At 42.7% G+C, this 72089-nt stretch overlaps 1 protein-coding gene and 5 non-coding genes across 6 annotated transcripts; all 6 read right to left on the reverse strand.

Annotated features, from left to right (window-relative positions):
• Positions 1 to 15426: 15426 nt before the first annotated feature.
• On the reverse strand, positions 15427 to 20428 carry LOC142185321 (protocadherin-20-like). Its single transcript, XM_075260674.1, has 2 exons — positions 20401 to 20428; positions 15427 to 18044 (listed from the first exon to the last, which is right to left on the reverse strand). Exons 1-2 carry the CDS (start codon positions 20413 to 20415, stop codon positions 15429 to 15431), a joined length of 2631 nt encoding a protein of 876 aa, XP_075116775.1. The 5' UTR covers positions 20416 to 20428; the 3' UTR covers positions 15427 to 15428.
• A 7992-nt stretch (positions 20429 to 28420) lies between these two features.
• On the reverse strand, positions 28421 to 28492 carry TRNAE-CUC (transfer RNA glutamic acid (anticodon CUC)). Its single transcript has one exon. It is a non-coding gene; the product is annotated as a tRNA-Glu (tRNA).
• Positions 28493 to 31712: 3220 nt separating this feature from the next.
• Positions 31713 to 31784, reverse strand: TRNAE-CUC (transfer RNA glutamic acid (anticodon CUC)). Its single transcript has one exon. It is a non-coding gene; the product is annotated as a tRNA-Glu (tRNA).
• An 860-nt stretch (positions 31785 to 32644) lies between these two features.
• On the reverse strand, positions 32645 to 32716 carry TRNAE-CUC (transfer RNA glutamic acid (anticodon CUC)). The gene has a single exon. It is a non-coding gene; the product is annotated as a tRNA-Glu (tRNA).
• A 2589-nt stretch (positions 32717 to 35305) lies between these two features.
• On the reverse strand, positions 35306 to 35377 carry TRNAE-CUC (transfer RNA glutamic acid (anticodon CUC)). The gene has a single exon. It is a non-coding gene; the product is annotated as a tRNA-Glu (tRNA).
• Positions 35378 to 37375: 1998 nt separating this feature from the next.
• On the reverse strand, positions 37376 to 37447 carry TRNAE-CUC (transfer RNA glutamic acid (anticodon CUC)). The gene has a single exon. It is a non-coding gene; the product is annotated as a tRNA-Glu (tRNA).
• Between the last annotated feature and the right edge of the window lie 34642 nt (positions 37448 to 72089).

Below are 72089 nucleotides of genomic sequence, written 5' to 3' on the forward strand. Positions count from 1 at the left end.
AACTGTGATGTACATGAGGTGACCTCTGCAAAGAAAACCTCTACAGAATTGTCAAATGGGAGGGGATAAACTGTGACATCATCTATTGTCAGTAGTGATGGGTCAGTGATGTCAACAATAGAGGTGTTATCTTCTATTGTAATCTTAACTGTGATGTAAATGAGTTGACCTTTACAAAGAAAACCTCTACAGAATTGTCAAGTATCAGTCTATTATTAGGTTTAGTGGCCAGAGTGAAAATTGAAGAATGTAAAATAAATCTTAAAAAAACCTAAAACCTGTTTTAAAAACAATGTAATTTTTTGGAGACACATTCCCTTTAAGTTAATGTAATCTTGTTTGTCCTCCTTCAGAGTTTCTTTGGCTCTTTCTTGTCTTATCTCTGAACTTTTCACCCTCAAGTCTCCAGGTTACGGCTTTAAAAAGAAAATCTTCCCATGAACGTCTTTTGGTAACACGTGTGCAGCTTCGCAGCCTTATGAGGACCGTATTTAATCGCAGCCCCAGTGAAATCCATATTCTTGTGTTCGCCGCTCTTCCAGTTAATTGTAGCCTTAAGATGCATTTTGCTGCCATACTGTACAATTAATGCTATTTATACACAGTATTTGATGAACAGACTCACAGCGGCAAGGAACAATTAAGCATTAATTTCTTCTCTAGCTAAGGAATCAATGCAGGACCCCATGGTAGCCGGGATAAAACGCAGCGTGTCGCTCCATCCGCAGAACTTTTAATAGCAAATGTTGGGAAATAAAGCAGTGTAATTATAGTTAAACACGGCGTCCGCATATTAAACAATATCCTCAATCCTTTAATCACATCCAGCCGTTTAGGGACGTTCAGCATCAGCAGACAGAAAATTAATACCATCCAGGACATATCAGTTAGTCTTAAAGGAGAACTCCACGTATAGCCGACACATCACAGCTCACATCCACAGACATGGTGGAGAAACTTTGTAAATACTTTCCATTGCTGATCTTACATGAAATTTGAGCGATATAACTTTTACTTCTCTGTTCACAGACAAAGTGAAAGTAACAATCTGCAAGAATCTTCCTGGAATGTGTGTGTGGTCAAGCTCCACCCCCTGCCAAACATGTGACCTAACAGCTCAGCTCTGTGCAGCTGCCATATCCCACAATGCACTGCTCACAAAGTATCAGAAGGGCAGTAAATGCAGAGTAATACTGCCAAAGCATATCCCAAATGCCTATATAATACTACCATACGTTACTAAGTGAAAGTGACCAGATAATTGCTATTTAGTGCCTAAATAATACTACCATATGGTGCTAAAGGAAGGTAGATAGTATCTATGTGGTGCCTGAATAATACAACCATACAGTACTAAATGAAAGTGACCCACCAATTAATAGGTAGGTGGTCATATACAGCAGTTCAAGTTATATTACAGTGTAATAGCCACATAATACTGCCTTAAAATACTTACATAATAGTGTCATACTATAAAATATAACAGTACCATGGTGTTTAAATAATGCTACCATATAGTTGTAAATAGCAAACGGGAAAAAGATTCCAGCGCTTACGAGCCTAAAACCACCATATAGTTGTAAGTGATATCGTTATAATGTATCTACGTAATACTGTCTAAATACTTACAAAATTGTGTAGCACATTAAAAACATAACAGTGCCATGATGTATACATAGCACCATCATATCTTTCTAAGTAACATTACTATACAATAGTCACATAATACTGCCATATAATACTAAATAGTGTCAGACAGATAAACATAACAGTGCTGTGGTGCCTAAATAATAGCACCTTATAGTTGTAAGTAACATCACTACAGAGTGGTCACATAATACCACCATATGATAATTAGAATAACGTCATAGAGGAAAAAGATGACGCACTATGGTGCCTAAACAATACCACCATATTGTTGTAGGTAACTTTGCTATGAAGTGACCACATAATACTGCCGTATAATGTTTTACAAAATAGTGTACAGATAAAAACATAGTGTATGGTGCCTAAAAAATCCCACCATATTGTTGTAAGAAATATTGCTATGATGTAGCTACATAATACTGCCATATAATACTTACACAATTGTGTAGTACATTAAAAACATAATAGTGCCATGGTGTATAAATATCTTTCTAGGTAACAATACTATACAGTGGTCACATAATACTGCCATAGGTTACTTAGAAAATTGTGTAGTACCTTAAAGCACAACAGTGCCGTGGTGTATAAATAATACCACCATATTATTGTATGTAATATTGCTATACTATAGCTACATAATACCGCCATATAATACTTATAAAACAGTGTAGTACATTATAGACATAGTGCGGTGTGGATAAATAATACCACCATACAATTCCCTGTCGGAGTGGAACACAAAAGGCTCAAGGGTGCAAATAAAACCGTGAAATACCCTGGACACGCGGCGTGACTTTCACAACATGGATATGTCTTTCATTCTCACCATCAAAAGGTGCAGAGTTAAAAACATCAACAGTTCTCGATCCTGTTGTAGCCCATTATCCCTGCCCCTACCCCCCGGGGATGATAGAATGGTATAATCCTGTCCTCTTTCATGTCAGACTACATTGTATCCATACGCTTTATTATAATGCCCCCTAATCCCTTTTTGTTCCGTCCCCTTTCAGGGCGTATTTCCCTAAAGAAACATCTCCAGTGATTCTCTATAGATGTGACATTTCCCTTTTCAGCGGGTATTGACTGAAGCCGAATCACCAATGACAAATGATTGGAACCTGAAATATTTGGTTTCGGGGAATGGTCTTCAGTGTTAGGGAGGGACGAGTGGGCGAGAGGGACCTGTGTATAATGGATGAGGGTGAGGACGGACGCTGACAGCCCACGTTTGGGGTCTTTATACAGTCCTGTGACACCTTCGTGGGGTATACCATTAAGTCATAGAGATAATATTTAGTTTTTGCTGTTTGCTTTCAGCCTGTGCAGGCTTTGGTACATTCCGTGCATGCCTTGACCGGTCACCAGCAGCGCGGAGACATGACAGGTTCTTAGTTAATTCTGTTCTCACCTGACTAAGCAAAAAATAGAAAAAACTCACGCTAAAAAACATGGTTTTGATTGTTTTTTATTTGCTTTTGAAATTGACCCTTCACTATAGGCCAAGCGTGACCACCCGGGGTAGCAGAGGCAATTGAGCCAATCCCCTTCTATATAGTTCTTCTGGGGAGGGGCACCCTGCAAGGTTATCAGCACCCAGTGCTATGGTAGATGGGACCCACTAGGACCGATCCCCCCACTTTACAGGGGCTCTAATAGACACATTATTAGTCTCTATGGTGTGTGCACACATCAATACCCTGCATATTAGTTGTAAAAGCATCAGAACTTGCTGAGTGCCTGCACCAAAAACTAAAGATTCCCCTTATAAAGCACCTCAACTAAGGGACGTGTCTGATGAGGAGCTTGCTGACTGTTTCCAATAACAACTAGCTAGCAGAATAATGAGTGCAGCCTTGGAGTATAATACAGGATAATTAATGTAATGTATGTACACAGTGACTGTACCAGCAGAATAGTGAGTGCAGCTCTGGAGTATAATACAGGATGTAACTCAAGATCAGTACAGGATAAGTAATGTACTGTATATACTGTGACTGCACTAGCAGTATAGTGAGCGCAGCTCTGGAGTATACTACAGGATGTAACTCAGGATCAGTACAGGATAAGTAATGTAATGTATGTACACAGTGGCTGTACCAGCAGAATAGTGAGTGCAGCTCTGTAGTATAATACAGGATGTAACTCAGGATCAGTACAGGATAAGTAATGTAATGTATGTACACAGTGACTGCACCAGCAGAATAGTGAGCGCAGCTCTGTAGTATAATACAGGATGTAACTCAGGATCAGTACAGGATAAGTAATGTAATGTATATACACATTACTGCACCAGCAGAATAGTGAGCGCAGCTCTGGAGTATAATGCAGGATGTAACTCAGGATCAGTACAGGATAAGTAACGTAATGTATGTACACAGTGACTGTACCAGCAGAATAGTGAGCGCAGCTCTGGAGTATAATAGAGGATGTAACTCAGGATCAGTACAGGATAAGTAATGTAATGTATGTACACAGTGACTACACCAGCAGAATAGTGAGTGCAGCTCTGGAGTATAATACAGGATGTAACTCAGGATCAGTACAGAATAAGTAATGTAATGTATGTACACAGTGACTGTACCAGCAGAATAGTGAGTGCAGCTCTGGAGTATAATACAGGATGTAACTCAGGATCAGTACAGGATAAGTAATGTAATGTATGTACACAGTGACTGTACCAGCAGAATAGTGAGTGCAGCTCTGGAGTATAATACAGGATGTAACTCAGGATCAGCTGAAGATAAGTAATGTAATGTATATACACAGTGACTGCACCAGCAGAATAGTGAGCACAGCTCTGGAGTATAATACAGGATGTAACTCAGGATCAGTACAGGATAAGTAATGTAATGTATGTACACAGTGACTGCACCAGCAGAATAGTGAGCGCAGCTCTGGAGTATAATATATGATGTAATTCAGGATCAGTACAGGATAAATAATGTAATGTATGTACACAGTGACTGTACCAGCAGAATAGTGAGCACAGCTCTGGAGTATAATACAGGATGTAACTCAGGATCAGTACAGGATAAGTAATGTAATATATGTACACAGTGACTGTACCAGCAGAATAGTGAGTGCAGCTCTGGAGTATAATACAGGATGTAACTCAGGATCAGTACAGGATAAGTAATGTAATGTATGTACACAGTGACTGCACCAGCAGAATAGTGAGCGCAGCTCTGGAGTATAATACAGGATGTAACTCAGGATCAGTACAGGATAAGTAATGTAATGTATGTACACAGTGACTGCACCAGCAGAATAGTGAGCACAGCTCTGGAGTATAATACAGGATGTAACTCAGGATCAGTACAGGATAAGTAATGTAATGTATGTACACAGTGACTGCACCAGCAGAATAGTGAGCGCAGCTCTGGTGTATAATACAGGATGTAACTCAGGATCAGTACAGGATAAGTAATGTAATGTATGTACACAGTGACTGTACCAGCAGAATAGTGAGTGCAGCGCTGGAGTATAATACAGGATGTAACTCAGGATCAGTACAGGATAAGTAATGTAATGTATGTACACAGTGACTGCACCAGCAGAATAGTGAGCACAGCTCTGGAGTATAATACAGGATGTAACTCAGGATCAGTACAGGATAAGTAATGTAATGTATGTACACAGTGACTGTACCAGCAGAATAGTGAGCGCAGCTCTGGTGTATAATACAGGATGTAACTCAGGATCAGTACAGGATAAGTAATGTAATGTATGTACACAGTGACTGCACCAGCAGAATAGTGAGTGCAGCGCTGGAGTATAATATATGATGTAATTCATGGTCAGTACTGTAACTAGTAGTTATCTATATCTATAAAGCAATACTGGTGACGAGAATATAGAGGTTGATATTACAAGGAGAGGTCAGATCTTCACAACTCATAGAATCTTTTGGTTCGGTCATGTGGGCAAGGAAAAGCTGATCACAATGGATAGAATCTCATTATCTTTAATTACAAGGTTCACTCACATCACTATTACCTTATATAATACAGCTCTTGTTATTAACACCAACATCAGTGATGGGACAACATAAGGTTATTTTGGGTGCGGTCCTTTTTTTGCCACCACCAGAATAGTCCGTATCTATTGTGCATTTTCAATGGCTTCTTGTGTAAGTTCCCAGAATACAATAGATGGATCCTGTGTATGTGAGGAGCTTTTCAGTGGATAGAAATGCTAACAAAATATTTCAATGCAAACACAGAGGGACAATACACGACCCAACAATATGCGGGATACAACGTCACTGCAGGTGTAAGAGATTCAGCAGCAACACTATAAGTGGCAGTGTATAGAAGATATATAACTTATACCAGCTGTATATATATATCTCTATCTATCTATCTATCTATCTATCTATCTATCTATCTATCTATCACTATATACAGTATATACCCAGGTTATACAAGCATAGTCCGTATCACTATAGGGCCAGATACATCATGGCACTCGCAGCAGATTCTATTTATCTCAGGGCTCTGCGGCTCTGGTTTAGAAGGCAGGACACGATGTGTCCATGGGGCTGCTGCAGCTTCTCTCCACATGAGTGACCCCATCACAGGAGAGGCGCAGCTAAGTGGGCGAGTTATTACTGTGTGGACGCACGGCTGTCACTGCGTGTACTTGTCATGTAACATGCCGGGTGTCTGAGCCTTCTAGGAAGACGTTATTAAATCTATAACTCCTGTCCTGTTGGGAAAGCGCAGTCCGAGGAACCTTCACCAAGCTCTTATATCATTTCTTGATTTTATCTCTTTTTAGTTTTTTAGGGGCTGTTTTGGGACTGAGAACGAAATTGTAAATTGCAAAATGTCCAGTCGTGTGCAAATAGATATAAGGGAGAGCAAAGTCCGAACTGGAAATGATAAGAATTCTGTAAGTGTTACTGCGGATCAGGGGGCAGATAAAGGAGAAGACATTCAGATCACACAACTTCCTAATATTCGAAGTCATTTCATGGCGGGGTGACGACATTTCCTGTAGCCAATGCTGTTACTCCGCTGCTGGCCAGACCGAGTGTTTATGTGTATGGGGGAGTTGGAGGGAATACCAAGCATAGAAGACGTATGGGCACCTAAAGAGGACGAAGGTAACGAGAGCCACGGAGGAGGAGAGAAAGTAAGAAGACTTGTATGGTGATACTCAGCATCAGGTAGGTGCAAACAGCCCATAATTATACAGAGATTATTTACATGCACATAATGAAGACTCTCTATTAAAGGGGTTGTCTTGTTATAAGTAAAAAACACTTGTTTATTGTGTTCTGAAGCTTTCTTCTATACACCGTGTTGCAATTCGTCATCACTTCCAAGATCTCTTCTTAGTGCCAATGACTGTGTAGAAGGGTGAAGGCCAACTTTTCCTTACGTTAGGTTCACACTAGTGTCATTGTCCGCCACTGTCCCCCATCCTGCTTAACATAGGCGGGGAGAAAAGTCCTGCAAAGACTATGGGGTGCGTGGGTTACCACATGTAACCGCTTTTTAATTGGATAGGGTTTCAGTTTTTGGAGTCATGAAATACGGAAACCTGAACACTAATGTGAACCAAGCGTTCGGTGCTTGATAGTAGAAGGCCATATATAGGGTCCCAACTAGGGTTGAGTGATCGGGATCGGAAAAGATCGGATTCCGATCAGCGATCGAGCAAATTTCACAAATGGATCGGCTGGAAAATGATTGGAAATCAGATTTTGAAATCTCAAGATCGGCTCAACCCTAAAAGTGACTTTTCCCATATGACTAGGGTTGAGCCATCGGGTTCGGAAAATATCAGATCTCGATCGGTGATCAGGCAAATTTCACAATCGGAAATCAGGATTGGTTGGAAAATGATTGGAAATCGGATTTTAAAATCGATCCTGAAATCTCAAGATCGGCTCAACCCTAGTCCCAACCTAAAACAGGTTAGCGCCCCTAGTGTCTCGGCATGTGTATACCGTGTATATTCACCACATTATTATTATTATATGCACCAGGGTTGTCACCCAGGAGGTCGCAAGAGGCTAAAAGCGTACCTCAATGGTGCAAAGGATGTGGACCAGGAGAGGTGAGTATTGGAGTATATTATTACTCTGCACCTCCTCTGGGTCTCCAGCTATTATTTTCTTAATTGTCTTTTATTTCTTTACACCTCAAGTATTTGTGGATGGTGAACCCCAAAATATTGGAATCCCCAAAGCTGAGATTTTTGAAAAATTTGAATGACCTCGAGCCGGTTCCTTCGTCTCTATACATTTGATACATAGATTTGTTCCTTTCTCTCTGTTGTGTTTTTGTTCTTTCCTTCTCTGTCTGTTTTTTTTTCCGTTTCCCTTCTCCTTTCTTCGTACGGTTGTCAGGATTTTGATAAGTTGCCTCCGATCTTTCTATTGATACAGAAGGCTGCTGTGACTTCTGGCAGGATCCTGTAGATAGGCCCGGACACATAGCGCACACCCCGGGGTGATGTGATGGGTGTAATCATTGCACTGTCGTACCGGCAAGTTGTAACGTATCAGTAAATTGTGTTTCTGGAGGTCATTGAGCTCGGAGCCTCGGTGTGCAGTAATTTGTACATGACTGCAGGTATCGGAGCATGTAATACCTTGTCAGAAATGCTAATGTTTATGTCACGAGACCCGGTATCCATGGAAACGGCTCCGAGATTCCGCTCCTTCTATTATCACTGAAAAATATACCAAGATGGAAATACAAAAACATCACAAGGCCGGAATTTACTACAGATGCATACCTCCCAACCGTCCCGATTTCCGCGGGACAGTCACGATTTGGGTGACATGTCCCGCGGTCCCGGTTGGAGGGAGGTATGTCCCGATTTCAACTCAGATCTGCGTCCAGAGGACGCAGATCTGAGTTGAACACATATGCTGCTGAAGCAAGGAGCTGACACAGGTCAGCTCCTCGCTTCGCCGCTGCCCGCCTCTCTCCCTGACACATGTGGCTGAAGCTGCTCGCGTGCTCGCTTTGCCGCTGCGTCTCTCTCGCTGACACATGCGGCTGAAGCGAGGAGCTGACCTGTGTCAGCTCCTCGCTTCACTGCTGCCGCCGGCTCCTGGCTTGTAGACGCGATGTACAAGCCAGGAGCCGGCGGCAGCGGCGAAGCGAGGAGCTGACACAGGTCAGCTCCTCGCTTCAGCCGCATGTGTCAGCAAGAGAGAGACGCAGCGGCAAAGCGAGCACGCGAGCAGCTTCAGCCACATGTGTCAGGGAGAGAGGCGGGCAGCGGCGAAGCGAGGAGCTGACCTGTGTCAGCTCCTTCCTTCAGCCGCATGTGTCAGCGAGAGAGGCGGGCAGAGAGCGGCGAGGGAGCGGAGGAGAAGGTAAGTTTAATATGGAGGTGGAACGTGAATCTGGGGGCAGATGAAGGAGAGGACGGCATGACACTGGGGACAGAGATGGAGAGGACATGAATCTGGGGGAAGAGATGGGGGGACAGGAATTTGGGGGCAGAGATGGAGGGACATGAATCTGGGGGCAGAGATGGAGGGACATGAATCTGGGGCAGAGATGTGGGACATCAGTCTGGGAGCAGAGATGTGGGGACATGAATCTGGGGGCAGAGATGGAGTGGACATGAATCTGGGGGCAGAGATGGGGGACATGAATCTAGGGGCAGAGATGGAGAGGACATGAATCTGGGGGCAGGGATGGAGGGACATGAATCTGGGGGCAGAGATGGAGTGGACATGAAACGGGGGGCAGAGATGTGGAACATGAATCTGGGGGCAGAGATGGAGTGGACATGAAACTGGGGGCAGAGATGGGGGACATGAATCTGGGGGCAGAGATGGAGAGGACATGAATCTGGGGGCAGAGATGGAGGGACATGAATCTGGGGGCAGAGATGGAGGGACATGAATCTGGGGGCAGAGAAGGAGGGACATGAATCTGGGGGCAGAGATGTGGGACATGAATCTGGGGGCAGAGATGTGGGGACATGAATCTGGGGGCAGAGATGGAGGGACATGAATCTGGGGGCAGAGATGGAGTGGACATGAAACGGGGGGCAGAGATGTGGAACATGAATCTGGGGGCAGAGATGTGGGACATGAATCTGGGGGCAGAGATGGAGTGGACATGAAACTGGGGGCAGAGATGGGGGACATGAATCTGGGGGCAGAGATGGGGGGACAGGAATTTGGGGGCAGAGATGGAGGGACATAAATCTGGGGGCAGAGATGGAGGGACATGAATCTGGGGGAAGAGATGGGGGGACAGGAATTTGGGGGCAGAGATGGAGGGACATGAATCTGGGGGCAAAGATGTGGGGACATGAATCTGGGGGCAGAGATGGAAGAGGGACATGAAACTGGGGGCAGATGAAGGGTGTATATGAAACTGGGGGAGAGATAGAGGGGGGACATATAATTTACGGGTGACTGTAGGAGGATTATACTGTGTGCGGGCACATGAAAAATCAACGAGTGGGCGGAGTCAACTAAAAAAAATGGGCGGGGCTAAATTTGCCGCGGCGCGCTACGCGCGACGCACATTTTGTCCCTCTTTCAGTTCTTCAAAAGTTGGGAGGTATGCAGATGTAACACAGAGAGACGAAGGGAATGGGGTTCTCTGAGACTGTATCACACATAACAGGATTAGATACACAGAATCATATAGGGGTGCACTGACTACGTGGAAGGGTAATAAGAGGGCAGTATATTGTTTGGTGGGGCCAGTAAAAGGGAATTCACTGCGTGGAGGCAGCATACTGTACAAGGGCTAGTAAGGAGGCAATATACTGTGTGGAGGTTAAGAAAGGGGGACGATATACCATGTGGGTCTAGTAAAAGGGGCATTATACTATGTAGGGACTGGTAAAGGGAGCCATTATACCATGTGGGGCCAGTAAAGGGGGTGTTATACCATGTAGGGGCTGGTAAAGGGAGTGTTATACTGTGTTGGAACCAGTAATAGGAGGCAATGTATTGCATGGGCGCCAGTAAAGGCGCCATTATACCATGTGGGGGCCAGTAAAGGTGCCATTATACCATGTGGGCGTCAGCAAATAGGCCATTATACCATGTGGGGGCCAGTAAAGGTGCCATTATACCATGTGGGGGGTCAGTAAATAGGCCATTATACCATGTGGGGGCCAGTAAAGGTGCCATTATACCATGTGGGGGTCAGTAAAGGGGGTGTTATACCATGTAGGGGCTGGTAAAGGGAGCGTTATACTGTGTTGGGGCCAGTAATAGGGGGCAATGTATTGCGTGGGCGCCAGTAAAGGCGCCATTATACCATATGGGGGCCAGTAAATAGGCCATTATACCATGTGGGGGCCAGTAAAGGTGCCATTATACCATGTGGGCGTCAGCAAATAGGACATTATACCATGTGGGGGTCAGTAAAGGGGGTGTTATACCATGTAGGGGCTGGTAAAGGGAGCGTTATACCGTGTTGGGGCCAGTAATAGGGGGCAATATATTTCATGGGCACCAGTAAGGGTGCCATTATACCATGTGGGGGCCAGTAAATAGGCCATTATACCATGTGGGGGTCAGTAAAGGGGGTGTTATACCATGTAGGGGCTGGTAAAGGTAGCGTTATACCGTGTTGGGGCCAGTAATAGGGGGCAATATATTTCATGGGCACCAGTAAGGGTGCCATTATACCATGTGGGGGCCAGTAAATAGGCCATTATACCATGTGGGGGTCAGTAAATAGGCCATTATACCATGTGGGGGTCAGTAAAGGGGGTGTTATACCATGTAGGGGCTGGTAAAGGTAGCGTTATACCGTGTTGGGGCCAGTAATAGGGGGCAATATATTTCATGGGCACCAGTAAGGGTGCCATTATACCATGTGGGGGCCAGTAAATAGGCCATTATACCATGTGGGGGTCAGTAAATAGGCCATTATACCATGTGGGGGTCAGTAAAGGGGGTGTTATACCATGTAGGGGCTGGTAAAGGGAGCGTTATACTGTGTTGGGGCCAGTAATAGGGGGCAATGTATTGCGTGGGCGCCAGTAAAGGCGCCATTATACCATATGGGGGCCAGTAAATAGGCCATTATACCATGTGGGGGCCAGTAAAGGTGCCATTATACCATGTGGGCGTCAGCAAATAGGACATTATACCATGTGGGGGTCAGTAAAGGGGGTGTTATACCATGTAGGGGCTGGTAAAGGGAGCGTTATACCGTGTTGGGGCCAGTAATAGGGGGCAATATATTTCATGGGCACCAGTAAGGGTGCCATTATACCATGTGGGGGCCAGTAAATAGGCCATTATACCATGTGGGGGTCAGTAAAGGGGGTGTTATACCATGTAGGGGCTGGTAAAGGTAGCGTTATACCGTGTTGGGGCCAGTAATAGGGGGCAATATATTTCATGGGCACCAGTAAGGGTGCCATTATACCATGTGGGGGCCAGTAAATAGGCCATTATACCATGTGGGGGTCAGTAAATAGGCCATTATACCATGTGGGGGTCAGTAAAGGGGGTGTTATACCATGTAGGGGCTGGTAAAGGTAGCGTTATACCGTGTTGGGGCCAGTAATAGGGGGCAATATATTTCATGGGCACCAGTAAGGGTGCCATTATACCATGTGGGGGCCAGTAAATAGGCCATTATACCATGTGGGGGTCAGTAAATAGGCCATTATACCATGTGGGGGTCAGTAAAGGGGGTGTTATACCATGTAGGGGCTGGTAAAGGTAGCGTTATACCGTGTTGGGGCCAGTAATAGGGGGCAATATATTTCATGGGCACCAGTAAGGGTGCCATTATACCATGTGGGGGCCAGTAAATAGGCCATTATACCATGTGGGGGTCAGTAAATAGGCCATTATACCATGTGGGGGTCAGTAAAGGGGGTGTTATACCATGTAGGGGCTGGTAAAGGAAGCGTTATACTATGTTGGGGCCAGTATAGAGGGCAATATACTGTGCGGGAACCAGTAAAGGGGGCGCTATACCATATGGGGGCTGGGGCCACAGTCAAAAGTTTGCTATAGAGCCCAGTATTTGCTAGTTATGACCCAGATGATAACATTGGATACAAAGCTCAGTAGACAGAAGTACAAATTATAGCCTTAGATACAAAGACTCAGCAGGCAGTATCACATGATGGGATCAGATACAATGGCTCAACAGAGAGTATCACAGACGATGGGATTAGATACGTGATTAGAATGTATGACTCATAATATAATTGGATAAAGCAGTACAGCAAACACTAGCACATATAATAAGCTTAGATACACCTGTCAGATGTCAGTATCACACATTATAAGATTAGATACATTAACCCAGCATACAGTATCAGACGTGATAATTTAGATACAGCACCCAGCAAACAGCATCACACGTGACGTATATAGACAAGAAAGTCTTAGGTGTATAAGTTCAGCTCACAGTATCACATCTGATAGGCTTAGATACAGTATCACAAATTATAAGCTTTGATTCGCATGCTGCAAAAACAGTACTACACGTGATAGCCTTAGATACACTGTCTGAGCAACACATAGTCACATGTGATAGGTTTAGATACTGTCTGCTGACACGCGACAGTGCTAGATACAGTGTCAGCAGACAGTATCACACATAACGGCCTTAGATACATCACTTTGCATTACTCCGACAGATCTATCTTAGTGATTGTATTGTTGTTTTTGTACCTTTTATATGATCTTAAGCTCTTGGCTTTCCTTCTCTATCAGCCGGTATTCTATAATAACGCTGCAGGGGCAGACACTGAAGTTTTCCTCATTATAATCTAAGATTTCTATCATCAGCTTCATGGAAGTCAATTTAAGGAGCTCTTAAAGCAATTATATAATAGCTAACGGCTTTAGGTTACGACTTGTCAGGAGACGATGCAGAGGCAGAAAACAACTTATATAATTACGTACCGGGCCATGAAAGTCTTTACGGTAAATTACGACCTCGTTCTGCATATCACACTGATAAAGGGGGTTGTGAGGAGGGTCGGCTGGGCCCACTAGAGAATCCACTGGGAATGTGGGCTCTTGTATAATAATACCACTGGTCCATGTAGGTCCACGTAAGGGGTTAACATAAAGCATAAACCCTATAGTTGATAATGTACCTTATTGTGTCAGTCTGCAGAGTTAAGATGTAAATCCGAGGAATTAATTCCAGACTGGCTGGACAGCCATGCTCATATGGGGGTTCTGGATATAGGGGGCCAGAGTTAGGAAAGGTCCACGCTTTGTGGAAGAAACAAGGGTTGGATTTCCACCACATTGGGGCCAGGTCAGTGTAACCAGGACTGGAGTGGCATGGTCCTGACAGTTCTGATAGGACGGCACCAGACTTCCCAGGAGAGGCCCATGAGACTGCTAAATGGAGATGGCCAGAAGGAAGGCTTGGGTGGACCCAACCCAATGACCAGCTCAGGAATACAGGCAAGGTCCAGATCAGATGATGTTAGGAAGCAACTGTACAGAGTCAGGCTAGAAAGAAACAATTGGTTACCTGCATCGGGAACCTACGAAGAGTTAATTCAGGTTTATAACCTGGAACCTTAGAGAAGAGAAAGAGCCGTCACATCTGGGAACTCTTGATCTGACTTGTGACCTTCCATCTCCAGCAGAAGACAACTATCATTGGGAGATGACTTTGAATATCAATCATTTGCTGCAATCTGATAATCCATATGAATATGTTGTCTGTATTATATGAATAATTACAGCTATGAGGATACCAATATATATGAGGATACGATATTTACTGGTTTATGATATTCATTCATATAGTACAGCTGGGTTTATTGTAATTGTGTTCACATTTTTATAAGGCTCCGTTCCCACGGAGTAACGCGCTTCTCATTTAGACACGTATACACGTGTCAGAGCACGGTGCTTCAAAACAGATCCCATTGATTTCAAGGTGTAGCGCGCGTATGCCGGCACCCATTGAAATCAATGGAATCTGTTTTGAAAACGTGTCTAGGCGCGTTACTCCGTGGGAACGGAGCCTTAAATAGTAAATTTACAGAAATAAAATGTAACTTTTATTTTTCCTTCTACTATAATGGTCTGGCATATAGAGAGTAATCTTGGAAGAAGCGTTTGCTAGCAACCAGATTGTCAGAGATGGTTTGGTTGGTCAGCTGGATCGGTATTGTGTTGACAGCCAGACCGTTCCTTCACATCGTCTGTGAACTTTACTAACCACTGCAGACACTATAACCAGTGGACACGTATGTTATTTGGGTCGGTCATTTTATTGTATTTATTACACAATACAATAATAACAATGGTTTCCATACCAATCGTTCGGGCTTTGCACTTGATGTTTTAATGATGGAACCTTCTATTCCTGATCATTTGAGAACATCCACAAAGCCCCACCGTCGTGGTACCAATGGAAGGACCATCCCTTCTAATGGGACTGTTGGGAAGTTGCGTATAGGACATACATGCACAAGGCTGTGACATTGACATAAAAAAGGAAATGACGGTTGCTAGGTCGATCCAGTCCTAGCAACCATTTCAGCTTAGATGAAATGAATGTGCTGCAACAAATACATAAAAAAATACAAAAATTCATTAAAAAAATGTAACAAAATCAAATCCACGTATTGAGTCAGATCCTGATACATCCTGAGGATCTTATATTAGTTATTTGAGTCTCTTCCTCGGTTCAGGTGGGAACGTTTCACCTGCCATTGATATCCAGTCTATTTTGATACTGGAAAATTCACTTTATCCTAATATAGGACATAAATAATGTGATTTATACAACAAATCAAGTAACCCTGTCATATCCATAGCATATTCCCTGGGGGTCTTAGCAGGGTGACGGACGTTCGGGAGGTTCACAGTATTTGACTTCATCCCAGTCTTTGGCGCAATAGTCAGCATTTAACTGCAGAGGGATTTGTACGTCAGGATTTTTCTGCTTTTCTTTCTTCTTTCTTGAATGTCTTCGAGAACATAGAAATAAGAATGTACCGGCCATGCAACATATGACGGAGACTGACACTACGACAAGGGCGACGGGGACCGTCAGTGACCAGGTGAATGGGGCGCTGGTTGGCTGGTATTTTGGGCATGGCCCCAGAGTAATGACTTGACTTTCTTGAGTCCTACTCGTCTTAGTCATCATGATCAGGGATTCCACATAACTCCTATTGCTTATGCTTTGATTAAGAAGAATATTGACCCATACAATGGTGGAAAGAGCTTCGGGGTAGCCTTGGTCACTGGCTTTTACTAGGATTTGATACAGTCCACAATGATGACTATTAGTTCTTTCTTTCAATATGATGTTACCTGTGTTGGCATCAACCTCGAAGAGACTGGCAGTCAGATCAATCTCTCTATATTCAGTATATGTTATTACTCCATTCAAGCCCGTGTCATAATCTACTGCATGGACTTTGGTCACAGAAGAACCTTGCGAAGTATCAGGTGGAACCAATACGTATGAAAAGTTTGACTCTGGAAGAACTATCAAAGGGGCATTATCATTGACGTCCAGTATAAAAACAAGAACCTTGGCTCGTGAGGTCAGTGGTGGACTTCCTTTGTCTCTTGCTTCAACCCGAAGTTCATACATCAGTTCTTTTTCATAGTCGAAAGGACCCTCGGATCTTAGTATTCTATCATGACCAATAGAGAACAAGGAGGTTGTATTCATCAGGTGCACAGAAAAGTCACCATTTAGCCCAATATCTACATCTGTTACATTGATATATCCAACCACTCCTTGTTGAGGAAGATCTTCCGGGACAAAGAACCTAAACTCACTTGAAGCAAAAGTAGGTGGGTTATCATTTTGATCTAGGATCTTGATAACAATTACACAAGAATCATTCCTGGATGGCGACCCATGGTCCATCGCTATTACTTGTAGAGTATAGGAAGATTTCTTTTCTCTGTCCAAAGATTGAGAAACTTTGAAAACGCCACTTGAGCTGTCAATGGAGAACACATTGGGATCCCCATCAAACAAGTAGTAACTTATTTCGCCGTTGGATCCACTATCTTCATCAGAAGCAGAAAGTGTGAGCAACAAATCACCAGGAGCATTGTTCTCTTCAATGAAAATTTCTTCAAGATGGTTTGAGAATTTGGGGTTGTTATCATTTACATCCTCAACCCATATCTTAAGATTTTCTGCACATGGAAACGGTTCATCACTGGTGGAATTTCCAATGATGGCAATGTCATACTGTTGCTTTACCTCAAAATCCAATGAACTGGAGGTCAATAGCAGGAATGTATTGAGAGAAGAATCAGAAGACTTTAGGAGGAAAGGAGAGGAGGAGTCATTTATGAAAAGAGGACGTCTTATAATACCATCTGGATCTGTAATGTCCAAGATCGCAATGATAGTTCCAGAAGGGACATCTTCTCTGATGGAGATGCCACCTTCGTATTGGGATGCTATAAAACGAAGCTCCATCTTAGGTTTATTTCTATTTTTTTCCATACTTATAGTGACTGTAGCCACTGCTGGAAAACAACCATGTCCAACGGCTAACACCGACAGCTTATACTGGGTTACCTCTTCTTCTAAAGGTGCCGATAGGGTCATTGACCCAGATGAACTATCTAGATTGAAAAGTTTTTTGATTGATTCTGGAACTCGGACACTGTAAAAATACTCAATCACACTATTTTCACCCTCATCTACATCTACTGCTTGAAGTTGTACTACTTTATCACCCACAGATATGTTCCTAGGAAGAGTGACAGAGACATTGTTTGCAAGGAAGACAGGACAGTTATCGTTTACGTCCATAATCTGGACCTCCAGTGTAGCACTGCCCGATAATCGTGGAAATCCGTTATCATAGGCAATTAAACTCATCCTATGTTCACTTTGGGATTCTCGATCCAGAGGCTTTAGAACAATTAATGACAAGAATTCCTCATGTTGGTCCAGAGTGAAGATGTTATCAGGACAGTCGAGTTGGTAGAACAGGTCCCCATTGTGCTCTATATCCACGTCTTTGGCCAAGTGGTCAATGACAAATTTGCTTCCAATATCTGTATCCTCTGGAATGGAGATAGTGTAGGTCAGCTCCGGGAAATAGGGAGGATTATCATTGATATCCAGAACAAAAAGTTTAACTTTGGTAAATTCTGAATGTTCTTGAGATGAAATAAAGACATCCAAGGTCATGAAACATTGATCCGTGGTATCTAATGGGCACAACGATTCTCTGTCGAGTTTATCTGCTGTTGTATATAAATTCCCACTTTGGGCATCGAGATAGAAATAGTTTGTGTGCGTTAAGAGCTTGTACTGCATGGGTGTAGGTGACAGGAAGCCATTTCTTAAGTTTCCAATAAGAGTATCTTCTTTTTGCTCCTCTTGGACATGGAATATGAGTTCTGTGGTAACGCCAAGAAAGTTCAGGACTTGAAAAATATTTGTAAGAAGAAGAAAGTATTTCTGGAAAATAAGATGAGTTGGATTAATAAATATTCTACAATAAAATACTACAATAGAGAAATCAGTCCAGGTCGGAGAAATCTAACTTCATGGGCTTGGTCCTCCTATCACACAAATGGGTCAAAGCTTTGGTTTATGTTGAGGATGGCTGGTGGGCCATGTCTCCTCCATGTTGGGTTTATATGTGCATGGGTGGAGGGAAGATATACATCACTTTAGTTTCCTTCAATCATACCAAGGTATAAGTAAGAAGACCCAAGCCGAAGTCTAGACACCTTGGAAAGATGTCAAGATTCAAACGACTTGACACCACTTCATGACACAATGTTATACTACATGCGTTTTATTATCTATTAGACAATTATTTTCTTTGCATTATAACTATCGGAAATTGTTCTTATTAAAGTGACACGAGGCATGAGACGGAAAATAAACCTTTCATTGTAGTAATAGAGAAGTATCAATCCATGACCAAGCGTCCTGTCCCACCTATGTCATACAAAGAAGTGAAAGAAGCATGAAGTGGGAAACCGGATTACAGATTTCATCGCTATCTCTTGCAGTATTTGTCCAGGTGGTGATGGATATATCAACAATGAAGATGGAAGAGCCCAATTTATAGTGAAAGAGAGTCTGCCCTCAAAACCGCTGAGGGCCCTTGATGGGTGACATGTAAGGCAGGTAAATCATACATATGTGGTGGATCATACAAGTTATATCCATCCAAAGTGTTCCCTGGGTGGTCCCTAACTGTGAAGTCTCTGGTAGTATTTGAGGTCAATGCTCTCCAACCTCTTTCTCTTTTTTGCTCTGGAGTTATGGGTCTAGGGTTCTCATGGATGGGAGAGGCTCTATATTATTAAAGAGGACCTCTGATGTCTGTGTCCACCCTAATGGGAAGACCGTGGAGTGGTCACTGATGCAGGAAATCATTGATGGCTGGCAAAGTGAAGGCACCAAGAGATGCAGAAGAAATGCCAGGGGTGCAACAACCAAATCAAAATAGATTCCAGATTTTACTATTGTTGGCATGAAGAAGACTGGATTTTCCAGTAGACTTGGGCTGTAATTCTGCTGTGTAGATATGAAATGACACATAGTATAGAGAGATAGCTTAGTCACCTCTGCATGTGTTTTCAATGGGCAGAACCAAACTCCTTCTGTGTTGGCTCATTTTGCATGGGACAAAGGACCATGAAAACCAACATGTCCGAAACTTTTTAGCCTCGCCATCAGTGGAAGGTTGGGAAAGCCCATACACATGACATGGCTTCCGCCTGGTCACTCCTGATTAATCGTGAGCGGTTTTTCTGCCTGTTCTGGAGTCTCCTTGATGTTGCATCTTGACACTTCTAGTTCCTGAGCCTCAGGTGTCTTGCTATACACTTAGAAGATCAAACACAATCTGTTCTTTGAAACTGTTATTTGACTTATCATATATCAAAGTAAGGGATTGGCCTTATCCATGGCCTGGGGGACGAGGTGAAGACAATGACCACTGATATTATGGCTATGAATGGGTAGTAATAAATATTGTACAGGTGGTCAGATGAAAGGACTCAGACCATCCGGATGCTCATCACATGGTGCCTCATACCTCATAATCTGCAGCACCAAAGCCAACGTAGAAAAAAGGGGGCCCTCAAATGAAACAGGGGCCCCACTCCTGAAGCTGGCTTCTTGCTACTATCTTTACCATGTGGTGTAAATCTAAGCCCCAGGTAAAGAGAGGTTCAGGGAGGTCATCCCTCTGTTTGGGGCTCCATGTATGTAATATACCCTTGTGCAGCACAGAGATTTTAGACCTCAAGGGCTTCCCAGTCCTGACCATTATCTCAAATATTAAAATTAGCAAGAAAATGAATATGATCATTGGTCACCTGTCCAGAGTGCCCTAATATAATGTACGTATGTAAGAATTATACCATCAGTCACTATACAGATGTAGCAGAGTTGCCCTATAAGGGGCGGTATTGTTTTTGCATTGACATAATTCCCCATTAAGATAATGCAGTAGGTTTCGTTCAGTTCTTTGTAAACCTATGATGACATCTGCATTGGTGTCACTGACAAATAGTCTGACTGCAACCCTGACTATACTGAAGGAATATCCAACAGACCCCGTTATAGTCATTGGAATCCCTCGGAATCCATTACTATCCCTCATTATATGATCCCGTTTATTATTTAATCTGTGTTTCTGGTTTTATGGTAGACGAACGGATTAAATGATATAGAAGTGAACGCACCCTAAGATCATAAGTTAAGCCAAATAACAAACTCAGCTCTGCTGCATCTGCACAGTTTATCAAGGCTTGTCATGCTTTATTAAAGAAGATATTAAAGTTATCCGTACCTGTATATAGCGCATGGTGTCATGGACGCACAGCAGTGCAGCACAGTAGATGAGCTCAGGTCGATTGCCTTTCTGAAGTTGTTCTGCATGTGAAACTTTCCTGCAGCTCTGTGCACTCCTGGGTGGGGCCAGATCCAGCCCCTTGTCATTGTACTCAGGATTCCCAATCTGTAGCCTGGAGTAAATATACCGGCAGCGAGGTATGTGTGCGAGGGTGGACCAAACAAAGCACAACCTGCAGCTGCACAAAACACCGAGAACCAGGACTAAAACTGGACGGGGAGAGAAGGTGCGGAGAGCTTGTGCAACACGTCCTGGTATTGCGATCTTATAATTACATAGTATGTAATAAGATGTCAGGGATCTGCACTGATAAGGTGTCACCTACTCAGTCTTAGGCCATAGCACAAACCACATGTAGAAATGGTAGCACTAGAATTAACCCTGTGTGACACTTGTTGTACAGGTGACCTTTAACAGGGTGGGTTCTATGAGAGGGACCCTGGGCGATCACCTGTAAGCAAGTGTGCAATCTCCCTGTATGTCCGAGAGTCCTGGAACTGGAACATCACCAGACCAAGGAGAATCTTGGCCAAGCCATGGAGAGATATGTCACATCTGCCACCAGTGCCTGGGACCAAAAACTTTTTTGGTTTAGGCCGGGGCCCCATATGGCGTCAAAAATGGTGGTGAAACCCATGCCCATTTTCTGATAAAAACCGTACTGCGGACAGGTCGCGATTTCCAAAACCAATGCGGTTTTGGAAATCGCAGCATGTCAATTATATCTACAGCAACGCCGGCGGTTAGCCCTTAGGTATAAATGTAATAAAAAAGTCTGTAGAACTTTCTGTTTAAAGCACTATGGGTAGAACCGTGACGCGATGCCGCCGCAATTTTTTACGTAGCATTTTTTTTGCTGCAGGATGCCATGGGGGGCCTTACTCTTATACAGGACCTTTCACCTCCTCCACCAACTCCAGTTCTTTTCATCCAGGCCCTTCCCACTTATTCCAGCACAGAGACCTATCAGACCAGAGTGATATCACGTCCATTGGTCACATGGCCAAGCTGTAGCTCAGTCCCATTCAAGTGCTCTGGGCCAAACGACAATACCAAGCATAGCCACTATATAAGGTATGGCGCTGTTATTGGTAAGTAGTGAAGAGGCCGCAGACCCTCAGATCTATAAGGGGTCTAAAACACCTTTGCTAATTGGTGAATTTTTGTTTTTTTGGATGGAAATGTTTGTTGTTGTCAGTTGTGTAAGTGACAGAGTTTTATTTTTAGGATTGTCTCAGTAGGGAACATCTGACTCAGCGGCGTTGTCACAGTCATTAGTCTGTAGAGTGACAATGGAGATTAGCCGCTGTAGCAAGGGGCTGGGTCAGGGTGTTACCATCAGTCCTAGGGCGCCGGGGTGAAATCTAAAATTATCCTGTCCTGTCTCCGTCTTACTGGAGCTACTTACTTGGCAAGTATTCAATTAATCTGGAGCTACGACAGGAAGGCAAGGTTTAAACTGATGACAGATCAGACCTGTCCTCTCTAGTGACCCCTAACGTCCAGGGTTATGTCTCTGAGGTCATGACAGAAGACGGCGCAGGGAAATGTCATCTACATTTAATGTTAACTCAGCATCTGTCATTATTATGGGGCACCGTGACTGTCACTGACATTGAGCCCTATAGTTGTCACTGTTACGGGCCCTGTGGCTGTCACTGTTACGGGCCCTGTGGCTGTCACTGTTACAGGCCCTGTGGCTGTCACTGTTACGGGCCCTGTGGCTGTCACTGTTACGGGCCCTGTGGCTGTCACTGTTACAGGCCCTGTGGCTGTCACTGTTACGGGCCCTGTGGCTGTCACTGTTACGGGCCCTGTGGCTGTCACTGTTACGGGCCCTGCGGCTGTCACTGTTACGGGCCCTGCGGCTGTTACTGATATTGGGTCCTGTGGCTGTCACTGTTACGGGCCCTGTGGCTGTCACTGTTACGGGCCCTGCGGCTGTCACTGTTATGGGCCCGTGGCTGTCAGTGTTACGGGCCCTGTGGCTGTCACTGTTACGGGCCCTGTGGCTGTCAGTGTTACGGGCCCTGCGGCTGTCACTGTTACGGGCCCTGTGTCACTGTCATTACTGTTCCTAATCCTTTGCAGCCTGGCGTATCAGGTTGGGCCAAACTAAACACGACCTTCGAGCTGAATTCTTCACATGCACAAAACCTGATAACCAGAAATAAAATGTTCTTACCTCTCGGGCGGAGACGGCAGGTAACAAGAACCGGTTGTAAGATCCTATAATTACATGGTATGTAATAAGCTGTCATGGATCTGTACGGATAAAGTGTCAGCTCCTGAGTCCTGGGTCATTGCATAAACCACACATATAAATTATAGCATTGGATTTAGCCTCCTGTTAAATTTAACCCCATCTTAAAGGGAATTCCAATAACAGCGCCACCCCTGTCCACAGGTTCTGTCTGGTATTGCAGCTGACCTCCATTCACATCAGTAGAACTGAGCTGCAATACCTTACACAGCCTGCAGACTAGTGTGGCACTGCTGTTAGCAGTAAGTGGCCATGTATTTCTTATCCTGCGTAATCCATCAGAAGGAGTATGCCACTGACTATGAAGGATTTAGATGTAAAAATACTCCAGATATACCACAGTGGCTGATGCCCAATCAGTGACGTAAGTACCGCCATAGCAGCAGAGGCAGCTGCCACGGGGCCCATTCCTAGTTACGCCACTGTGGCAATGATACGTCTGGTGAATTTTTACACTTTCTCGGTGGCACCAGAATTTTGCATCAAAAATTTGGCCTACATTATTTTATTGTAAGCCACACCCCTTTCTGGCAGGACACGCCTTCTTTCTCACTAAGTCAGTCCCTGTGTCAGACAAGGTGCAAATTGGGCTAGCATTGACATGATAACAATGTTATGTTGCTGGAGCTTTGGCAATCAAGTGTTCAATTTTCCTGCAGCGCCACTATAGGTGAACAGAAGTATTACATGGTGTCAGCTGTAATGGAGTTGCTCTTTGGCTAATGGATGAGGGTCCTGAATGACAATTCCCTCTGTTAAAGGGATTTTAAGGCTTATCAATTGATGACGTATTGTTAGGATATGTCATCAATTGAAGATCGGTAGAAGGCAGTCACCCAGACCCCGCACCCATCAGCTGGCTGAAGAGCCGTGTTGGGGTGAGCGCTGCAGCCAACCAAGCACAGCGCTGTATATTGTATAGTGGCTGTGCTTGGTATTACAGCTCAACCCATGAACTTGAATGAGACTGAGCTACAAACAGGTCATGTGACTGATGAACATGACATCACATATCCCAGGGAGCAGGATAGGCCTGGAAACCCCTTTAAGGTATTGAGAATTATTTTCTCTTACCCGGCACTATGTTATAGATTATGTCACTGACTTGGGGGGGTTCCAGTAACTAGACCCTCACCAAGACCAGTCCTTGATGGTTGTCACTGTTACGGGGATGCTGTGATTATTTGGGGGCACTAGGGCTGAGATTGGGTTAGAAACCTTATATGTATCCGTGCTGAGCAGGACAGGACTACATTCTCTGGTGTCTTCTTTATCATTTGCATGCTGCACGCACCATGTATGGCCGGCCGCAGCTATCACTATATGAGGTGTCAGATGAATTTGGCTTGGGGCATAGACTGGATATTTACATAAGGCGGTGAGTGGTGGGGTCACTCCGCATCCTCCTCGCTGAGATTTACCCTGACATTAAGAAGAAAATAGCAGAGCAGATAATCCCGCCGACGGGTCCAACATAGTTTACCTGCTGCCAAACACCAAGGAGGAGGCTCAGGTGCGAGTGCGGCTTATAAGGAACAACTAATGCACAGTTATCAATAGTGTGATCTCCCGGGAGAGCTGTGTATCTAAGCCTGTCATGTGTGATACTGTCTGCTGAGCTGTGTATCTAAGCCTGTCATGTGTGATACTGTCTGCTGATCTGTGTATCTAACCCTGTCATGTGTGATACTGTCTGCTGAGCTGTGTATCTAAGCCTGTCATGTGTGATACTGTCTGCTGAGCTGTGTATCTAAGCCTGTCATGCGTGATACTGTCTGCTGATCTGTGTATCTAACCCTGTCATGTGTGATACTGTCTGCTGAGTAGTGTATCTAAGCCTGTCATGTGTGATACTGTCTGCTGATCTGTGTATCTAAGCCTGTTGTGCGTGATACTGTCTGCTGAGCTGTGTATCTAAGCCTGTCATGCGTGATACTGTCTGCCGAGCTGTGTATCTAAGCCTGTCATGCGTGATACTGTCTGCTGATCTGTGTATCTAACCCTGTCATGTGTGATACTGTCTGCTGAGCTTTGTATCTAAGCCTGTTGTGCGTGATACTGTCTGCTGAGCTGTGTATCTAAGCCTGTCATGCGTGATACTGTCTGTTGAGCAGTGTATCTAAGTCTGTCATGCGTGATACTATCTGCTGAGCTGTGGATCTAAGCCTGTCATGCGTGATACTGTCTGTTGAGCAGTGTATCTAAGTCTGTCATGCGTGATACTATCTGCTGAGCTGTGTATCTAAGCCTGTCATGCGTGATACTATCTGCTGAGCTGTGTATCTAAGCCTGTCATGCGTGATACTGTCTGCTGAGCTGTGTATCTAAGCCTGTCATGTGTGATACTACTTTGCAGAGCTGCGCGTCTAAGCCTGTGTCATGTGTGATGCTATGATTATAAATCCCTCATGAGTGATACTATGCTCAGCTTGATATATTTAACCCTATCATGTCATTTTTCACAGCACTCCTCACCTGATGGTCTTTCATGCTTTGCACTTCTGTATTTTGCACGCCTATACCTACAGTGTGGCCTCCTTTGCTCTGATCAGGCACCATCTTGAATTTGTCTTTCTGGGTTCTGTAATTAATCCCATCATGGCTCAGTGCAGCATCACATGGACAGCTAGAGACCATGCCATCTCTGCCTGCTGGGGCAATCTAAGTATACTTCTCTGCCCCACCTGCCCCCCCAGTACAGGGTAATAGTGATCCCGGCCCTGGTTGTCTCCTAGTACAGGGTAATGATGATCCTGGCCTCGGCTGCATCCTAGTACAGGGTAATGATGATCTCGGCCCCGGCTGTCTCCTAGTACAGGGTAACGGTGATCCCGCCTCTGGCTGTCTCCCGCTTGTGTTTGTCTAGTACTTTCTATCAATGGGAATCATAGTAAATGCAGCCATTGTCCGCTCACTTCTCTTTGATGGTTTCCTTTGAACCAGTACAAGCCTTTCACTCCCGTAGATCTGGGGCTTGAGGGCTCGTCACAGTGTCGTCCGCTTCTACTTCATTGTAATATATTCTAATGGCCCATAGTCATGGAAGCCGAGAGCTCTGCAGTCTGACAAGTGGTGCGGCCCATTCATTGTAGGGATCGGTGGTGTCTCAGCGCCCGAGCCACGAGGTACAAATTAATAGTAATCAGAATTATTTAGTATGTGTGGTTCATAACTGGAGGTGCGGTGTAAACTTATATCATGGCACCAGATGTAATCATTTTCAGAACATGTATATATATTATGTTAGCATAGTATGGAAGTAATATATACCATACATTGGGAAGTATTATTTAGGCACTGTATGGCACTATTATGCTCGTACTTTATAGAGCTATTCCATGTTCATTGTATTGAAGTATTAGCCACTGTATAAATGAAGAAGTATTATATAGGCACTGTATGACACTATTATGTAGGCACTTTACAGAAATATTCCATGGAGACTATATGGAAGTATTATATAAGCATTGTATGACACTATCATTGAAGCACTATATAAATGTAGGAGTACTATGCAAACACTGTACACTATTATTTAGACACTTCATTCTGCAGGCACTGTACGATATTATTATGTAGACACTGTATAGAAGTACTAACCAAGCACTGTGTGGCAGTATTATTTATCAGTTTATACAGGTATTCCATAGGCACTCTATATAGGTATTGTCTTCATATACTTCATATACTTCTTTACTACTTTAGACACTTCTTATTTGTATCACAGTTCACCTTTTACTTGTTTGTTGCAGGACCAGAAGATCGGAGAAGTGTTCTGGCCAATGACTACCAGCCCCGGATCCCGAGGACCCTCATTGTACATACCGGGGTCCGTCCAGTGGCGCTTATTTTTTTTACAGACATAGTTGGATGGAAAAGTCAGGTTTGCAGAACTTTTCCATTTGGGATTTCTGTTGCACACAGAGAATCTGATGCATACCTCTCAACTTTTGAAAAACGGAAAGAGGAACGCAGATGAGTTGAAACCGGGACTGTGGGACATGACCCTGAATCTGGGAATGTCCCGCACAATCCGGGACGGTTGGGACATATGCTGATGTAGATGTGAATGTTGCTTTATATTATAGCAGTATGGAAGTATTACGTAGAGACTATACAGCTCTATTATATGGGCACTGTATGGCAGTATTTCATACATGTTACGTGGAGCTGTTATGTAGACACTCATATGTAAGCGCTCTATGACACTATGGCGCTGTGTGACGGTATTAGTTCTTGTCATTATTTTGCAGTTGTACTTTGGTACATCATTATTACCCGGATATATCTATTCTCCAGTCTATATTGTTTCTTGTACGTGACATTCATTTTTTTTAGCACACTACAAATTTGTGACGATGGATCCTTGCTCTTGATTTTTCTTGATCTCCCATCCTAGTGTTTAGCATAACACCAAGCACAACCAATGGACAGGTGGGGCACTGTGTTTTTTGGAACCCTGTACCACCCCTTTGTGCTGTAGTGCACGTATCCCAGCAGCTGTAATATTCCTTTTTCCCACTAGATGTCACTGTGACTCCAGGAATCCCTGTGACAGGACGGAGCGGTATATTGCGGAACAATAGTCATGAGGAGAGGATATAATGATCCTTACTGATGGGTGGGTGTAATGGCGGCCGGTGTGCAGCCTCTCACCGCCGTCTCTCCGTAATATCTTTTTTTAATTAGCTCTGATGTGGAAGTAGCGGAAAACAGTCAGAACACCCCGGGCCCCGAGTGTCGGCCACTACAAAACCAGCGGAGATCACGTGACTGTCGATGTTATGTTTTATGTATTTTCGGCAATTCTGAAGTAGAACTGAAGGGGGAGCTATGGATGAGATAGGAACATGAGGGGCTGCCGGAGTATACAGGATGAGGTTAAAGGGGAACCCTGAGGCACAAGGAACCGTGTCAGCCATTGTGGCTCTGCTTACCGGGCCCCCAAACTGTGACACCTCACATAATCACCTCAGGACTATGGGGTACCTTCATCTGTCCCTAAATAAATCCAGTAATTGGGCAGATTTATCAGAAAAAGTCCAAAGGCAAAACCCATAGAAACCAATCATAACACATAGCAACCAATCACAGAGCAGCTTTCATGTTATATTCTGCTCATGAAAGCTGAAAGCAGCGCTGTGATTGGTTGCTATGATTGGTTTCTATAGGCAACTAAGACAGTTTTGCTTTTAGATTGTTTACATACGACTCCTTCATACACGGCTCTTTCAGACACCCGACGCACCGCATTGCAGTCCAGGCTCTGTATGTGACGGCTGTTTTACTGGTTACTGGTTTTCTATCATAAAAGGCATAAAAATTCAGGTTTTTGCCCCCAAAAAGTTAACATTTTTGCACCGTCCTCACCACTTTCCCCAAAATTGGTGCATTGCAAGGGTGTGCGGGGGTCGGGGCCATTGGCTACACCAGTTTTCCTATCCTATATGGTATAAATAATGGGGGAGCTGGATGCCGGCTACGAGCTGACGTAGTTCCCCCTGGGTGCACAAACCATTGAAGGGCGTATCTCGCCATATATGAGGCCCACCCTCTGCTCCAGGGGTATATAAATAAAGATAATTTCTTAGAACAGATCCTGGATTTCCTTCAGTGTTGAAGGTCTGTTCGGTCGACAACTGGAGCAATGACCGTAAAATAAAGGATTCATCAAATAAAAGGTGAAAAGAGACATTCCCTGACCGGGAATCGAACCCGGGCCGCGGCGGTGAGAGCGCCGAATCCTAACCACTAGACCACCAGGGAAACATGACCAGTGCCTTTAAGAGTCTTAAATTGTGGACTAAGAAGTCCCCGGTCTGATGATTTCTATTGGAAATATTTAATTCAGAGTCTTTCTTATCTTATATATCTCTTAAAGGAATATATCCTTGGCGCAGCTCTGCATCCAGATCAGAGAGGTGTACACAGAGGTCTCATAAATCTATCTCATACTTATCTACCATGTATGATCTATCTATCTATCTATCTATCTATCTATCTATCTATCTATCTATCTATCTCCTATCTATCTATCTATCTATCTATCTATCTATCTATCTATCTATATATCATCTCCTATCTATATATCTATCATCTCCTATCTATCTATCTATCTATCTATCTATCTCCCTATCTATCTATCTATCTATCTCCCTATCTATCTATCTATCTATCTATCTATCTATCTATCTATCTATCTCCTATCTATCTATCATCATCTATCTATCTATCTATCTATCTATCTATCTATCTATCTATCTATCTATCTATCTATCTCCTATCTATCTATCTATCTATCTATCTATCTCCTATCTATCTATCTATCTATCTATCTATCTCCTATCTATCTATCTATCTATCTATCTATCTATCTCCTATCTATCTATCTATCTATCTATCTATCTATCTCCTATCTATCTATCTATCTATCTATCTATCTATCTATCTCCTATCTATCTATCTATCTATCTATCTATCTATCTATCTATCTATCTCCTATCTATCTATCTATCTATCTATCTATCTATCTATCTATCTCTCTCTCTCTATCTATCTATCTATCTATCTATCTATCTATCTATCTATCTATCTATCTATCTATCTATCTATCTATCTATCTATCTATCTATCTGTAAGAGGGTGAAACAGCCCCTGTGTAGTGAATGTGCAATGTGTAATTGAGTTGGTGTTTTCATAACCTGACATTTTGTTGTTTGACCACAAGAGGTCGCTGTTGCGAGATAACAAGTAAAAGGAAAAAGGCTGCATGCCCCTGGAAGATTGATGTGGAGACCCTGATCGTTGGAGGAAGGTTCTAGGAGCCATTTTGAGTCAGAGTGTGCTGGACTCTAGAGGAGAAGAGAGAGCTGTGGAGACATCTCTGTGCAGAGAGGGTCCTTGGAGGGAGAAGCCACAGCAAGAATAGCTGAGGATTTGAGACTTTCAGAGTCTGTCCAGACACCATCCTAAGGAGAAGATTACTGTCAGAGACTTGGCTGAGAAGTGAGACTGCCAGTGAGACCGCATGCTGTCCGAGGAGCTCCTCTTCACCCTGATGCTAACAGAGACTAAAAGGTACCCAACAGAAGTAAGCGTGCACGCACCACACTGCAAGTTTTGCACCATATTGCTGGGACTGAGTAAAAAGCCTGTAGTTAGTTAGTTAGGTATAATCATCACCCCAGGCTGCAATACTGGTGAACTATCTACCTGTCTGGTAAAAGGACTAAGTCACAGAGGATTTCTACAGAGTTATATCTCCCAGAGAGGGACTTGTAAGGAAGTCTGGGAGCAACATTTAGTTTAACTTTACACTGTTTGGCTTGCAAGCTAACTAACCATTATACTTGCTTAGTTGTACTTGGTTTGGGGGGAATTTAGTAGTATTGTGATAAGATTGTAAACCCTGGTGTTACACCGCCGGATGCCTGTGTCACACACACTGAATTGTTCCTGTGTAATAGGGTAATAACAGGTAACAGGCAGCTGCATAGGCGCAGCCTGCAGGTAGGTAAAAGCTTGGAGTATATTGAAGGCCACACTAGTGGGCACCGTGCTGTATAACACCAGGGTCCCAGCCTCTAGGCTGTGTAAATGTAATACCTGGGAGTGTTCTTTTGGACAAAAGAGGTTATCTAAACTAAGTAAAGTCCTATCTTGGTTAAATTGAATTGGACTCACTTCCTTTGTTCGTGACTTCGCTGTATCCTGGGGAGCCCACCTCGGTACACGGCTTACATATCTATCTATCTATCTATCTATCTATCTATCTATCTATCTATCTATCTATCCATTCACACTGAGTAAACGCTAGCTTATTCTGAACGTAAAACACGTTCAGAATAAGCGGCGTCTAAAGCAGCTCCATTCATTTCTATGGGAGCGGGGATACGAGCGCTCCCCATAGAAATGAATGGGCTGCTTCTTTCACTCCGTGCAGTCCCATTGAAGTGAATGGGAAGTGCCGGCGTGTACGCTCCGGCATGAGCAGAGCTTGCCGTATACGCCGGCACTCCCCATTCACTTCAATGGGACTGCACGGAGTGAAAGAAGCAGCCCATTCATTTCTATGGGGAGCGCTCGTATCCCCGCTCCCATAGAAATGAATGGAGCTGCTTTAGACGCCGCTTATTCTGAACGTGTTTTACGTTCAGAATAAGCTAGCGTTTACTCAGTGTGAATTCACCCTATCTCTATTTTTCTCTAGCCCCCACCATTCCCAAGCAATGGGCGCTGTTGGTTTTTGCATCTGATATGCTGACTAGACTCCCTGATGGTAAGTGGGTGGTGTCAGGCTGGAGCAGAGAAGGGGGCGGGACTCCGAGCTCTGACAATGTCTGCCTCTGATTGGAGCTTTGACTCACGCCTCCTTGCCTGCTCCTGCCTGACACCACCCACTTGCTATTAGGGAGTCTAGTTAGCATATCAGACACCAAAACCAACTGGACGGATTGCTTATTGAAGTTGCTGAAGTTGGTGAAAGGTTCTCTTTACAATGCTAAAAAAATCTGGAAACCCAGAATTAGAGACTACACATTTCTCTGCATTTTACATATCATGTCTGTGCCCTTTTAGCTTTGTGTATAATAATACACTGATCCGATATTGCTTCAATTTCAGCAAATAACCCTAAATCTGTTTTAGTTAACCCTTCGATGAATTATAAGTGTGAAATGTAAATTTCTCTGTTTATACGAGGCTCCTGATCACTTGGAGCCACTTTAAGAGGCAGTTTACTGCTTAACTAAGGTCATCTTAGGACCGCTGGTGCTTAGAATGGACGTGTTTGTTGTTGCGACAGCTGAATTGTTTTCAGTGTAATAATCACCTTGACCACCAGATGGCAGCACGTTACAGTCAGAAATAAAGATAATTTCTTAGAACAGATCCTGAATTTCCTTCAGCGTTGAAGGTCTGTTCAGTCGACAACTGGAACAATGAACGTAAAATAAAGGATTCATCAAATAAAAGGTGAAAAGAGACGTTCCCTGACCGGGAATCAAACCCAGGCCGCGGCGGTGAGAGCGCCGAATCCTAACCACTAGACCACCAGGGAAACATGACTATTCCTTTTGAGAGTTTTAAATTGTGGACTAAGAAGTCCCCAGTCTGATGATTTCTATTGGAAATATTTCATTCAGAGTTTTTCTTATCTTATATATCTCTTAAAGGAATATATCCTTGGCGCAGCTCTGCATCCAGATCAGAGAGGTGTACACAGAGGTCTCATAAATCTATCTCATACTTATCTACCATGTATGATCTATCTATCTATCTATCTATCTATCTATCTATCTATCTATCTGTCTGTCTGTCTGTCTGTCTGTCTGTCTGTCTGTCTATCTATCTGTCTATCTATCTGTCTATCTGTCTGTCTATGCATCCCCCTGTTCTATGACCACCTGCGCGTAATATGGTTACAAGCTATGTAATACTCATTCTGGCCAACAGGTGGCATTAGTTTAGGATCTGAAAAAAAAAAAAGTACTGTTCATCCTTCAGTTTTAGGGAGCGTTCACACTACCGTCTGTGTCCGCTCCTAGTGTCTGCTCAAAATCTGGCACGGACATTAGGAGCGGACACTAGCTGATATGTCGGGTTTTTCTGTCCGCTTGAAAAGTCGGACATCCTTACAAGCGGACAGTGAAGGACAGGCACAGAGTGCAAAAGAACGCACCCAATCGCCATTTAAATAAATGACAGGTGTCACGGACACAGCTAGTGTCCGCTCCTAATGTCTGTGCCAGATTTTGAGCGGACACTAGGAGCGGACACTACCTGTCAGACACAGACGGTAGTGTGAACGCCCCCTTACTTGATCCTTTTGGTACTTTAGGGTTCAATATCTTTGATGTAATTTCTGTTTTCATGTATTTCACAAAATATGCATCTACTTTTCAGATAGCAAAACATGCATTCCCTGACCGGGAATCGAACCCGGGCCGCGGCGGTGAGAGCGCCGAATCCTAACCACTAGACCACCAGGGAGGCATACTGTGTCTCTTTAAGAGCTGGAGGTGTGGCGTATTGTAACCACTATTACTTTTGTTTTTCTATATTTTCTGCCCTTTTTAAGTTGCTTTACTCTACAGATGATTTATTTTAAAACTCTCTGAACTGACCCTTATTCATGTTTTTTTTTCTCTCTACCTTTCCAATCTTATTTATTACATGTCTATTTATCTTATATGCTTATTAGTGTGTATATATATATATATATATATATATATATATATATTTTTTTTTTTAGATATCTTTTTGTACATATTTACAATGCAATATTTATCACCACCACCGGATGGCAGCAGCTTACAGTGAGAAGAATTGACTCGCTCTCTGCGTCTGATCATCATCTGTGTCGTGTGCTGGGCTGTATCTGAGCCTCATCTTATCATGCAATATCATGTAACCTTTACTTAGTTGTAGTCACATGACTGCCAACCCTTTGGGTTAATATTTTTTTTTCTTCGCTTTGTACAAGCGACTCCTGTCCTGGCGAGGCTGGCGTGGATACTGACGGTGTGAATATGATTGTCCGGCCTCACTCACTATATCTGCCATCTATTCTAACTCTATATACTGTAAATCTGTGTGATAAGGAGGTTATTTTATTAAATATATTACATTTTGAACAATATCCTGATATACAAGTATCTTAAAAAACAGTGAAAGAAACTAAAGAGATGCAAGTTTTTAATAAAACTAATAAATAAAACGTATATATATATATATATATATATATATATATATATATATATATATATATGTATATATATATATATCCTATTAATATTATAAATGTGAAAGTTTGTGAGTTTGGATGTTTGTGGGTTTGTGTGTTCGGATGTTTGTTAGTCAATCACGCAAAACCCGCTCGACCGATTTGGCTGAAATTTTCCACAAACATAGTCACTACACTGGATTGCGCAATAGGCTACTTTTCGTCACAATAGCACACATACGTTTGTGCCAGGACCCCCACAAAACCCAAACTCACACCACCATCTCTGCAATCTCACACACTTTGGACCATAGCAAGCCACAAAATTCATATTACCCTCTACAGCCTCGCCCCTAACCCCACACAATCACATATACATATACTTTATCACTTTGCCCCTCACCCTACCGATACTCCAGGAGGCTCTCTTTAACGCTCCGGAGCAGCCATGTTTGCCGACCCCCACCGCTGTGACAATCCGCGACACCGCCCACCCATGTCAATACCCCTAGGAGGTCTAATAAATGCAAAAAAAAAAAGTTTTTAAAAAAAGTAAAAAAAAATATAAAAACAAATAAAAAGGATTAAAAATTCAAATCACCCCCCTTTCCCTAGAACACATATAAAAGTAGTTAAAAACTGTGAAACACATACATGTGAGGTATCCCCGCGTCCGAAATCGCCCGCTCTACAAAGCTATACAAATATTTTTTCTGTTCGGTAAACGCCGTAGCGGAAAAAATGGTCAAAAGTGCCAAACCGCCTTTTTTTCACTGTTTTGAGTCTGATAAAAATTTGAATAAAAAGTAATCAAAGCAATAACATTTCCCAAAAATGGAAGAACTAAAAAGTACACCCGACCCCGCAAAAAAAGACGCCCTATACATCCCCGTACATGGACGTATAAAAAAGTTACGCCTGTCGGAATATGACGACTTTTCAAAAAAAATTTTTTTTTAACACAGTTTCGGATTTTTTTAAGGGGTCAAAATGTAAATAAAACCATATAAATTTGGTATCCCCGGAATCGTAACGAAACACAGAATACAGGGGACAGGTCATTTTGGTTGCACAGTGAATGCCGTAAAACCAAAGCCCGTAAGAAAGTCGCAGAAATGCATTTTTTCTTCAAATCCACCCCATTCAGAATTTTTTCCCTGCTTCCCAGTACATTATATAGAATAAATAATGGCGCCATCATGAAGAAAAATTTGCCCCAGGAAAAATTAAGACCTCATATGACTCTGGGAGCGGAGAAATAAAAAAGTTATGGGGTTTAGAAGGAGGGGAGTCAAAAACGAAAAACGAAAATCAAAAAATGCCATTGACGGGAAAGGGTTAACTTCAAATACTTCTGTCCCAAAGTAACTATGTAAAGTTTCTCACAACACCGTATATATAGCGGCTCAAATACAAATGAACTTCAACACAAAAGTCTCACGTATTCTCTGAATTACAGCAAAAACAAGATACAAAGTTACATTTCATATCCCATACCTTATACACACTACGAAAACCTTACCCGCGCCTGTATATACCCACTGCTACAATCACCGCAGACGAAGTCGTGGGTACCAGCTAGTATATATATATATATATATATATATATATATATATATATATATATATATTGTGTGTAACTGTATCAATACATTGATTTATTTGTTATTGTTTATTAATTTGCATGTAATATTTCCCATGAACACCAGGTGGCAGCAGGAACAGAAGACGTTTTCTTGCGATTATCTTCTGAATTTCTGATTTTCCCGCGCCGAGCAGCTACATGAGCTGTAACTAGTACGAGGATTCTGACATGATAATATTTTTCTTAAAATTTTGTTAAATTGCTAAAAGCTTTCCCTGACCGGGAATCGAACCCGGGCCGCGGCGGTGAGAGCGCCGAATCCTAACCACTAGACCACCAGGGAATTGTGCACTATATGTTTAAGAATCCCAAATTGTGGACTAAGGACGTCCCTATGATAGTCTGATGATTTCTATTGGAAATATTTCATAACTGGTTCATGTTTGTCTGATCGATCTATCTATGTTGTTTTATGAACTTTATTACACTTTGCACAGTGTCCTGATATAGAAGTATCTTAAAAATCGGTAAAAGAAACTAAAGAGATGCAAGTTTTTAAATAAAATTATTAGCTACAATATCCACATATATATATATTAAGTAGAATTGTGTGTAAATATGTCACTAGATGAACTTATTTGTTACTAGCTGGTACCCGCGACTTCGTCTGCGGTGATTGTAGCAGTGGGTATATAAAGGCGCGGGTAAGGTTTTCGTAGTGTGTATAAGGTATAGGATATGAAATGTAACTTTGTATCTTGTTTTTGCTGTAATTCAGAGAATACGTGAGACTTTTGTGTTGAAGTTAATTTGTATTTGAGCCGCTATATATACGGTGTTGTGAGAAACTTTACCTAGTGACTTTGGGACAGAAGTATTTGAAGTTAACCCTTTCCCGTCATTTTTTGATTTTCGTTTTTCGTTTTTGACTCCCCTCCTTCTAAACCCCATAACTTTTTTATTTTTCCGCTCCCAGAGCCATATGAGGTCTTAATTTTTCCTGGGACAAATTTTTCTTCATGATGGCGCCATTATTTATTCTATATAATGTACTGGGAAGCAGGGAAAAAATTCTGAATGGGGTGGATTTGAAGAAAAAATGCATTTCTGCGACTTTCTTACGGGCTTTGGTTTTACGGCGTTCACTGTGCAACCAAAATGACCTGTCCCCTGTATTCTGTGTTTCGTTACGATTCCGGGGATACCAAATTTATATGGTTTTAATTAAATTTTGACCCCTTAAAAAAATCCGAAACTGTGTTAAAAATTTTTTTTTTTGAAAAGTCGTCATATTCCGACAGGCGTAACTTTTTTATACGTCCATGTACGGGGATGTATAGGGCGTCTTTTTTTGCGGGGTCGGGTGTACTTTTTAATTCTTCCATTTTTGGGAAATGTTATTGCTTTGATTACTTTTTATTCAAATTTTTATCAGAATCAAAACAGTGAAAAAAAGGCGGTTTGGCACTTTTGACCATTTTTTCCGCTACGGCGTTTACCGAACAGGAAAAATATTTGTATAGCTTTGTAGAGCGGGCGATTTCGGACGTGGGGATACCTCACATGTATGTGTTTCACAGTTTTTAACTACTTTTATATGTGTTCTAGGGAAAGGGGGGTGATTTGAATTTTTAATCCTTTTTATTTGTTTTTATATTTTTTTTACTTTTTTTAAAAACTTTTTTTTTTTTGCATTTATTAGACCTCCTAGGGGTATTGACATGGGTGAGCGGTGTCGCGGATTGTCACAGCGGTGGGGGTCGGCAAACATGGCTGCTCCGGAGCGTTAAAGAGAGCCTCCTGGAGTATCGGTAGGGTGAGGGGCAAAGTGGTAAAGTCTATGTATATGTGATTGTGTGGGGTTAGGGGCGAGGCTGTAGAGGGTAATATGAATTTTGTGGCTTGCTATGGTCCAAAGTGTGTGAGATTGCAGAGATGGTGGTGTGAGTTTGGGTTTTGTGGGGGTCCTGGCACAAACGTATGTGTGCTATTGTGACGAAAAGTAGCCTATTGTGCAATCCAGTGTAGTGACTATGTTTGTGGAAAATTTCAGCCAAATCGGTCGAGCGGGTTTTGCGTGATTGACTAACAAACATCCGAACACACAAACCCACAAACATCCAAACTCACAAACTTTCACATTTATAATATTAATAGGATTGCATTTTGTTTTAAATTTGCATGTAATATTACCCATAAACACCAGGTGGCAGCAGGAAAAGAAATGAAATTTACTTGCTATTATCTTCCGAATTTTTGATTCCCCTGCGCTGAACAGCTCCATACAAGGATTCTGACATGACAATATTTTTCTTAAAATTTTGTTACATTGGTAAAAATTTTCCCTGACCGGAAATCGAACCTGGGCCGCGGCGGTGAGAGCGCCAAATCCTAACCACTAGACCACCAGGGAAATGTGGCTTTAAATATTAAGAGTACCTTTTTGGATACGTAATTATGGTCTTGCTTTGCATTGGCTGACAACAGAGGATGGATGAATAAAGCGATGAGTGAATATCTAATAATTAGAGATGAGCGAATACTATTCGAAACTGCCGTTTCGAATAGCAAGCTCCCATAGGAATGAATGGAAGTGGCCGGCATGCAGACTTTGCCGGCGGCCGCTTGCTTAACCCCCTGTGTGCCTTCTGCGTCCATTGATTCCTATGGGTACGTGCTATTCGAAACGGCAGTTTTTGTCCTTTAATAGGCTCCTCCCACTGATTAGTGGCACAATTGGAATTGTTTCTCTAGCCCCCACCATTCCTGAGTAATCAGTGCTGTTTATTTTGGTGCCTGATGTGCTAACTAGGCTCCCTAATGGCAAGTGGGTGGTGTCAGGCAGGAACAGGCAAGGAGGGAGACAATAAACTGTGGGGAAAGTTGCTGGGGACATTTAACTAGGGGGTAGTTGGAGAGGAACATTATATTGTATGGGGCTATTAGGGGGGTATTATACTCTTTGAGGGCCACTAAGCGGGCATTATATTTTGTGCAGGTATTTCTAAGTGGTGGTGATGTTGGGGGGAACTTATGGAACCTTTGGGCCCACCAATGTGTTACAACGGCCCTGCACACACGTGACATGGTGCAGCTTTAGCTGTGACTACAGTATAATGGCCCCGCACACCGTATAACATACGTATAAATACACTGACATAAAGAGGTAGAATAAGAATAAACCTCCAGTATTAATGTGATAGGATTCTTGTTCTCTTGACTATATAATATAATAATAGTGCGATATCGTGGAGCAGCGCGGACGCCGGAGTATTGCCTGGTGTGTTACCCTAATTTATGGGGCGGTGTTAGGCATTAGTGAAATATAGACAGAATGTAGAGGACGCCGGGGTGCACCTGGGAGAACGCTCTGCAGCCGGAATATACAGCCGCACGTCACAATAAATATACACTGCGCCGCTATCTACAGCAGATTTATATACTCCGCGCTGTTGCTCTGGCTCCCAAGTAGAATTTTCTTGAGGAGGCAACTTAGGAAAGTGGACGTCATTTTGGAAAGTTGTGACTGTAGTTCTTATCCGGTGGTGGGAAGATGATGACGGTCGGAGGAGCAGAAGGTGAGAGCGGCCATTGCTCATAGTGATGATGGTTATACCTGTACATGACTCATGACGAGTGGTCCGAGAACGTGACCCTAAAAGACCACCCAGATCAGTCTCTAATCCCCCCCCACAATTACATGTAAGGGGGTCACATTAGGATCTCCGGCCTACTGAGCAGCGTGGCTGGGGGCTGCTGTGGCACAGACCACTAAACTCCTCGCTATCAGCAGGGTCAGAGGTCACAGGTTACACCTCAGCAAAGCGAAGATCAAGGTTCATGCACATTCCAGTTACAATGTAGCACTTCTGTAGTCATCCATTAACCCTTCGTTATGTTGTTGGGACAAAGTCTGTGATGCACACCATTCGCCGCAGCAAATTAACCAAACCTCCTTTGACTTTCAGCAATCCCAACCACTCCCTTTCTGCCACTTTAGTTATCCCAACAACGTATAATACCCCCCTTAGTTCCGTCATACAGTATCGTGTCCCCCCATACAATATAATGTCATCTTGTGACCTCCACACGGTGTAATTCCCCCTCTGGCCCCACAAAGCATAATGCCCTCCTATTGTCCACCCCACAGTATAATGTCTACTTTTGTCCCCCCAATAGTATAATGTTCCCCTGTGGTTCATTTCCCTGCATGAGGTCTCTTTGCGGCTCCCATGTAATAAAATGCAAAAACCCCTCAATATTCACCTTAGCCTATTCCCCTTACGTTCTCGCAACTGCAGAGACTGGGCCCCATTATTGCAACAGATCCCATGCAGGTCACTGAAGATGACGCTTTGTAAAGCCGCAAATATCCTGAAAGGGCGGCCTACCGTGGTCTAGGCACATGTGAGGAAGAAGCTACAGATGGACCCATGGTCTGATGTCCTGGGGGGCAGATATACCCCTACCATATAGGGGGCCGGTAGGATGTGATGGTTTGAAGGGATTGAGATGGTTGGCTGTCAAAAATTTTTCATGAGTCCTATGACCTCATACCTCCAATACATTGTACTATCCATAGCTGAGACAACACCCCATGAAATACCGATAGTTAAGAGTCGCCGCCATTTGATCCCGGGAAATCAAAGCCCGCGCCGCAAATGAAAAGTTTAAATGAAAAGCTCTTAAATATTCAATAAAAATAAAGTCTAAATGAGTTTCCTGGCAGAAAGTGATGATGAAATTATCTCATCGACTAATGTGCTAATTCACCTGCAGCGCGGAGGAGCCCTGGCGCCGGCGCCGGCAAAGATCATTTTATCTGGTAATTAGCTGTTTTATTTCAATTTTAACAAAAAAAAAATTTTTTTGACTCCTTCAGAGTCTCAGTGCGGATGGTTAATGTGTCGTGTCCGGGAGAACGTTGTAAAAAATCACAAATACAAAGAAAATTCACAACCAGCGACGCCCAATGAATACAAACTTAAAATTTCTGGAAATAAATTCAGTTGGGCCCCAAAAAGTTTAAAATTTAAAGAACAAATATAAAATTTTCATAGTTATTAATCTTCACTTTAAATTTGGTATTATTCGTTGATTTTCTCATTTATGAAAACATTTTTAATGTATATTTTCATTTTAGGTAACATTTTATTGAATTATTCTACAGAATGTTTATTCATCCTCATAGACATATCCATGGGACCCCCATCTGTCTCGAGAACAGCCCCCACAGCAGGCAGTTTTGGTTATCTTTGTAACCCATGTATGAGGGGATGGAGAGGCGCATGCTTGTGGGGCTCATGTCCTCTCACTTTCAGGAGCTTTCATGCCCCATTCTCGAGACAGATGCAACTCCCAGAAGTGTGACTGACAACAATTTATGGCATATCCTATGAAGACGAGAAGGGAATACCCCATTAAAGGGTAGAGTTTTCATGAAAAGTTGAACTGTCTGCAGGGTCTTGCTGGGCCGTCTCTTCTATGGCTGTATAACCCTTCATAAATGATGCATACCTCCCAACTTTTAAAGGACAGAAAGAGGGACAAAATGTGGGTAGGCCAGAGGCAAAGTTAGCTCCACCCATTTCTAAATTGACTCCTCCCATTTCTAGCCATTTCTCATCGGGTACACCCTGAACCCCACATCTTCCCATCACACACAGTCCACCCTGCATCTCACATCCCCCTACCGCCAGTACCTTAGACTACACATCTCTCCATCTCTTCTTGCACTGCACGGGATGCAAAGACACGCCTACCTAGTCACGTGACTGACTGATGTCACACAGGTCCTTCTGAGTACAGTAGTCATACTTTCCCCTGATCACCCCCCGCACTTATCCCCGTTACAACCTTTTAACTCTTATAAGAGCAGGCAGTGATCAGGGGAAAGTTTGTTAATAAGTAAAACACTTCAGGGGCTGAGTGGGACATGCCATGCGGGACAGCAGTCTAAAATTGTGACTGTCCTGTGGAATGCGGGACGGTTGGCAGATATGCATGATGTCCTATTAGTATTTCTGCTGCTAAAAGACATATTATGGCTGCGGCACATTGTCATTTTCTCCCTACGGCTGTGAGCATGGACAATAAGCAGCCGTCTTTCCCCTTCCCTATCTATTGTATTTTATTACTACTACTGGTTTCTTTACATGTAATTTGTAGTCACTTCACAATAGCAAATTTGCAAAAGCCCAAGAGAACCTAATATAGGAGAATAATGGACACTTGACTGCAAATATGGGGCATGATGCAGCTAAACAGATACCTGACCCAGATAAAGAGAGATGTGAGAAGAAAAGGAAAGAATGCTACTGTCTATGACTAACATCACATCAGCAATAACACAAGAACAGTCAGGATTGTGTTTCTGGGGAGTCCTGTGATGTCAGAGTAAGAGCAGGGTTACCTTGGGGATGATGATGTCACCGAATATGAGGTCAATGTATCTGGAGACTACTGGTGATATGACAGTGTGAGAGCAATGTTATCTGTGGAGTCTGGGTGATTTCACATAATGAGGTGCTATTTGGGGAAGCCTGGGTGATGTCACAGGGTTATGATAAAAGATATCTGATGAGGGCTGGTGATGTCACAGAGTGAGGGTACAGGGTATCTGGTGATGTCACAGAGTGAGGGTACAGGGTATCTGGTGATGTCACAGAGTGAGGGTACAGGGTATCTGGAGATGTCACAGAGTGAGAGTACAAGGTATCTGGTGATGTCACAGAGTGAGGGTACAGGGTATCTGGTGATGTCACAGAGTGAGGGTACAGGGTATCTGGAGATGTCACAGAGTGAGGGTACAGGGTATCTGGTGATGTCGCAGAGTGAGGGTACAGGGTATCTGGTGATGTTGCAGAGTGAGGGTACAGGGTATCTGGTGATGTCACAGAGTGAGGGTACAAGGTATCTGGTGATGTCGCAGAGTGAGGGTACAGGGTATCTGGTGATGTCACAGAGTGAGGGTACAGGGTATCTGGTGATGTCACAGAGTGAGGGTACAGAGTATCTGGTGATGTCACAGAGTGAGGGTACAGGGTATCTGGTGATGTCACAGAGTGAGGGTACAGAGTATCTGGTGATGTCACAGAGTGAGGGTACAGGGTATCTGGTGATGTCACAGAGTGAGGGTACAGGGTATCTGGTGATGTCACAGAGTGAGAGTACAAGGTATCTGGTGATGTCACAGAGTGAGGGTACAGAGTATCTGGTGATGTCACAGAGTGAGGGTACAGGGTATCTGGTGATGTCACAGAGTGAGGGTACAGGGTATCTGGTGATGTCACAGAGTGAGGGTACAGGGTATCTGGTGATGTCACAGAGTGACAGGACAGTATATGTGGAGGGTTTGCTGATGTCACAGAATGATGGCATTGTATTATCTATGGAAGGTTGGATGATGTCAGGGTTGGAGGGCTGATGATGTAATATAGAGGTAGAATTTCCTGTCCTTGTAAGAATTCATTATAAGATTTAGTAACAGTCGCTTCCGATGCTGGTCTCTTTAAGCCTTCCCCAGCCGGTGTTCACACAGCGCAGTCTCACTCCTGATCTTTAAATACTTCCCATCTCTAGAATTTCTTCTTTTTTTTTTTTTTTTTATAAACTCAATGTTAGTCAAAAATGTCAAGTAAATCAATTAACATTTGTATGAAGTATGTAATCCGCATCCAGCCCGTGATTAGAGACGGATTTCATTAGATCAGCATATTAAAGCCTCGGCTTGGAAAGAGTTTCAGGCTTTGCATTGCCAAATTTAAATTTGTCCTCCCTGATGGATTTCATGAGCTGACATTAAACAATGGAAGACAATCGCGCCATTCACTTATTCCTCGTTCATCCGCGATCAAAGAGCTGACATGATTCAGGGTCCAGAAAAAATAGTTTTCTCATATCTCATTCTAGACACGATCGGATATTCAGCCGTTATAGATGACTGTGATCTAGTGCCGAGGGCGGCCATTGTTATTACAATCCAGGGGGACTGCAGAGAGTCCTTGTGTGGCCCTAACTCAATCCTCATCCTGGACTTATGTCTAATGATCAACTGTAAAAAACAAAAAACTTGAAAGTCTTCAGTAGGTGATACCCTTTTTTAATGGCTAATTCATAATGATGACAGATTATAAGGTTTCGAAGCTCTCGGCTTCTTCTTCAGATATATCTAAAAACAATTTCTGAAGGCTGCATATTTATGTACAACAGGACACTAGGAATAGAATTCTAGGAGGGAGGGGGGAAGAGGCTTATTGGTATATACTCCTAAACAATTCCACAGTTCCCAGGTTCTTATCAGGACACAGAGTGTCTTTATGGCTGTCTCAGTTCTGTGATTTCTGTAGGATGCCATGAACCCATGTGAGAGGTTCATCCCATTCTCCAAAGTGTTAAATAAGGTCATCAGCTTGTACTCATAAATCTGTCTGTTCTTCCTGGTGTCAGGGTCTGGGGTTACTAGGTGAGGTGGCTGACACAAAAGTCCAGATTCTTTAGTCCAAAACAAAGGTAGAGTTTATTTTCACTCAAAAAGGTAGTGCAGCAATCAAAGGAAACAATACAGAAATAAATCCCTGCTCGTCTAGGCTCTAACTAAACATAGAATAGGTTACCTCACCTAGAGTAACAGAAATCCAAAAGCCAGTAGGATCATTCAGGACATAGCTCCAAAAATATGACCTCTCTGTCAGCTCTCCAGCCAAGCTCTGCCAAAGTGTTGCTGCTGGAGCTGACTTGATGAGGAGACTCTCTGCAGCTGAGTCGCTGCTGGAACATCCCCAAAGTGTAGACTGGAGGGGGGTGGAATGACAGGTCGCACTACCAACCTACCTGTCATTCCTAAAAATCCAGCCCAATACTGAGCATTTATCAAAATGCTCAGCAGACGAAAGTTGTCTTCTGAGAACAAACCTTCCTTCTGGAGTTTTCTCATCTCACCCACCTTAGTAGTCTGGACGAGATGTACACCCCCTCCATTACCTGACCAGCCATCGGCTTACACTGGATTTCAAATTTCCTCTTAGGACCAAAATTTTCATGTCATTGGTGATATTATGATCTTCATTGCAGAAATGTTTTGACACAGGAAGGTCCATTTTCTGTTCTCTAATTGTATGGCGATGTGAGTTTATCCTCATTCTGAGCTTCTGACCAGTCTCTCCAACATACAGATTTTCAGTGGAACATTTGGGTAACATGGTACAAAAACAAACATTTTACTTATACTTAATATTCAACTAGGCATATATGATGCATGCACCGCTCTTACAGTGGACATACGTCACGCATGTACCAGTCTTGTAATAGACATACGTCACGCATGCACTGCTCTTGCAGTAGACATATATCACGCATGCACCACTCTTACAGTAGACATACGTCACGCATTCACCACTCTTGCAGTAGACGTACATCACGCATGCACTGCTCTTGCAGTAGACATGTGTCACGCATGCACCACTCTTACAGTAGACAAATGTCACACATGCACTGCTCTTGCAGTAGACATACGTCACGCATGTACTGCTCTACCACTAAGATCACACTAGCATTCAGGATTCTGTCCTTTGGATCCACTTTGGGACCAAAAAAGACCTAATTGTGAGATAAAAAGATCAGTATTATACATGACACAAGGTCAGGCCTGTTACACTTTTTATCTTGAGTCAAAGAGCTGTACCTGTAGGGAACCCAATGAAGTTCCAATCTGCTCATGGGGTACAGAAAGTAGATTAATCCAAGTTGGGGCATTTATTGGGCACCATGGCTGCTGCTTGTATCCTCTAAATAGCACCCCCCTCAGTAACCAGATGGGCAAATATACAAACTTATTGGGGTTTTCTGACGTTGAAGCATAAATGGCGGCACCTGCTAATGAATGGGGATATTTGGATAAATTCTTAAAATTTTTCCCCCCCGTTTCGGAGAAATCTTGGAATATTACATACCTATAGATAGATAATGTACACTTCATACATTGCGCTCCTTCTTGTGCCGGCAGATGATTCAATATAATATATCAGTTTAATGAGATCTTCGTAAAGAATATTCCATTACCAGGAGAGAATCCTCCTTATAGTTATTCTGAACAGCGAGAGGCTGAATGTTTCTAAAATTGGTGTTTTTTTTTCTTAATTTGATAATTGTCTGTAGAACACAATCCTGCTGGAACGTAATTGGTTTTTACCTGCTCATAACAGGAGGTCCTCGGGGACCAGATATGTGGATGGAATCCGAGATCTCCGTAGGCGTTCCCTTTAATCTCGATGTATGGAATAGATGTTGGGGAGGCTCCGAATGTTCAAGTCTATTCCTTCTCATATTCCAGTTGGTTCAACCATGACTATTGGCTCAATATTGGTTCAAAGATAATGGGTTCGTTAGTTTGAGGTTCCCATAATTCTGAGAGTCAAGTGGTGGAAGCGATCACCTTCCATACGTATGGTCTATGACAAGGACCCGTGATAGGCTAAATGTGCCCTGTATACTTCATGTGCATTTGTATTGGTTGTACACAGTATGTCGCTGTGTATCTGCAGGCCATGCTGTGATTTGTGGTGACCTTTTTGGATATTTTGTGCCACTTTATGTATTTTGCTGCATCTTCTTCGATCTAGTATTTACTGGAAAAATGGCGGCACGATGATTCTTCCAAGCAGGCAGATCCTTATAGCTCCTATTGTCATGGCAGCCATTGAGATTGTTGTTGCACCGCTCAAGGTACATTCAGCGCATGCTACAACTTGAGACCTTGTAGTCACTCTAGGCTGGAACATGTCCTATAAAAGGCTGGAATCCAAGGAATTCTCCATTCTTTTTCAGAACGTTGCAGCCAACCATTAGTGTCTGCGGATTCACTCAATGTCTAGTTTCACGTGTGTGTCTGAGAAATGGAGCGCAACACCTCTATGAACAAGGAGACTGCTGTGTGTGACCATGAGACTGTTACCTCTATAAGATTACCTCCTTCCTTGTATTACACGTAGCTGTCACATACAGATGTAGCAGAGCTAAGTTTGTCCCTGGAACGCACTCCCAATCTCTAGAGCCCATTTGTTATCTCCGTCTCTGCATCCCTTCCAGCTTCGCCATTGCCATTCATTATCGAAAGTCGCTGCAAAGCTGCGCCGCACGTTACATTTTTATACCTAAGTGTAACTAGTTTTTAACCGAAATAGCCGTAGTATTTTTCCGATGCTGAACTGTAGCTGGATATAATAGAAATACATTGAAGGAATTCACGGGCCGTTTGGTAAACCTGATTTAATAATGCTTTGTCATCTGTAATTTGGCTCAGGAAAACATTGAACGTGTTATATTATAAGCGCGGCGCGCAGAACGCTCGCTGCTCTCGCTCTACATCAAAAGGAATGAAATAAATGAAACATTTAACTGCAGCAATAAATGTAAAAATTCCTCCAACTACTGCCTTTTGTTAGCAAATGGTGATGAGGGGAATATCTGATCTCCACATTTCTCTCCGGTTAACGTCACTTCTTCTTTTATTCCATTGTAACGACTTTGTTTCTTAAAGTAAAAGAGCTTTATGACTGCTGAAGGGTTGTCTAAGACTAAAGCTAGACAGGCACACAATGAGCCAGATTTATCACAGTACCTGATGCTGGATGATACAACTGGTGGATTTTTATATTGTTTCATCTATGTTTACACTGCCTGTAAATTGGCTTGATTTTTGACAAACATTGGTGCATTTTTTTTGGTGTAATATGTTAAAGCTTAAACCCTGCCCCTTTACTATAAGACTCACCCGTTTCAGTTAAGCCACACCCCTTTGTGAGAGAATGCACATAAGGTGTCAAAAAGTAACTAAAGCAGTAAATGAACATTACTTATCCTGTACTGATCCTGAGTTACATCCTGTATTATACTCCAGAGCTGCGCTCACTATTCTGCTGGTACAGTCACTGTGTACATACATTACATTACTTATCCTGTACTGATCCTGAGTTACATCCTGTATTATACTCCAGAGCTGCACTCACTATTCCGCTGGTACAGTCACTGTGTACATACATTACATTACTTATCCTGTATTGATCCTGAGTTACATCCTGTATTATACTCCAGAGCTGCACTCACTATACTGCTGGTACAGTCACTGTGTACATACATTACATTACTTATCATATACTGATCCTGAGCTACATCCTGTATTATACTCCAGAGCTGCACTCACTATTCTGCTGGTACAGTCACTGTGTACATACATTACATTACTTATCATATACTGATCCTGAGCTACATCCTGTATTATACTCCAGAGCTGCACTAACTATTCTGCTGGTACAGTCACTGTGTACATACATTACATTACTTATCCTGTATTGATCCTGAGTTACATCCTGTATTATACTCCAGAGCTGCACTCACTATTCTGCTGGTACAGTCACTGTGTACATACATTACATTACTTATCCTGTATTGATCCTGAGTTACATCCTGTATTATACTCCAGAGCTGCACTCACTATACTGCTGGTACAGTCACTGTATACATACATTACATTACTTATCATATACTGATCCTGAGCTACATCCTGTATTATACTCCAGAGCTGCACTCACTATTCTGCTGGTACAGTCACTGTGTACATACATTACATTACTTATCCTGTACTGATCCTGAGTTACATCCTGTATTATACTCCAGAGCTGCACTCACTATTCTGCTGGTACAGTCACTGTGTACATACATTACATTACTTATCCTGTATTGATCCTGATTTACATCCTGTATTATACTCCAGAGCTGCACTCACTATTCTGCTGGTGCAGTCACTGTGTACATACATTACATTACTTATCCTGTACTGATCCTGAGTTACATCCTGTATTATACTACAGAGCTGCACTCACTATTCTGCTGGTACAGTCACTGTGTACATACATTACATTACTTATCATATACTGATCCTGAGCTACATCCTGTATTATACTCCAGAGCTGCACTCACTATTCTGCTGGTACAGTCACTGTGTACATACATTACATTACTTATCCTGTACTGATCCTGAGTTACATCCTGTATTATACTACAGAGCTGCACTCACTATTCTGCTGGTACAGTCACTGTGTACATACATTACATTACTTATCCTGTACTGATCCTGAGTTACATCCTGTATTATACTCCAGAGCTGCGCTCACTATTCTGCTGGTGCAGTCACTGTATACATACATTACATTACTTATCCTGTACTGATCCTGAGTTACATCCTGTATTATACTCCAGAGCTGCACTCACTATTCTGCTGGTACAGTCACTGTGTACATACATTACATTACTTATCCTGTACTGATCCTGAGTTACATCCTGTATTATACTCCAGAGCTGCGCTCATTATTCTGCTGGTACAGTCACTGTGTACATACATTACATTACTTATTCTGTACTGATCCTGAGTTATATCCTGTATTATAATCCAGAGCTGCACTCACTATTCTGCTGGTGCAGTCACTGTGTACATACATTACATTACTTATCCTGTACTGATCCTGAGTTACATCCTGTATTATACTCCAGAGCTGCACTCACTATTCTGCTGGTACAGTCATTGTGTACATACATTACATTACTTATTCTGTACTGATCCTGAGTTATATCCTGTATTATAATCCAGAGCTGCGCTCACTATTCTGCTGGTGCAGTCACTGTGTACATACATTACATTACTTATCCTGTACTGATCCTGAGTTACATCCTGTATTATACTCCAGAGCTGCACTCACTATTCTGCTGGTACAGTCACTGTGTACATACATTACATTACTTATCCTGTACTGATCCTGAGTTATATCCAGTATTATACTCCAGAGCTGCACTCACTATTCTGCTTATTGATATTGGAAATAGTAAAAAAAAAATTCAATATAGATTTATTGAGATTGATGTCTTTACAAACCATGCTCTTTAGATGACATTTCCCTGAAATCAAATTACCAGAGAACACAGAACAAACTGGGAGATTTTAGCGCTAAATCATACAGAATTGTGAATGCTTCTCTGAAGTATAATACAGTCACTCAGGATCTATCTATCTATCTATCTATCTATCTATCTATCTATCTATCTATCTATCTTTATTTATTTATTTGTATTTGTGCTCCTTAGTGGGCAGAGGCTTTATGTTTCAACTTTACTGCAGTGAGATCAGGAAGTCTAGATTAGCATTCTGCTGTATAGTCTGTGCTGCAGATATTAGGCAGATCAAATGTGTACCCCAGAGATGCTCAACATTAGCTTGATTATCAGATCTCTGCATTCACAGTGTTTGCTGAGAGATTAACTCCAGACAGAACGTTACTGATTGTATAAAAACACAGAATGTGCCAACAATAAAACAACCAAGTAGTGACCTCCTCACTACTCCATTGATAGTGTTACTCAACCTTAAAGGACTATTCCCATTTTTGGAATATACACAGGATATAAGATGAATACAAAAATAAATACAAAATAGATGCGAATCTCACCTCTGGAACTCACACCTATAATATTACTCCTACATATAAGAATATAACTACAATAATACTGCTCCTATGTACAAGAATATAACTACTATAATACTGCTCCTATGTACAGGAATATAACTACTATAATACTGCTCCTATGTACAGGAATATAACTACTATAATACTGCTCCTATGTACAAGAATATAACTACTATAATACTGCTCCTATGTACAAGAATATAACTACTATAATACTGCCCCTATGTACAAGAATATAACTACTATAATACTGCTCCTATGTACAAGAATATAACTACTATAATACTATAATACTGCTCCTATGTACAAGAATATAACTACTATAATACTGCTCCTATGTACAAGAATATAACTACAATAATACTGCTCCTATGTACAAGAATATAACTTCTATACTATTACTCCTATGTACAAGAATATAACTACTATAATACTGCTCCTATGTACAAGAATATAACTACTATAATACTGCTCCTATGTATAAGAATATATATATTATAATACTGCTCCTATGTACAAGAACATAACTACTATAATACTGCTCCTATGTACAAGAATATAACTACTATAATACTGCCTCCTATGTACAAGAATATAACTACTATAATACTGCTCTATGTACAAGAATATAACTACTATAATACTGCCTCCTATGTACAAGAATATAACTACTATCATACTGCTCCTATGTACAAGAATATAACTACTATAATACTGCCCCTATGTACAAGAATATAACTACTATAATACTACTCCTATGTACAAGAATATAACTACTATAATACTGCTCCTATGTACAAGAATATAACTACTATAATACTACTCCTATGTACAAGAATATAACTTCTATATTACTGCTCCTATGTACAAGAATATAACTACTATAATACTACTCCTATGTACAAGAATATACAGTGGGGCAAAAAAGTATTTAGTCAGTCACCAATAGTGCAAGTTCCACCACTTAAAAAGATGAGAGGCGTCTGTAATTTACATCATAGGTAGACCTCAACTATGAGAGACAAAATGAGAAAACAAATCCAGAAAATCACATTGTCTGATTTTGTAAGAATTTATTTGCAAATTATGGTGGAAAATAAGTATTTGGTCAGTAACAAAATTTCATCTCAATACTTTGTTATATATCCTTTGTTGGCAATGACAGAGGTCAAACGTTTTCTGTAAGTCTTCACAAGGTTGGCACACACTGCTGTTGGTATGTTGGCCCATTCCTCCATGCAGATCGCCTCTAGAGCAGTGATGTTTTTGGGCTGTCGCTTGGCAACACGGACTTTCAACTCTCTCCAAAGGTTTTCTATAGGGTTGAGATCTGGAGACTGGCTAGGCCACTCCAGGACCTTGAAATGCTTCTTACAAAGCCACTCCTTCGTTGCCCTGGCGATGTGCTTTGGATCATTGTCATGTTGAAAGACCCAGCCACGTTTCATCTTCAATGTCCTTGCTGATGGAAGGAGGTTTGCACTCAAAATCTCACGATACATGGCCCCATTCATTCTTTCATGTACCCGGATCAGTCGTCCTGGCCCCTTTGCAGAGAAACAGCCCCAAAGCATGATGTTTCCACCCCCATGCTTTACAGTAGGTATGGTGTTTGATGGTGCAACTCAGTATTCTTTTTCCTCCAAACACGAAAAGTTGTGTTTCTACCAAACAGTTCCAGTTTGGTTTCATCAGACCATAGGACATTCTCCCAATACTCTTCTGGATCATCCAAATGCTCTCTAGCAAACTTCAGACGGGCCCGGACATGTACTGGCTTAAGCAGTGGGACACGTCTGGCACTGCAGGATCTGAGTCCCTGGCGGCGTAGTGTGTTACTGATGGTAGGCTTTGTTACATTGGTCCCAGCTCTCTGCAGTTCATTCACTAGGTCCCCCCGCGTGGTTCTGGGATTTTTGCTCACCGTTCTTATGATCATTTTGACCCCACGCGGTGAGATTTTGCGTGGAGCCCCAGATCGAGGGAGATTATCAGTGGTCTTGTATGTCTTCCATTTTCTAATTATTGCTCCCACAGTTGATTTCTTCAATCCAAGCTGGTTGCCTATTGCAGATTCAGTCTTCCCAGCCTGGTGCAGGGCAACAATTTTGTTTCTGGTGTCCTTTGACAGCTCTTTGGTCTTCACCATAGTGGAGTTTGGAGTCTGACTGTTTGAGGGTGTGCACAGGTGTCTTTTTATACTGATAACAAGTTTAAACAGGTGCCATTACTACAGGTAATGAGTGGAGGAAAGAGGAGACTCTTAAAGAAGAAGTTACAGGTCTGTGAGAGCCAGAAATCTTGATTGTTTGTAGGTGACCAAATACTTATTTTCCACCATAATTTGCAAATAAATTCTTACAAAATCAGACAATGTGATTTTCTGGATTTGTTTTCTCATTTTGTCTCTCATAGTTGAGGTCTACCTATGATGTAAATTACAGACGCCTCTCATCTTTTTAAGTGGTGGAACTTGCACTATTGGTGACTGACTAAATACTTTTTTGCCCCACTGTAACTACTACTAGAACTACATCTATCGGGGGCGTAACTACTGTGGTAGCAGGGGTAGCAGCTGCCACAGGGCCTGGTGACAGCCGCTACCGCTGCTTTTTTTTTTTAATGTGCCGTTACCGGCTGGAGTTACACCAGTCAGTAACGGGCCCTATATAGTGGCTGGGATCGGTAAGTGACGGCGCGGGCCCCACAAGCACTATTATACTTGGGAGTCTTTTCGGACCCCCGAGTATAACAATCGTAGGTCTGGGAGAGGTAAGATAACATAAAAAACTGTGTTACTTACCTCTCCAGGCTCCAGGCAGGCTTCGGCCTACTTGCGTGACATCATATGACCCACGACGCAGGGCCCCGGTCACATGACGTCCCGGAAGACAGCGACGGAGAATACAGCGGAGCCGGGAGATAGGTAAGTAACAGTAGTTTGTTATGTTTGTATCCCACTGGGTCTCCGATTATTATTCTCTGGGGTCTGAAAAGAGGGTAGGGGGTCAGTTGGTCGAAGGCTTCAGCGTCAGTCGGGGGGCATGTCGAAAGTTTGCCATGGGGCCCCGCCATTCCTAGTTACGCCACTGTCATCTATATATGTAAAGCTCTATTGACATGGATGTTGTAGATCTTTGTGAGCAGTCAGTTGCAGTGCCTGTGGGTCTCCACTCTGTCCTATAGGGGGGGCCTCAGTGCTCCCTTTTCACCCTCTTTATTTATAAGCTCACCGCTCTGTATACCTGTCTACCATTACTCTAGAAACACGTTCCCCTAAATGAAGCGTCTTCCTGCGGCTGATGAAGGATCGGCGATTGTGGCGGCAGGAGAGCGGCCATATCCATTCCTTCTATTGTCAGGAAAGCTCTAACTTTAATATTATGCCAGGGGCGTGTTGTCAAATGGAATGGAATGCTACTACATTAAATACATAGTAAAATCTTTATTACTCCGCTCCTTCGTGCATCTACTTCTTACTTCGGGAAAGCTGTGAAATGCAACAGCTGTAATATAACTTCAACCTGAGAAGTGCGGGCTGCGGTATAAACCCCTGCGCGCTCCATTTACCAGGCAAACTGTTATGCAAATAGGGGATATCAGGTAAGTGCACGCGTTCTCTTGATCAAAGTTTTAATCCCTTTTTACGTCCAGGAGGCAGAACTTAATGTTTAATTTGAGCGGCAATTTTCTTGTAATGAAAACAGACACGGTGTAGTAGTCAGACTGTAAGCGCGCCTGCACCAAGACTAATGACAGGGGGTTACAATGACAGAGGCGCCCGTGACCATACTAGGAAGTTATAGCTGGCCGGGATAGGGTTAATTACCCAGTGTAGATGATGTATGTATGTTGTGTCCCACCAGAGCGCCACCTGTGGTGGAGTGCAGACAATTACCTGGACTGAGTGTTTTATACCAGTTTACAAGGTTTTGCAGTTTTCTAGTTCTGTGCCTTTTAGGGTTAAAAAGTCTAATTTCTGCTGAGTCATGTTTGGGAGTGGGCGTGGCACTTTCACAGTTTGTTTCTAGAAGGTGGGAGGAGCTTAGCTTATAGCCTAGTAACCTCTTTAGCCAGTTTAGGTAAGTTTCAGCAGCAGTGTCGGGGATGCTTGGCAACATTTTTGGGTTGGTGTCCATGAGAACGGTGTGAGGATTGATTCCACACCGCCTAATGGTGTCCCTTTCTTGGGGTGTCTCATCCCTTTTAGGTGACATGGTGATATTAATTTGCTGGCCACGCCACTTTGATGTGTTTCAAGCCACACCCCTTTTTGACGTGACCATCACATAGCGTGCCAGTATCACATATTGAACAGACGACCAGGAAGATGTGGGAGCATTCTGACGAGTCCGTGAGATTTGACCGATCTCCTCCGAGGACAAGACAATACCCCTGTTTTTGGGGAGTCTCCAAGATGTTCCAGGATTTCCTATAAGTCTTACATTTCCCCAAGAGTGATCGAAAGACCAAAATAGTGCTCAGGAAAAGGCTGCCCCATATTTTCGACAGAAGAAGGACAGAGGACTAGAGAAAGGAGTGAGGACACTAGTTTGTGTCGTAGGTTCCTCTGCAAGTAGATGCTGCCATGTCTGTGGTCTCCTGCATCATTTGTTGCACCCAACACCAAGGACACCCCAACTTCCACCCATTGGGAAACTGCCACCAGGGGGTTCCACCACCCTCTACATCATGTGTTCCCTTTTCCCTGTGTCACCCTAGGGGAGGGCGTAGTCACATAGCCACCATGATGGAAGGCCGTTTGTCATCTTTTGGGCCACTACTACTACTCCCATCGCCACTATCACACCTCTTCCCCACATTACATATATACAGTACAGTATATATAATATAATGGTAACAATGTATAATAAACACATATAAACCATCATTTAGACTCACCATTTTCTATATAGAATCCTTTAACATTGTTCATCCTGATCTTCCTGGTTCTTAAATACAACTTCTCAGCTATTATATATCTAGACTCCACATCCTATGCCTAAAATGACCCCTAAACTCACTTGGACTATAGACCAGACCTCTAAACTTACTCTGGCACCCCAGAACAAAAACATCAAAGTAATAAAACCCCAGATCTAAAATGAAGACGCCAGACCCCTAAAATGAATCAGACCCCTTAAAATGAAATTACCCCCAGACCTGACATCAAAAAGATAACTGATATACTTACCAGTCTCTTCATTCCCAAGGGCTGCCTCTATGGGGTGTCCTTGATCTTGGTTTTGACCACTGTCCTCTGCCCCATACATGTCCTGTCACAGATGCCCCCACCCCATTCATTACCTGTTGCAGGTGCCCTCATATATGGATGAGGTGACTGAAGCAGAGAACTCCTCATTTTCTAATAACATATAGTAAGATTGTAATAAGCCACTTCCGGCACTTGACGTCCATTGCGGAGCTGTTCCAGTTTTGGAAGGTCCTGCCCTCCTGTCCTGCCCCTACCCCATCACACAATCCTAGGAGTAGAGGAGACGTGTGCTGATACATGACCTGCCACATCCTGCACCATCTGCACATGCAGCCCCATAAAACTGATTCACACAACAAATTCTATGCACAAAAAAACATAAAACAAAAACTCTTCCCCTAAAACACACTTGGAGATATTTCGTAAATCTGCCGGTGCAGCTGGTGCCTTTGTTTGCGGCATTGATGGATTATCCTCCTCTACTCCCTGCGGTTTTCTAAAAACATTTTTTAAGAGTTTGCACCTTTTATAACATTATTTCTCTGCTGATCTTCTCTCGGGGGAGACACAAAACAAGAAACAGATTAAACACAAAGTAACAGCGAGATCAATCCCGAGCCGGGAACAGTTGGAGGAAACCTCGCAACCTATGACTCCTGCTTGCGACTTCCGAGTTTTTGCAGAAAGTCTCTCATTTTGGAGCCACTGACTGGAACGTTGTGCAGCGGGAGGTCTGTGTTAGGGCGATACATGTGTATGGCGTATCATAGCGCTGACTTGCTTACCGCAGCTGGGGCTGTCAGATCTATATATTGGCATAGGCTGGAGAGTATTTTTGGAGCTTACCGTAACAAGAATGAGGGCCATAGGTTCACGCTCACATTTGTCGCGCATCGGTGTCTAATTTACTTACATGAAAAAAGGCTGCGCACGTGTGACCCTCTCTCTGAAAATGTGACTTGGTAATGGTGGGAGTCCCGGAGGTTTATCCGTAAGATTGTGGTTGGGGGTGATTGAGGGTTCACAGACGGGAGATTTACATGGAAGTGCTGCAAAATTACTTGGTGGTTATGATCCTAAAATGAGGTACAGAAGCTTTGTGGTTGCAACACCTTCTAGGTGGTGCTATATAGAAAAGGGAGTCTGTCAGCAGGAAGATCAGTATCAAACTAATGAGAGTACCTTGTAGGGCGGCTTCTACACTTTCCAATGATGTCTTTCTCATTCTATGTTGCAGCTCCATTTTCTTGAATATCAGATCAATGTTTTATTTTCATGCAAATTAGCTGAAAATGGGAAAGGCCACTATGGGACACTGACACTATACTGTATGGGTGCCGCTATGGTACATTGTACTGTGTGGAGAGGCCACTATGGGACACTATACTGTATGGGTGCCACTATGGACATTGTACTGTGTGGAGAGACCACTATGGGACACTATACTGTATGGGTGCCACTATGGACATTGTACTGTATGGGTGCCACTATGAGACACTATACTGTATGGGTGCCACTATGGGACATTGTACTGTATGGGTGCCATTATGGGACACTATACTGTATGGGTGCCACTATGGACATTGTACTGTGTGGAGAGACCACTATGGGACACTATACTGTATGGGTGCCGCTATGGACATTGTACTGTATGGAGAGGCCACTATGGGACACTATACTGTATGGGTGCCGCTATGGACATTGTACTGTGTGGAGAGGCCACTATGGGACACTATACTGTATGGGTGCTGCTATGGACATTGTACTGTGTGGAGAGGCCACTATGGGACACTATACTGTATGGGTGCCGCTATGGACATTTTACTGTGTGGAGAGGCCACTATGGGACACTATACTGTATGGGTGCCACTATGGACATTATACTCTCTTGCTCTTTGCTGTGAAGGGGGCCCAAGCTTTCTGAAATGCCTGGGGCCCATGTACCCTATAAGTATCAGGGATGGTGCCTGAGCATTGGTTAGCTGCTAGTGTCTTGCCCAAGGTGTTCCCAGAATTACTGATCTGTGACCTGTGTACTGACCCCGTTTTGATATCCCACTTTGTCTGTTTTACCTGCTTTTACTCTAGTAAATACTGGTGTCTTACCCTGACTCGTTGCTGATCTTTGAGCTTATGCTGCCGGCCCTGGCCTATACCTGACCAAATCCCCTTCTTACCCTTCAATATTTTGTACTGGTGGCTCTTGGTCTCCAGATCAGTTGTCAACAGTGATCTGTGGTCTCCCTTCACTGAAGTCCAGATCCCTGTATAGGGATTAAATGGTGAAGACCAGGGAGCCAGGAGGTCACTTAGACATTGGGCTGCATGACTGAGGCTCTGTCTTCCTAATTACATCATGGAAGACAGACTTGCACATCCACAGGGAGCACTCTCTATTGGACTGCATGACTGAGGCACTGACTTCCTAATTACATCATGGAAGACAGATTTGCATATTCTTCCCACAATGCCTTATGGAGTAAGCCAAAGTCAAAATGCTTTGCTGACACAACCTGCTGTTACAGTCGGCTGTAGACTCCAGAGTGCCCGTAGTCCACTATGTAAGTTGTGTTGGTCTGGCTATAGATGCTATATAGAGTGATCTGGTGATACAATGGAACGTTATGATGTCATTGGTTAGGCGGTGGCATCAAGACCTTCATGCGACACCCTGGTGTAATCCAAAAATATATCAAAAAGTTTCCAGAGAGTGAGATGGGACACTATGGGGCACACGGCAGGGAAATGTCTGTGGCTTTTAATGAAGTAGATTTCAGGGCTTTAATAGTTCCTAGAATTCATTGCAGGCCATTAATTTCAGAGACACGAGCATTAAGCCCTGCGAGTCCGTGTTAATGACTGTTCTGCAGTTTACCTTGTTGCTCAATTTGTGTATTGATTGTATTCAGAGCGGCGGATACATTTATATCACCCTTCTTGTTTGTCTCCTTATTTAAGGTGGTACGCTCCCAAAGAAGTGGATGTCACCATAGAAGACCTCCAGAATTCAAAGGGGACTCCAGAGAACCCCAATAGTTCTCTCCCTTATAGGATTCCAGGATGCTGAGATAAAGGATGCTGTTTGCTGCTCCTTTCCCTGCCTGTGACTTGTTGGGTACAGGGTAGCTTGTACCCCTCATAGAGGTTGTGGTGTAGAGATTGTAATCTGGATGCTTCCTCCTCCACTCCCTTCTCCATACTCAATCCTGCTTGATCCAAAAGAAAATCTCATCTTCAGTATGGACAAGTAATCTTTGTAAAGAGGAATCAGCCTGCAAAGCCATGTCTGCAGATTGAATTTCTAAAATTTGCCAGGATCTTGCACTTCAGATTCTCAACTTGACTCCTGACCGACCCTGACCTTGACCTCGGCCTTGTCCTAGATAAGCTCCTGCCTTGCCATTGGGATTATTCACCTGTTACCTGTTCTTCTACTTCTGGCTCTGACCCCGACCGCCTCCTGACTATACTTGTCTTCCAGACTGTCACATGCTGACTGCACTATTGGTGTCATCTATTGGTGCCTATCCTGAGGATGTGGAATTGTAGTAAAGCCCATACTTAGTGTGGTTTCTGGGTTAACGATTGGGAAATTACTTCATGGCAAAGACCAGTACTAACCTTCTCCTGTCTCTCACTCTTGTCCTTCAATATCTCATTAACTTAATTCCTAATTGACTAGGATCTTGACCTCAGCCTTGATCCTGGATATGCCCATTTATTTGACATTGGTATTTTTCACCTGGTACTTTTTGTTCTATTCCTGGCTCTGACCCCTGACTGTGCGCTGTCTATACTTATCCTACTTATTGCATGTTGACTGTTCTTGTTGTTACCCTACAATTTTTTTCTGACTGCACTACTGCTATGTAAGCTCTACTGCCTCCAACTGGTGCCTATGCTGAGGATCTTGAAATTCAGGAAAATCCATATTTCTGTGGGGTTTCAGGATGAGATTCCTTATGCTTCATACCAAAATCCCATTCTAATCTTTGCCTGTCTCTCATCCTTGGAATCTTTATTTTGACTCTTGTCTTGACCTCGGCCTTGATCTTTCTGCTTTCTCATTGGGATCTTGCCTGACACTTGCCTGATACTTGTTATTGTACTTCTGCATGTTTCCTGACTATACTCATCCTCCAGCCTGTCACATACTGACTGGTTTCTTGGTAATAGCTACAGTTGAGCCGATCTTGAGATTTCAGGATCGTTTTTAAAATCCAATTTTCGATCATTTTCCAGCTGAATCTGATCTTGAAATTTGCTCATTCGCCGATTGGGATCCGATCTTTCCCAATCCCAATCACTCAACCTTATTCAGCAGTTTGTCTATGACTAGGGTTGAGCCGATCTTGAGATTTCAGGATTGTTTTTAAAATCTGATTTTTGATCATTTTCCAGCTGATCCCGATTGTGAAATTTGCTCGATCGCCGATCGGGATCTAATCTTTCCCGACCTGATCGCTCAACCCTAGTAATAGCCCTTATGACTGTTCCTGACTACGACTACAACTACCACTACTTTATCTCTACTGCCACCAATTACTGACTCTCCAGGGATTCTGAACAATTGGGGAAACCCATATTGACTTTAGGGATTTAAGGACAAATAATGGAGAGGTTCCTTATCCTTCACGCCAAACAGGGGAGTGGTCATTTGGATGAGTAGCATTTCCCATAAAAATGAGATATATAATCCCACCTTTATAATAGTATGGGCCATTAACTCTTGATAAAGACATGAAAGACTGATGAGAATATGACTTATACGAGGTCAGAGGAGAACAGTAAAAAACAGTAAAAATTGACATTTACATAAATTAATTGAAATGTCCCAGAAAGGAGCGGCAGACAGGGCCCTTTATAGGGGCGATGATATACGGCCATTGTTGGTTAGAAGGTCTTCATGCCAGAATTTATCTAGGATTTGGCTCAGGCCATAATCCCGGGACGTAAATCTCAGCTGCAGCGCCATGTCACCGGTCGTCTAGGTTTCCACATTTAGGGAGGACGTAGCTGATCTTCATGGCGGTTTTTGTCCTGTTTGCGACGACGCTGATGGTGGATGAAGATTTCACGTTGATTTCTTCTTGAGGAGTCCGCTCTGGTTAATGCGAATGTGTCTTGTATAGAACATTAAAGGACGTTATGCCCTTACCCGTTGTAAATCTTGCCCGGAGATGAATGCCCGGCACACAGGCTGCGGCTCTCCCGGGTGCCATATAAAGCAGTAATATAAATGCCTGCCCATGAAACGTCTCGCTATGACCTACAGTAAGATCCTGCACCAATACATTAGGAGTCTGTACGCTGCTCTTAGACAATGGCATTCGTAGAAAAGAACAATTCCCCCTGAAGTCAATGTGATTCTCTGTATCTGGGAAAGCTGGGCGACAGCCTTTCTAGGTGCACTTTTGCCTCCAGTGAGTTGTCAGACGGCTTTCGTGAATGGTAACTTTGCAATAATATAAGTACATGGGATTGTTGTTGCTTAAATAGTCTGACATGTTGCTCACATCACATTATCCACCCAGCTTTCCCATACACAGAAATAACAGAATCTTCTACCTACAAAAAAATGCTTACAGTTTAATTTTCCAAGTTTAGCAGTGCAGAGTATTTCAGGACAGGCATTTGATGAGGAGGACATAGACTTTCAGTTTATTTGAGAACAGAGGAGGTGACAGACCAGGAGCTCGACATTGCAAAGAGCAACATCTCCATAGCTGCACAGAGTATTTCAGGACAGGTATTTGATGATGAATGAGCAAAGGATAAGACGTATTAGATGGCAGACTGGTATTCTTGCATTCAGGGAAGCAAGGTCCCCCAGCTGCACAGAGTATTTCAGAGTTTGCTGATCTTATGAGTCTGAGGTTGCCGATTGAGATATACTTAGTGGAAATTGTAGGATCTTCCCAGCAGCACAGAGTATTTTATGAGCAGAGATTGCTGATGTTGTGGGAGGTTGCAGACTAAGAGATGCCTAATGGAAGGTAAAAGTTCTGGCAGCAGCACAGAGTATTTCAGGAGAGGGAGGTGTTGATCCTGTATCAGAGTTAGCTGATGAAAGATGTCAGAACTTACCATCAGCACAGAGTATTTCAGGAGAAGAATATGTTGAATGTGCATGTCACAAACATAAGGATACCTAGTAGAGGGCGCAGGCCCAGTCCAGCAGCACAGAGTATTTTAGTGGAGGATTCTGATGATCATCTGGGAGGCCCCCGTCTTAGTGTTACCTAGTGGGTCTTCCAGGAGCACAGAGTATTTCAGGAGAGGAATGTTCTGAATTTACAGGAGGTCACAGTCTATATGGTGGTAACAGCAGGATCCCTGGCAGCACAGAGTATTTCAGGAGAAGAGCGTGTCCCTGTTCTATTACATGTACATTGCCTCTTCGGTACTAGATGTAATGATGTAGCAGAGGTGATCGTGCGCCGCTCCCCCTCTCGCCTACCTTGCTCGATGTGTAAAAACTCACTTTAAACTTTTAAATCTACGCCCTGACATTTCCCGGCTGCGAGAACGGAATATCAATTTTATAAATGCAACTGGAAATTGGATAAGGAGTCAAATCTCCAAGGAAAATCAGCAGAGGATGGAACCAGTGTATTAATTTGTTCCCCATTACCATGCGGCCTCTCCAGAGCTGCGCTCCTCTATGCAGAGTCTATCACACATCACATCATGATTACGGTCCTGGAAAGCGGCGCCATTCACCGGCAGGAAGTCATCTGCAGGTAACGCATTAAATGAAGTGTCTTAAATGAGGAGCTAATTTATGAGCCAGACGGGCCCGCGCTACTCATTGCCAGCCACTTTTAGGATCCTTATGGGGATTGCTCACTGGAATTGGTTTACAAGCTAAATAAGCTGGGGAAATGGAGGGCGATAAGGTCACGAGAGCGCTCCATCATCATCATCATCATCATCATCAGGAGCGAGGCCTCCGCTAACCAGGACCTGTCCTGCCGCGCGCAAAGGTACAATGTCAATGTTATTGAATGGAGGCTCAAAAAGGGCGCAGAGGATTCAGGGGGCTTATATGGAGAGGTCCAAAAAATATCAAGATCTGATCAATGGAGAAAATAATAATAATCTTAATAAAAATACCACTATGACTACTAGTAATGAAATAATAGTAATAATAATAATAATAATAAAATATTATAATAATAATAATCAAATCATAATCATAATCTTAAAAAATACTACCAATGATGAAATAATATGATGAATACTAAGAAAATAATAATAATAATAATAATAATAATAATAATAATAATAAATAAAATAATAATAATAACAATAATAATAATAATAATAATAATTCTAATAAAAATACCATGACGACTAATAAAATACTATTAATAGTAATAATAATAACAATAAAATAATATTGATAATAATATAAATATAATAATCAATGCAATGATTGTAATAGTGATAACATTATAATATCCTACTAGCCTCTGCCCGTGACTTCATCTGCGTGTTGTTGGTGTCGATGATCTGCCTATATTCAGCAAATTGCTGCCATTGATGCTCTGGCGTTTAGGCAGATCTTAAGTTGTTCTTCCGCTGAACTTTTTCCTCACGCCGTGCCTGTGATTGTTGCGGCATCTCAGCAGCTCGCTGGGACATCATATAATGAGCACGTTGTTGGTGTCGATGATCCGCCTGCTCCGGGGTTTCGGCAGCTGTCAAGCTGGCCTGCCGCTGAACTCATTCCTCGTGCTTTGCCCGTGATTGTTCTGGCATCTCAGCAACTCATTGAGCGTGTTGTTGGTGCCGATGATCTCCCTCAGCTCCACTTGACTTCTGTGACTTCTGGCTTCCTTCATAGCTCTCGCTGTTTGTAACAAATTAAATTTTCTTTTTCCCGGCATGTTTAAAATTGGCAAACTGCCAATTTGGATTAAAGGTGTTTGACCATGTCAGTGTGTCAGCACTGCCTGGAGCAGATCAGATACTATGCAAATGCATGAACACAAACCACTGAGGGTTAGCGTGTAATATAGTATGTGAACATAAATTCATAACAGCTGTGAAGCCATGTCATTTACTGGGAGAAAAAGTAGCCGATGTGTTCATTGAGGTTACAATCTATCTATGTGCTGAATTTTATTCAAATCCATTCAGCCATTTTTGTTTGATAGAGGAACAAACATCCAATAAAATGCCGCTAGTAATGAAAAATAATATAATACCGTTATTCACAGAAATAATTCCACTAAAAAAGTGCTAATAAAAAATAATAATATTAATACTACTACTAATATAATACTGTATTTCTTAAAAAAAGTAGCAAGCCACAAAAAAAGTGCTGCGGGGAAAAACCGCGGTGGAAATGCATCTTGGTTTTTCCTGCAGCTTTTTACAGAGAGAGTCCAGAGAGGTTTCTTCTGCGGATTTTCTGCTTGTATTATATCTATAGGGAAGCTACCAGCATTTCCATAGGTGTGTATATATATATATATATATATATATATATATATATATATATATATATATATATATATATATATCATGCTGCCATTTCCAAATTTGCAACCGTTTTGGAGCATCGCAGTATTTCCACTACGGGTATTTCTCTGCAATATGTGGATGGGATTTCCACTGTGGCCAAACCTTGGCATTTATGACGCATGGTGCTCAGGCCTAAAAGTGATAGGGGTTAATGCACACTACAAGTCTTGAGTTGACCTTAGTGTCAGTATTCACTGCCGTTCTAGAATTATATTCAACACTAGGAGTTGTAGGATTTGAAAAGCCTTACACTGTGCTTAAATAGTAACCATAAGATGACATACTAGAAATTTACTCATTTGTTATGAACAGCGTGAGTTTCGTGCAATGTGCAGGGTTACAATGTATCAGTGTAGGTTACAAATACAGTTGTGTAACTTTAGGGTCCTGGATGCCGTGATGTAATATGTAGCAGGGCCCCATCTCAACCATGTCTTATGTATAATACTAAGTCCAGGGTGTAACTGCTACCTCTGTACCCCAAACTACAACCCTATAAGCCTAGTGTCAACAATATCACTGACCCACACCGATACATTGTAACAAACTCTGCAGCCATTGCAGTAGGACAGGTTACAAGCCCCTAGAAAATGAGGAGACATTGAACATACCAGATACATTGTAACGATAAAGAACGTCATGTTATAAGGATTATGTCATTTCCATAGGACCCGATGACCCCTAAATAATTCCCTATGAACTACCCACTGCTTACACAGCCTGCAGCACACACACTGGGCACTAGATGGCAGCACAGGACAAGTTTAGGACCTGTTTATTGCCTGGGCTCCACTCATGTAGAATTCATTTTTAGCTCTGCAGCTGTCACATTACTCCAGCAATTGCCTTTACTGAATGGATAACCGTTCCCCTTAAATAAGAGTTTTGCATTGTTAAAGTTAAGGGCCGAAAAATTCACAATGAGAAAGTCTGTGATGTAAATTACCGTACGAGTGTGACAGACGTATGCCCGGCTAATGGCCGCCTGCATTTTGCTTTTTCATATTTCTGTTCAGTACAAAAAAAATAAAAATCATAAAATCCAGAGAATAATTTGCCTGAGGATAATGGGAGTAGTTATTATACTGCAGCCTGTGCGCCGCAAACCCCACAGAATGCAGAGGAGCGCAATGTATGGAGGTAACGTATGGTGAGAAAGCAACGTCACCAGTGTCAATGTCACATCCAGGGGGCAGATCCTCTAGATGACAGTAGTTTTTATTGGGCAGTCTGCTGGCAGTATTATTTATTCTGCTCTCTATTGCCAGTATTGGGGCAGCCTGTTGGCAGTATTATTTATTGGAGCAGCCTATGGCAGGCAGTATTATTTATTGAGTATTCTGCTTATTGATTTGTTTATTAGGACACGCTGCTTGCAGTGTTGATTCTAGGGACATTGGACTGGCAGTCTTGTCTATAGGGACACTCTGCTTGTAATATTATTCACTGGGGCACTCTACTGGCAGTATTGTTTATTGAGCAGTCTAAGTACTATATTGTTCATTGGAACGCTCTACTGTCAGTACTATTTATTGGAGCAGCCTATGGCAGTATTATTTATTGAGGCACTCTACTAGAAATCTTGTTCTTAATCGGGCACTCTGCTGGCAGTATTATAATTATTATTGGAGAAGAATTATTTTTATTAGGTCAGTCTACTTGCATTATTTTTTGTCAGAGCAGACACTTGGCAGTATTATTATTGGAGCAGCCTATGGCAGTATTATTATTGGGACAGTCTACTAGCAGTATTATTTATCGGAGCAGCCTCTTGTCAGTATTATTATTATTAGGGCAGTCAGTTCAATGCAGTAATGTTCATATACTCTACTGACAGTATTGTTTATAGGGTGCACTCTGTGGTTACTACTTATGGGGGCACTCTGCGGTTACTACTTATAGGGGCACTCTGTGGTTACTACTTATGGGGGCACTCTGCGGTTACTACTTATAGGGGCACTCTGCGGTTACTACTTATAGGGGCACTCTGTGGTTACTACTTTATAAGGGCACTCTGAGGTTGCTACTTACAGGGGCACTCTGCGGTTACTACTTATGGGGGCACTCTGCGGTTACTACTCACAGGGGCACTCTGTGGTTGCTACTTATGGGGGCACTCTGCGGTTACTACTTATGGGGGCACTCTGCGGTTACTACTTATAGGGGCACTCTGCGGTTACTACTTATGGGGGCACTCTGCGGTTACTACTTATAGGGGCACTCTGCGGTTACTACTTATGGGGGCACTCTGCGGTTACTACTTATAGGGGCACTCTGTGGTTACTACTTATGGGGGCACTCTATGGTTACTACTTATAGGGGCACTCTGCGGTTACTACTTATGGGGGCACTCTATGGTTACTACTTACAGGGGCACTCTGCGGTTACTACTTATAGGGGCACTCTGCGGTTACTACTTATGGGGGCACTCTGCGGTTACTACTTATGGGGGCACTCTGCAGTCCCTGAAGTTAGGGGCTCTGAGTGACATTATTTATCAGGTGATCTTTTGCTTGCACTTCTTATCGGATCGCACAGGTTGCTGTTATAGCAGCGGTCTTAGTTTACGCCCTGTACTCCAGGGTGGCGCCTACACTGGCGGTGCGCTCTGCTGCATCTTATACCTGGACATATATATATATACTTTATTGACTATAATCCCCCTCCCCCCGGTCTCGGAGTATAATCCATTGCACCAGGCTCAGGACGTTAATATTCATTTTGCAGACGTCTCTTTATTTTAGAGCTCGCTGTATAATGGGCTTTGCATAAAATATCATCTTGATCTGACGGCGCCGCTTCCTGTGTTTTATCAGGAAATGAATTTAAGCAAAACTGGTGTCTAATTATCAGGAGTCGATTTCTTGACCTTCAGCGCAATCTGGGCCTTTAATACTTGTCCTAATTATAATCAGTAAGACGCTGCCAATATGTCTGCTAATGGTGCGGGGTATCTGCGGAGGGGGATCGCCCGTCTGTGACTGTCCCCTCATCGGCTCCAGCCTGTGTCAGTGTCTCCTACATCCATAGGGATATACATGGTATAAGTAACTATAGTAAAGCAGTAGGATGAGCCCCCCCCCCCCCCCCGTCACATTTATAGGGGTCTTATGGATTTACGTCAATAGGATCTCTGCTTGCTGACAGTAAATGAAATCACGCTGAGACTGTATAGATTTAGTCCGAACATCCCATTGGCCTCGACCGTACTATCAAATCACACGGTCCTGACTGATGTGGATACAATTGTGTCCATTCTAGACAATGTATTTCATAAATGTATCACAATGAAGTCAGGTTGTTAAAGGGGTTTTCCAGAACTATGATATTGATGACCCATCTTTAAGACAGATCAATATTACATCCATAATGTCCTACACCCGGGTCCCCCACGGATCAGCTGTTTAAAGGGCTTGCAGTGCTTTGGTGAGCTCCACTCTTCTCAGACTATTGACATCACATCCATTGATCACATGCTGCAATACCAAGTACAACCACTATACAATGTACAGCGCTGTGCTTGGTAAGCAGTGAAGAGGCAACCCCTTCAATAGACAAATTGGTGAGGGTTATAGGTGGCACCCCCTTATCAATCTCATATTAATGACCTATTCAAAGGACATGCGATCAATAGTATAGTCCTTGATAACCTCTTTAATTGTCACTAACATTTCATTAAACCTTCAGAAATCAATAGTACAAGCGAATATAAGAAGCAATGTAATAATAATAATATAATATTAGTAATATTTCCTATCAGAGAAAAATGCCCCTTTCTCCACTTATCAGTATCATCCCCTTTCCCCCCATCCTCCTGAACTCTCAACTCTCTAGAAATCTCTGCCAAATCTGTCTTGGTCTCCCAAAAGGGACTGATTACAGAGAGATGAAAAGTGAGAGATAAGCAGAGGCACCGACATGCTGCTGCAGCTATTAGAAAGTTTCTATCTCACTCCCAAGTGCTTTATTCATATCAACGCTGCTCAGTACTGGTATACAGAATATGTATAATATCCTATGTGATACTACTCTGTGAATGAGGGGGTAAAATCTTCCATATTTTCATCAGGTAAGATCTATGGGAGACATCTTAGCAACAAGTCTACACCTAAGCTCAGGAAGAACTGAAAATTATAGATAAAGAATAAATAAAAATAGAAGGGAAAACGGCTGAAATATACAAAATACAAGAGTCCAAAGAAACCAGTATGTGAAGTTCAGGCTGCGTTACTGCTATAGTTATTATCTGTGTATACAACTGTGAGGTTCGTAGCAGACGTTTATCAAAATGAGTGAGAGCCCATCTGCCTCGGCAAGACAATATCATTCAGAAGGAAGCGTACACTATACAGAGATAGGAAGTAGGATCCAGAAATACTCTACTCTAAGGAAATAGTCCTGGACAGATGATAGGAGTGCAAGTCCAGCATGGAGGAAGCCGCACAATGTAGAATACAAAAAAATCTGGCAGCACCCCCATAGTAAACACAGGTGCACGCTGTCATGGCTGAATTACAGACAAGCACAGAAAAACGCAGGGGGTACTAAGACATCTGCAAACAATAAGTATATGAAGTTTAAGCTGCATTATGTGGATAGTGGTTACCTGTGTATATAACAGTGAGGTTCTTAGCACACAGTTTGATAAAATTATGAGATCCCATCTGCACTGACAGAGCCACTTTGTGTTTTGTAATGCAGAAATAGGGTTATTCCTCATGTACACACCTAATATCAAGGCTGTGGAGTTGATCTGAAGAGTTTCACATTCCATCCTAATACTTAACACAGCTGAGAGTTTGTTACAGCTGTATCCAATCTAGACAATCCTCTGTGAGGTCTGCATATATTGATCTATTTCTGCTCACAGTGTACTGAACCCAAGCTCTTGTGTCTGGGTCAGGGTATCCTGCACATAAGGACAATCTATTTAATGTATGTATTTCTCGTATTGTATGGCGATTCTGATTGGAAGCGACACTTAAAAGCATTATTCTCACTGAAATGAACCAGGTTGACTTGTAAGGCCTGATACTATAAAATAAACATGCTGTATGTGTTTTCTTGTCCAGCCAACTGAGATTCTGAGTTTTGGGGATCTTAAGCAAATATTGCCACCACTATAATTTTTTTTTACTGTATGAACTTGCAAAGGCAAGTAACCCTTGTACCTATACAGGAAAATCTAAGTAACCTGAGGTGTCATGGGTGCATGGACCATATGCCAAATTTATTCACAAAGCTATGTGTGAACAGAGCCCTGACCAGCTAAGACATGTCTACCAAGTTAATCCAAGCACTCCAAAGAAACTTTTGAAGGAGATAGCTTGTAACTTGTGCCCATTTCTTACAGAACAGGAGATGATACAGGAAAGTGAACAGTAAACTGAAGTGCGGTGGCGGCTCTATCACTTGTCACAGAGTTAGCCAGAATTTCAGAGATTTTCAACATTAATTAAATTCTTCAGGATAAGTGGATTTCAGATGCAAAATATGCAAATAAAGAGGCAAGCTTATCATCCCACTCAAGAGTCTGGAACCAAGGACGACCGGGTGCGCGGAGAAACTTCATCTCTCCGAACTGTGGCAAATCTAATCAGGTGAGAAAAACAAAAAAATGGAAGGGCTCAATGTCTGTAAGGGTTAATCCCAATAAGGAAATGCATAGCTGGAACCTGGTAATGCAAGTGTCACTAGAGAGAGCGAAAGAAACAATGCAAGTTAGCCTTATATCGAGATGGGGCAAAGCGGAGCGAAAAGGGGGTGTGATGGGGCGAAAGGGGGTGGGGCGGAGCGAAGGGGGCGGGGCGGAGCGGCGTTAGCAGGCAGAGAGCAGGCAGGGAGAGGACCTGCTCTCTGCCTGAGCGTGAGGGGAGGCCGCTGGAGCAGCGCTGCGTCCACAGGGCCTCCCCAATCCACCGCCCGCTTCCCGTGCCGGGCTGCCGAGATGGTGACGCTAAGCCAGTCCAGGACAGCTTGTCCTGGACTGGCTTAGGTAAGCAAAAATGCCGCCTCCCCCGGGGCCCTGGCATAGCTCCGCCTGAAGCGGTCGCTTCAGATCGCCTCATGGGAGGTGCGGCACTGTATTCGTGGACTCCATCCCCCATTCTGCTTGAAAAATGGGGGGCATTCTATGGGGGAAATGGGTAGAAACCCGGCGGACCCAGTCTATGGGGTCTGTGGGTTTCTGCGGGTAACTGCTTATTAAGCAGATTGGGTTTCCAAGTGAAATAAAAAAAGTGTACAAAATTATCCTTATTGGGATGTGGCAACAAATTTTGTATTATTCTAAAGATTTTATTTTTGTAAAGAGACTATTTCAGCCATTTCTCCTTCTCCACAACTGTTCTCATTCATACAGGCGGAGATGTAACTGGACATTTCCTGATAAAATTGTCACTTGGACAAAGCGACTCAAGAGTGGGATGAGAGATTATTATACAGACCCTGGCCCCAATAAATGCAGGCAGCGACCAGGCTATAAATGCAGAATCGAGAACTTTACTTAACCTCTACCACTATTTTTTTGGGTCTTACTGGACAAGTAAAAGAAATCTAGGCCCCATTTTACAAGTCAACAACTTTTAGGATAACAAAACGAAACAGGTAGTAAATATATATACTTTGTCTGCGTGTTGTTGGCATCGATGATCCGCCTATATTCAGCAAATTGCTGCCGTCGATGGTTTGCCTGCTTCGGCATTTCGACAGCTCTCACGCTGTCCTGCTGCTGAACTTGTTCCTCGCACAGTGCCTGAGATTGTTACGGCATCTCAGCAGCCCGCTGGGAAGACATACAATAAGCGTGTTGTTGGTGTCGATAATCTCCCTCACCTCTACTTGAGGAGAACTCTGTGACTTCTGGCTTCCTTTGTAGCTCTCGTTGTTTTAGAATTTTGCAACTAATTAGATTTTCTTTTTCCTGGTATGTTTAAAATTACAAAACTGTTTCCCCATCCAGTGTGTCAGCACTGGCTTGTACATAGGGGCAGTATTATAGTAGTTATATTATTGTACATAGTAGAAATATTATAGTAGTTATATTCTTGTACATAGGAGCAGTATTATAGTAGTTATATTCTTGTACATAGGAGGTAGTATTATAGTAGTTATATTCTTGTACATAGGAGCAGTATTATAGTAGTTATATTCTTGTACATAGGAGCAGTATTATAGTAGTTATATTCTTGTACATAGGAGGTAGTATTATAGTAGTTATATTATTGTACATAGGAGCAGTATTATAGTAGTTATATTCTTGTACATAGGAGCAGTATTATAGTAGTTATATTCTTGTACGTAGGAGGTAGTATTATAGTAGTTATATTCTTGTACATAGGAGCAGTATTATAGTAGTTATATTCTTGTACATAGGAACAGTATTATAGTAGTTATATTCTTGTACATAGGAGTAGTATTATAGTAGTTATATTCTTGTACATAGGAACAGTATTATAGTAGTTATATTCTTGTACATAGGAGCAGTATTATAGTAGTTATATTCTTGTACATAGGAACAGTATTATAGTAGTTATATTCTTGTACATAGGAGTAGTATTATAGTAGTTATATTCTTGTACATAGGAGCAGTATTATAGTAGTTATATTCTTGTACATAGGAGCAATATTATAGTAGTTATATTTTTGTACACAGGAGCAGTATTATAGTAGTTATATTCTTATACATAGAAGCAGTATTATAGTAGTTATATTCTTGTACATAGGGGCAGTATTATAGTAGTTATATTCTTGTACTTAGAAGGCAGTATTATGATTCTTGTACAAAATGGATGACTCAGCAGAGGAGAATGCTGCTCCAGGGTAATAAGCATATTGTATCTGTTCTCATCAGACTTCAATGACTGGAGGTATATTGAGAATTAAATCTTAACATAAACTTGTTTAAAAAAAAAAAAAGAAGAAGAATCTGTAAGATTTACACTCAATTTGCAAGTTAATTTTTAAAGCCGCCGTTCCCTTGTATAGTACAGCGGGGCCTCAGACAAAGGATTAATTATCCCTATGGATGAATGTAATCTTTCCTTTGTGATCGTTGTAGAATTTTGCCAATTTCACACTTGATTAATGATAATTAAGTGAATGGACATTGTAATGCTGCGCTGATTAACTGATAAGCGATGGCTGCGAATCTTACATTATTCTAACAAACAGAATTATAGAACAGTCTTGGACAACTTATTATTCTGCGGTTTTTGTGGAGCCACAATGTTGGTTAAAAATGTGCAGCTCCCATAGTTACCAGTTACCCCAATGCTTCTAATTTGTATAGATGTGTTGGCATAATGCCTTTTTCTGATATTGTGGTGGTGAGAAAGAAAACTGCTATCTGTTACTGTTACATGTTATTGTTGCAAACATGGGAACCAGTTGTAATCTAGGCAGTCATGGGTGTTGCATACTTGGGCAGGGGAGTAGCCTGAGTAATCAAGGGTGGGGCCTAGTCAGACAGAGGAGTAACCTAAATTATTATGGGTAGGGCCTAGTCAGGCAGGAGAGTAACCTGAGTAATCAAGAGTGGGGCCTAGTCAGGCATGGGAGTAATCTAAATTATTATGGGTGGGGCCTAGTCAGGCAGGGAAGTAACCTAAATTATTAAGGGTGGGGCCTAGTCAGGCAGGGAAGTAACCTAAATTATTAAGGGTGGGGCCTAGTCAGGGAGGGAAGTAACCTAAATTATTAAGGGTGGGGCCTAGTCAGACAGAGGAGTAACCTAAATTATTAGGGGTGGGGCCTAGTCAGACATAGGAGTAAACTGACTAATCAGAAATGGAGCA

Source organism: Leptodactylus fuscus, chromosome 11 (genome assembly GCF_031893055.1).
Source record: "Leptodactylus fuscus isolate aLepFus1 chromosome 11, aLepFus1.hap2, whole genome shotgun sequence".
Lineage (NCBI taxonomy): Eukaryota > Metazoa > Chordata > Amphibia > Anura > Leptodactylidae > Leptodactylus > Leptodactylus fuscus.